Source organism: Pan paniscus, chromosome 12 (genome assembly GCF_029289425.2).
Source record: "Pan paniscus chromosome 12, NHGRI_mPanPan1-v2.0_pri, whole genome shotgun sequence".
In the NCBI taxonomy this organism is placed as follows: Eukaryota; Metazoa; Chordata; class Mammalia; order Primates; family Hominidae; genus Pan; species Pan paniscus.
Genome location: NC_073261.2, coordinates 120,115,003 through 120,187,091, shown reverse-complemented (window position 1 = coordinate 120,187,091; position 72,089 = coordinate 120,115,003). Strand labels below are relative to the sequence as shown.

Sequence of the window (72,089 nt, the reverse complement as noted above, 5' to 3'; positions counted from 1 at the left end):
GGGGCCACTTTCTTAAAGGGAAAAAGCGTGTTCTCCCTTTCCCTTGTCCTTCTGGCTGCTTCCCAGAATGAGGATCTAGTACAAAGGGCTGCACCCAAAATGGGGCACGTGTGTGGAGAACACAGAATAATGGAATAGGAAAAAAACTGGCATCTGAACACTTCATATGAACTGGGTCATTCTGGCTGATTTTAGCAAAATTGTATACGAGAAAGATGAATCCATGTTAAATATAATGGATATAAATGCAGAGATTTTATTTTATTTTATTTTGTTTTATTTTATTATACTTTAAGTTCTAGGGTACATGTGCACAATGTGCAGGTTTGCTACATATGTATACATGTGCCGTGTAGGTTTGCTGCACCCATTAACTCGTCATTCACATTAGATATTTCTCCTAAGGCTATCCCTCCAGCATTCCCTCACCCCACGACAGGCCCCGGTGTGTGATGCTCCCTGCCCTGTGTCCAAGTGTTCTCATTGTTCAATTCCCACCTATGAGTGAGAACATGCAGTGTTTGCTTTCCTGTCCTTGCGGTAGTTTGCTCAGAACGATGGTTTCCAGCTTCTTCCATGTCCCTACAAAGGACATGAACTCATCCTTTTTTATGGCTGCATAGTATTCCATGGTGTATATGTGCCACATTTTGTTAATCCAGTCTATCATTGATGGACATTTGGGTTGGTTCCAAGTCTTTGCTATTGTGAATAGTGCCGCAATAAACATGTGTGCATGTGTCTTTATAGTAGCATGATTTATAATCCTTTGGGTATATACCAAGTAATGGGATCGCTGGGTCAAATGGTGTTTCTAGTTCTAGATTCTTGAAGAATCACCACACTGTCTTCCACAATGGTTGAACTAGTTTACACTCCCAATAGTGTAAAAGCATTCCTATTTCTCCACATCCTCTCCAGCACCTGTTATTTCCTGACTTTTTAATGATCGCCATTCTAACTGGTGTGAGACGGTATCTCATTGTGGTTTTCTTTTGCATTTCTCTGATGACCTGTGATGATGAGCATTTTTTCACGTGTCTGTTGGCTGCATAAATGTCTTCTTTTGAGAAGTGTCTGTTTATATCCTTTGCCCACTTTTTGATGGGGTTGTTTGATTTTTCTTGTAAATGTGTTTAAGTTCTTTGTAGATTCTGGTATTAGCCCTTTGTCAGATGGGTAGATTGCAAAAATTTTATCCCATTCTGTAGGTTGCCTGTTCACTCTGATGGTAGTTTCTTTTGCTGTGCAGAAGCTCTTAAGTTTAATTAGGTCCCATTTGTCTATTTTGGCTTTTTTTGCCATTGCTTTTGGTATTTTAGTCATGAAGTCCTTGCCCATGCCTGTGTCCTGAATGGTATTGCCTAGGTTTTCTTCCAGGGTTTTTATGGTTTTAGGTCTAATATTTAAATCTTTAATCCATCTTGAATTAATTTTTGTATAAGGTGTAAGAAAGGGATCCAGTTTCAGCTTTCTACATATGGCTAGCCAATTTTCCCAGCACCATTTATTAAATAGGGAATCCTTTCCCCATTTCTTGTTTTTATGAGGTTTGTCAAAGATCAGATGGTTGCAGATGTGAGATGTTATTTCTGAGGCCTCTGTTCTGTTCCATTGATCCATATCTCTGCTTTGGTACCAGTACCATGCTATTTTGTTTACTGTAGCCTTATAGTATAGTTTGAAGTCAGGTAGCGTGATGCCTCCAGCTTTGTTCCTTTTGCTTAGGATGGTCTTGGCAATGTGGGCTCTTTTTTGGTTCCATATGAACTTTAAAGTAGTTTTTTTCCAATTCTGTGAAGAAAGTCATTGGTAGTTTGATGGGGATGGCATTGCATCTATAAATTACCTTGGGCAGTATGGCCATTTTCACGATATTGATTCTTCCTATACATGAGCATGGAATGTTCTTCCATTTGTTTGTGTCCTCTTTATTTCGTTGAGCAGTGGTTTGTAGTTCTCCTTGAAGAGGTTCTTCACATCCCTTGTAAGTTGTATTCATAGGTATTTTAATGTCTTTGTAGCAATTGTGAATAGGAGTTCTCTCATAATTTGGCTCTCTGTTTGTCTGTTATTGGTGTTTAAGAATGCTTGTGATTTTTGCACATTGATTTTGTATCCTGAGACTTTGCTGAAGTTGCTTATCAGCTTAAGGAGATTTTGGGCTGAGACGATGGGTTTTTCTAAATATACAATCATGTCATCTGCAAACAGGGACAATTTGACTTCCTCTTTTCCTAATTGAATACCCTTTATTTCTTTCTCTTGCCTGATTGCCCTGGCCACAACTTCCAACACTATGTTGAATAGAAGTGGTGAGAGAGGGCATCCCTGACTTGTGCCAGTTTTCAAAGGGAATGCTTCCAGTTTTTGCCTAATCAGTATGATACTGGCTGTGGGTTTGTCATACATAGCTCTTATTATTTTGAGATACGTTCCATCAATACCTAGTTTATTGAGAGTTTTTAGCATGAAGGGCTGTTGAATTTTGCCAAAGGCCTTCTATGCATCTATTGAGATAATCATGTGGTTTTTGTCTTTGGTTCTGTTTATGTGATGTATTACATGTATTAATTTGCATATGTTGAACCAGCCTTGCATCCCAGGGATGAAACCAACTTGATCTTGGTGAATAAGCTTTTTGATGTGCTGCTGGATTCAGTTTGCCAGTATTTTATTGATGATTTTCACATCGATGTTCATCAGGGATATTGGTCTAAAATTCTCCTTTTTTGTTGTGTCTCTGCCAGGCTTTGGTATCAGGATGACGCTGGCCTCATAAAATGAGTTAGAGAGGATTCCATCTTTTTCTATTGATTGGAATAGTTTTGGAAGGAATGGTACCAGCTCCTCTTTGTACCTCTGGTATAATTCAGCTGTGAATCTGTCTGGTCCTGGACTTTTTTGGTTGGTAGGCTATTAATTATTGCCTCAATTTTAGAGCCTGTTATTGGCCTACTCAGCGATTCAACTTCTTCCTGGTTTAATCTTGGGAGGGTGTATGTGTTCAGGAATTTATCCATTTCTTCTAGATTTTCTAGTTTATTTGCGTAGAGGTGTTTATAGTATTCTCTGATGGTTGTTTGTATTTCTATGGGATCAGTGGTGATATTCCCTTTATCATTTTTTATTGCATCTATTTGATTCTTCTCTCTTTTCTTCTTTATTAGTCTTGCTAGCAGTCTATCAATTTTGTTGACCTTTTCAAAAAACCAGCTTCTGGATTCATTGATTTTTTGAAGGGTTTTTTGTGTCTCTATCTCCTTCAGTTCTTCTCTGATCTCAGTTATGTCTTGCCTTCTGCTAGCTTTTGAATTTGTTTGCTCTTGCTTCTCTAGTTATTTCAATTGTGATGTTAGGGTGTCAATTTTAGATCTTTCCTGCTTTCTCTTGTGGGCATTTAGTGCTATAAATTTCCCTCTACACACTGCTTTAAATGTGTCCCAGAGATTCTGGTACGTTGTGTCTTTGTTCTCATTGGTTTCAAAGAACATCTTTATTTCTGCCTTCATTTCATTATTTATCCAGTAGTCATTCAGGAACAGGTTGTTCAGTTTCTATGTAGTTGTGCAGTTTTGAGTGAGTTTCTTAATCCTGAGTCCTAATTTGATTGCACTGTGGTCTGAGAGACAGTTGCTGTGATTTCTGTTCTTTTAGATTTGCTGAGGAGTGCTTTACTTCCAACTATGTGGTCAATTTTGGAATAAGTGTGATGTGGCGCTGAGAAGAATGTATATTCTGTTGATCTGGGGTGGAGAGTTCTGTAGATGTCTATTAGGTCTGCTTGGTGCAGAGCTGAGTTCAAGTCCTGGATATCCTTGTTAACCTTCTGTCTCGTTGATCTGCCTAATATTGACAGTGGGGTGTTAAAGTATCCCATTATTATTGTGTGTGAGCCTAAGGCTCTTTGTAGGTCTCTAAGGACTTGCTTTATGAATCTGGGTGCTCCTGTATTGGGTGCATATACTTTTAGGATAGTTAGCTCTTCTTGTTGAATTGATCCCTTTACCATTTTGTAATCCCCTTCTTTCTCTCTTTTGATCTTTGTTGGTTTAAAGTTTGTTTTATCAGAGACTAGGATTGCAACCCCTGCTTTTTTTTTTTTTTTTTTTTTTTTTTTTTTTTTTTTTTTGCTTTCCATTTGCTTGGTAGATCTTCCTCCATCCCTTTATTTTGAGCCTAAGTGTGTCTCTGCACATGAGATGTGTCTCCTCAATACAGCACACTGATGGGACTTGACTCTTTACCCAATTTGCCAGTCTGTGTCTTTTAATTGGGGAATTTAGCCAATTTACATTTAAGGTTAATATTGTTATATGTGAATTTGATCCTATCATTATGATGTTAGCTGGTTATTTTGCCCATTAGTTGATGCAGTTTCTTTCTAGCATCGATGGTCTTTACAATTTTGCATGTTTTTGCAGTGGCTGGTACCAGTTGTTCCTTTCCATGTTTAGTGCTTCCTTCAGGAGCTCTTGCAGGGCAGGCCTGGTGGTGACAAAATCTCTCAGCATTTGCTTGTCTGTAAAGGATTTTATTTCTCCTTCACTTAGTTTGGCTGGATATGAAATTCTGGGTTGAAAATTCTTTTCTTTAAGAATGTTGAATATTGGCTCCCACTCTCTTCTGGCTTGTAGAGTTTCTGCCGAGAGATCTGTTGTTAGTCTGATGGGCTTCCTTTTGTGGGTAACCCGACCTTTCTCTCTGGCTGCCCTTAACATTTTTTCCTTCATTTAAACCTTGGTGAATCTGACAATTATGTGTCTTGGAGTTGCTCTCCTCGAGGAGTATCTTTGTGGTGTTCTCTATATTTCCTGAAGTTGAATGTTGGCCTGCCATGCTAGGTTGGGGAAGTTCTCCTGGATAATATTCTGAAGAGTGTTTTCCAGCTTGTTTCCATTCTTCTCGTTACTTTCAGGTACACTAAACAAATGTAGCTTTGGTCTTTTCACATAGTCCCATACTTCTGGGAGGCTTTGTTCATTTCTTTTTACTCTTTTTTCTCTAAATTTCTCTTCTCACTTCATTTCGTTAATTTGATCTTCAATCACTGATACCCTTTCTTCCACTTGATCTAATCGGCTACTGAAACTTGTGCATGCGTCACGTAGTTCTCGTGCCATGGTTTTCAGTTCCATCAGGTCATTTAAGGTCTTCTGTACACTGTTTATTCTAGTTAGCCATTTGTCTAATCTTTTTTCAAGGTTTTTAGCTTCTTTGTGATGGGTTCGAACATCCTCCTTTAGCTCGGAGAAGTTTGTTATTACTGACTTTCTGAAGCCTACTTCTGTCAACTCCTCAAAGTCATTCTCCATCCAGCTTTGTTCTGTTGCTGGCGAGGAGCTGCGATCCTTTGGAGGAGAAGGGGCCCTCTGGTTTTTAGAATTTTCAGCCTTCCTGCTCTGGTTTCTCCCCATCTTTGTGGTTTTATCTACCTTTGGTCTTTGATGATGGTGACCTACAGTTGGGTTTTTGGTGTGGACATCCTTTTTGTTGATGTTGATGCTATTCCTTTCTGTTTGTTAGTTTTCTTTCTAACAGTCAGGTCCCTCAGCTACAGGTCTTTTGGAGTTTGCTGAAGGTCCAATCCAGATCCTGTTTGCCTGGGTATCACCAGCAGAGGCCTCAGAACAGCAAATATTGCTGCCTGATCCTTCCTTCCTCTGGAAGCTTCATCTCAGAGGGGCACCCGCCTGTATGAGATGTCAGTCAGCCCCTACTGGGAGGTGTCTCCAAGTTAGGCTTCACAGGGGTCAGGGACCCATTTGAGGAGGCAGTCTGTCCATTCTCAGAGCTCAAACACCGTGCTGGAAAAACCACTACTGTCTTCAGAGCTGTCAGACAGGGATATTTCACATGCAGAGATTTTTAAAAAATGGAGAAAACATTGAAAATTTTTTCTATGATAATCTGATGTTTCACATGGTCCCAAAGTAACCATGATCATTGAGTTATAAGAAGTGAAGTAGGCAGAATCAGAGACCATTGCAGAAGACAAAGCAGTCTCTGGGCTCAAGAACTGCAGTTATGTAGAGCAATAGGTTTTGATTACAGTTACTTACACATGGAAACTGCCAGAAGGAAACTTCCAGAAACTTACAATAAATGGTTGAATTGTGCCCTTCCCACCAATAATATATATATATTGAAGTCCTAATCCGCAGTATCTCAGAATGTGACCCTTCAAAGAAATAGGCTTATGTAGATATAATTAGTTAAGATGAGATTATACCTGTGTAAAACAGACACCTAATCCAATATGACAGGGGTCCCTATGAAAAGAGGACATTTGACATCGATGACAGACCCACACAGGGGGAGACTGCCCTGAGAAGATTGGAAGGAGGTTGCCAACAACCAAGGAACAATCAGAAACCAGGAGAGAGGCCCAGAAGACATCCTTCCCCAACACCTTTATAGAGAGCATGACCCCGGTGACAACCCGGTCTTAGACTTCTGACCTCCAGAAATATAAGATGATCAATTTCTGTTGTTTTAAGCCAGAAGTTTGGAGGTAGTTTGGTATAGGAGCTTTAGAAAACACACGTATCTGCTAAGTTTTTGAGAAAAATCATATGCCAAAGAAATTACAGCCCAACTGTGAAAAGCCTGTGAGTATTTGGCCCTAATGTCACCCCCAAGCCTTTGTGTAACATCAGCGGTCAGGGAAGACCATGCAGCCACTCAACAGAGCATCCTCTCCAAGCAGAGGAAAACAGATAGTGAGGAACTTCCCCGAAGGAGAGGCTGGGGCAACAGAGGATGAGAGTGTGTCAGCTCCTTCCAGAGAAGTCCTGGCAGCCGGCAGATGAGTTCCATGAAGTGCTTACTGCACTGTGCGGTCAGGGATGTCTTACAAGGGTGGCTGGGTTAGGCTGTTCTTGTGGTTGCTCTAAAGAAATACCTGAGACTGGATAATTTATTAAAAAAAAAAAAGTCGGGGGTAGGTTTTATTGGCTCACAGTTCTTTAGGTTGCACGGAAAGCTTGGCACCAGCATCTGCTCAGCTTCTGGGGAGGCCTCGGGAAGCTACAATCATAGCAGGAGGTGAAGGAGGAGCAGGAATGTCACATAGAGGGAGCAGGGGGAGAGGTGCCACACACTTTTTAACAAGCAGATCTCATAAGAAGCCACTCACTATGGCAAAGACAGCACCAAGCCATGAGATATCCACTCCCATGACCCAAACACCTCCCTCCAGGCCTCACCAGAAACACTGGAAATTACATCTCAACATGACATTTGAGTGGGACAAATATCCAAACCACATCAGTGGCTCAGCCCAATTTGATCATTGCTATGAAATGTGCCTATTATGTGTGTTTTTTCAAACTTTTCTTTTCTAAATGATACTTTATAGAGCGGCTATCCCTTTCCTCACATGTCAGATGTGCTTGGAGATCAGGGTGTGAACAGTGAATTACTTACAGCTTAGTTTGTAGCTGCTGAGCTGTGAGAAGCCACATTCACACTTGAAACCAAGGGTTGCGCATCAACCAGAGATCCTGGAATTGGTTGTCGAGGAAATAACTGAGTGACTGAGATAATGGGTATGTTTTGAGTGGAAGTGTGAGTACAGATATTTGGGTGGCCAAAGGAGTAGACCACAGTAGGCACTTCAAGTAGTTTCCCGAAATCCGTCTAACTAAATAAAGGATTCCATTTAAGGGCTCAATATGGCTTTGTGACTTAATTCTGGACAATGGGACATATGCAGAAGAAACATATGGAGCTTCCATATCCTTCCCTCCTTTATGGATTTACCATACCATTCACTGCTTTATGAATAGGCTGGAAAATGCTGGCTCAGTCAGCTTGGAGGACAAAATAGAAATCAAGTGTGGAGGCTGGCAGATCAACACAAAATAAAACATCCTCTTCCAAAGCAGGGCATCCTCTTCCAGGGCAGAGAAGATGATGTCAAGTGGCTCAGAGAGGTTGAACAAATTGTCCAAGGGCAACCAGCAGAGTCACACCTGGAGGTTGGTCTTAGTTTTTTTTCTCTTATTGATTCTCTTTCCACTACACAAAGCAGCCACTCAATATAAAAGTTAACAACTACTAAAAGTACATTTAAGTGTGTATGCTAACATTTAAGTATAGTGGTCTTTGAGAAAAAATATAGGTAGACATACGTATTACTCAGGGTTCTCTAGAGGGACAGAACTAATTATATATATAAAGGGGAGTTTATTAAGTATTGGATCACATGATCACAAGGTCCCACACTCGGCCGTCTGTAAGCTGAGGAGCAAGGAGAGCCAGTCTAAGTTCCAAAACTGAAGAACCTGGAGTCCAGTGCTCGAGTGCAGGAGGCATCCAGCACAGGAGAAAGATGGAGACTGGGAGGTTGGCCAGTCTCATCTTTTCCAATTTTTCTGCCTTCTTTATATTCTAGCCATGCTGGCAGCTGATTAGATGGTGCCCACCCAGATTAAGGGTGGGTCTGCCTTTCTCAGCTCACTGACTCAAATGTGAATCTCCTTTGGCAACACCCTCACAGACATACTCAGGATCAATACTTTGCATCCTTCAATCCAATCAGTATTAACCATCACAACATATGACTGGCTAGAGGTTGTTGTTTTTTTAATACACATAAAATGTGTACACATCTATATAGAAAACACTAGGTAAATACTAGTAGAAAATAAAAATGCCCAAGTAGAAAATTAATAAAGAAGAAATACAAATAACCACTAAACCTATGAACTATATAAAAATCCATAAACACAAAAATATATTGATTTTATTGCTCATTATATTGGCAAATGAATCAGAAATCATCTAAATGTCACAAAAGCAATAGTTAAATACTTTTTGATTCATAGATGAATGAAACAGTATTTACCCATTAAAGTTAGGATTTTAAAGTTAAACTAATAACATGGAGAATCATTTATTATACAGTTTTAAATGAAGAAGCTGAAAAACGATATGGGTTCAGTATGATATGAAGCATCTTTTTTTTTTTTTTTTTAAGAGACAGAGTTTCACTCTTGTTGCCCAGGCTTGATTGCAGTGGCGCGATCTCAGCTCACCGCAACCTCTGCCTCCCGGGTTCAAGTGATTCTCCTGCCTCAGCCTGCCAAGTAGCTGGGATTACAGACATGTGCCACCCCACCCAGATAATTTTGTATTTTTAGTAGAGAGGGTGTTTCTCTATTTTGGTCAGGCTGGTCTGGAACTCCTGACCTCAGGTGATCTGCCCACCTAGGCCTCCCAGATATGAAGCATTTTTAAACATCATGGAATAAAAGACCTGAAGGAAAATGTTCCAAATATTTTAGGTCTCTTGATGGTGTTCTTTAAAGGAGTTTTTATTTACATTTGTCCGTGCTTTCCTACATTGGCTATAATAATACATAATAAATTTGTAGCCAGAGAAACAATGTTTCAACTCACCGATACCTAGAAATTCAGAGCAAAGGGCATGTCACCCCGACACCTGGTATTTTCACAATGTCTCCCATATGCTTCTCTCAGACCTGTGGCTGCCTCTTCCAGAACTTCCACTCCCCTGATAATTGTACAGTATTTGACTTCCACTCCCCTGGAAAAGTATCTAATCCTCACACAGTCTGATCTGGCCATTTTCTCTTCAGTACCTAACTCATCTTCCCTCCTCCTCCACTGAGCAAAGCACTTAAAGGCTCAAGGTTGCCAGGAAGGAAGAGGATCCTGTTATGTATGGAAGGCACATGCTAATAGTGCCAGCAGTGTGGAGTGGGGACCAGTGGCCCTCAGCAAGCTGGCTGTAGCCAGTTCTCAAGGCAGTAAGTAAAGAAGCAGAATTGGCAGAATAATGTTCGGCTTCTTGAGTATAATGAGCATGATGATGACTACGTTGTTGATGATAATGATGATGATGATGACAGAGCTTGTATTGTGTCAATGGTGTTCAAAATTTTAATTTGTAAATATTTTACTGGGATTGTATTTTACAAAAGCAACTTCCATACAGACTGGAAATAAAAATAATAATAAAAAAACCTAAAACATACAAACATCTTGTTCGTTACCACAGATACTCTGAGAAGCACAGTGTGAGAGGCGTGTCCTTGTGGGCACAGAGGCAGTGAGTTCTTCTGATCAGATGCTCCCTGGCCCCAGGGTTGCTGCAGGGGGAATGCCAGCAAAGGACGGATGGAGAAACAAGCAGAAGGTGGCTTTCTCTCAGGTGATCCTGTGAGAAAGAGAAAAGGAATTCTGAACGGTGACTCCTGCGTGTTCAGAAAAATCCATCAGAATAAAAGCCCATCAGTGACCAAGGGGATCTTCTTTTTCCTGGCTTGTCCAATCATGTCTTTGTAAAATTGCTCTCTGCCCTTGCTGTGAAACAGTGAAGTGAAGACCCAGATGTGCCTGGAGATCGGGTTACTCTTCTCAGCCTCCCCTCCCACCCGCTATACACGTCTATCCTCGGAAAGAGTGATACCGGATGTCGTTTGGGGGAAAATGCATAAACGAGTTTACATTTGTGGCCTTAAGGCACTGGCAGAGTAGGTGTTCCCCACGCGTTTGTTAAAGAGAATCTTGTGTTTTTGTAAAAACAAGAAAAACCACCACTCTCGATGTGCCCACCTCAATTTCCTTGCACTGCATAAGGGTTCAGCTAAAATAGAAGCAGGATAATGTTTCCAAACTAAACTAAGGAAGCTGATAAATTTGATCTTGGTGAACAAGAGGGAAATCTTCAGTTCTTACAATAGAATCTTCCTCCGGGCCCTGAGATTGGAGAAATCTCCATGCTTTGTCACGGGATTAGATGTGAAATCACATTATTTTCTTCCTTCAAAGTTTCCAAGCATCTTAGTTCTCACTTTTATTACCTGCTCTTATCAATCAAGAAATATTACAATGCTTTCCACGTTTTTCTTTCATGCTGTGACTTTATTTAAAACAGGGAACTTTTTATACACCTGGAAACTGTCTAGCAAAGGGTAGACAGTTCAGAAGACACACACACACAATTTGGGTAGTAGCAGCTCTGATTTCTAGAAATACAAAGAAAACTGTACGCACAAAGAGATCCTTATGGCTGGTTCCTTCCATTCATGAGAGGATAAAGTTAATGAGCCCAAGGTCAGGGGATCAATCACCATATGAACCACTTAAGTCTGGGCTGGGGCAGAACTCTGTCCCCCAGCAAAAAGCTGCACCCTGTCATCGCCATCTTGTAAATGTCAGGCGCCAGTCGCAAATGGAACTAGAACAGAAAATGTAGACAGTGTCAAAGTTTCCAACCAACGACTGCAAAACAGCTAGAAAATCATAACCTTCATCATCATACTTCCTCGCAATTATAAGATGTTTTGGCATGTAAAATATGTTTGTACATATTTCTTTATTCTCTTTCAAATATTGTTGATCCCATCAGCCACCTAAGGAAGTAAGTGATGTGCTGTTTAATTTTAGAGATGAAGAAATTGAGACAAAAAATTGTTACTCAAGCAATGAGTGGCAGATCCAGGACTCCAGCCAGATGTTGACAAATACTGCCTGAAAACCCAAACTTAGCAACAAGGAAAAGGTGAAATTTTCTTTGTACATAAAAGATGAACTTTTCTCTTTTCTACAGTTTTACCAAAAGGCAGGGGTATACCATTATCACAGAACTTAAGAGCAAAATAAAGTTGAAATAAGTCCTTCGCACTACGTGAACATTGTGTCAGGCAGTGATTGACTGGGGGGATTGTAGCTCCGGACTTAGAAGGAATGTGAATTCTGCTTTTCGACAAGCAGATAAGAGCATCTGTGGCTGCTCTGCTTGGCATCACAGAACCTCAGGACCTGAAAGAGAAGGAGCTGGAGAACTTGTCCCTCTTAGCTGCTTCTCCCTGTAAAAGAAATGAGAGTTCTATTTCTAATATCTCCGTTCTCTGGAAGCCAACTTTGAGTCAGGGTTTGGCATAAAGATATTTATTAGGGATCAACACCTGTGGGAAAAAGCAGGAAGGAATAGAACTGGGCCGGGGAAAAGGCAACTCCATTGTGCAGGCCAAAAGGAGACATGGCTAGTCCTACAGGAGCTTCAGAAACGAGTACTGCCCCTGGCAAAGGTCCCCATTGTTCAGAATGGCTGGGCCTTTACCCCGACCTTGTTCTCCTGGCCTCGGGTTGCCCTGGGAAAGTTGTAACCCCAGGCCAGGTGGCTCTCCTCAGCTGAGGGCAGATCTTACGGGAGCAGAGAGCTGGGGTCCTTGGGCTGACCCCCCTTACTGGGTGTGGCAGCAAGCCCTCCCTGGGGGTGGGATCTAGACAGTGTATCTATAGGTCTAATTGGATACGCCCCATTGGTGAGGGACAACAGAGGTATACAGCAAGGAAATATCCAAATTCATCTAGGAATGGCCCATAAATACCAAACTAAGTTAATTCACAGAAAGATAAAATCTAGATGTGGAAACCCAGAGAAACAAACAAGAATAGTCACAAAGATTTAGTAGCCTCAGATGAAAGTCCAGGAAATTAGAGCTGTAGCCAAGCCTTCTTGACTATGGTAGCCAGAAAGAGGTGCCACATAGACACTCCCAGCTTATTCTCAGTACAAAGATAGAAACATATTTGTGAAAATAAGCCTAATTTCTAAGCCCAGCTTTCACTGGGGCTAAAACTGTCAATATGCTTCCTGCTGTAATTGGGACTATCTAGGACCACAGGGGCTAAACCTCATAAAGGAAGGCCTAGATCAAACTTGTCCAACCTGTAGCCCAGAATGACTTGGAATGTGGCCTAACACCAATTTGTAAACTTTCTTAAAACATTATGAGATACTTTTTTTTTCTTTTTTTAGATGGAGTCTTGCTCTGTTGCCAGGCTGGAGTGCAGTGGTGCCATCACAGCTCACTGTAACCTCCGTCTCCAGGGTTTAAGCAATTGCCCTGCCTCAGCCTCCCAAGTAGCTGGGACTACAGGCATGTGCCACCACACCTGGCTAATGTTTTATATTTTAGTAGAGACGGGGTTTCACCATGTTGGTCAAGATGGTCTCGATGTCCTGATTTCATGATCCGCCCGCCTCGGCCTCCCAAAGTGCTGGGATTACAGGCATGAGCCACCAAGCCCAGCCACATTATGAGATTCTTTTGCAGTTTTTTTTTTTTTTAGCTTATGAGCTATTGTTAGTGGTGGTGTATTTTATGGGTAGCCCAAGGCAATTCTTCTTCCAGCATGGCCCAGGGAAGCCAAAAGATTGGACACCCCTGGCCTACATGATAGAACCTGGAGAACACCAGGCTAAAGTGGAACCTGATGTTTTCTCTAAACCAGTAGAGAAGACCACTATCACACTCTCCTGCTGCATTAAAGCCTCCTGACTTCACCATACACATTCATGGTATGTTCTATCTTTCAATGAAATAACAAATTATGTTTTTCCTACTGTACAAAAGAGAATCACATCAGGTTCTAGATGTGTATTTATTACAAGGCTTTTTTCACAGATTGCAACAAGTAAAATGTGCAATGCTTGGTAAGTTTCTGTGAGAGACCTCTGCCCATTGTGACATCAGCTTGCTATTTAATGTCATTTATAAAGAAAAAGTAGAATCCACCCACTGAACACACACAAAATAAGGTCACCATATTGAGCTTCACTACAGTCTAATTTGTCCTTATTATGGTCTCTATCATTTCTGTCCTCAGAGAAATTGCAAATGAGTTCAAAATTTCCTCCATCCCCTTCATGAAAACCACGCCATGCTGGGGAAAATCCCAGGCCCACTATTCTACCCACTGATTAAGGAAGCAGAGAATCTAGATTATTTAGGTTTTGTGAGAATTCACTTCACTAGCTCAAAGAGGACTGGAAACACACAAATGTAAAAGCTGACATGGAGGTGAGAAAAGGTCAATGCACCTCTACATTGTTTCAAGCAAAAGATAAACGGTCAAAGAAATAACCCCTTTAACAGGTCTCTTGGTTTCTTTGGATCCTGAAATTTCAACACTTTGCTAATTTGAAAAAATAAATACATAAATTTATGCCTACTTTATACTAATGGGTCACTCTGGGTTTTGTAATCATATATGAATCCATACAGCACAGGCAAACAGAAAATGTGCTGCCATGGCATGGCCACTCATCAGATGCCCTTCAAAATGCATCAGTTCACTTGGTAGGTGTCCTTGAAAAAGGGTTTCATTTTAGTTGTTCCAATTGTATATTAATCAAACTTTCGATTCTTGCTTACTTTTTAAGTAAAATTTTTCTACAGAAAATCCATATGCCAACAGCCTTATACACACATACTGTTCATCCAGGTTATTTATATTCAGCTAACAGATAGTACCTTCTATGAACTAAGTACCGTGACAAGTGCCTTGTAGGCATCAGTATGAGGACTCACCAATGAGACCTCATTTTGCAACAAATAAAAAAAAATGAAGATGAACGTGCCTCACGAAATCTTAGTTCATTGTGATACCCCCTTATTCATACACATGAGGCTTAGATCATAACAATACATGTTGGTCTGTGTTTTTACTAGTCTCAGAAATACCTTCTTCCATTGCAGAATCCTACAGTTCTCTTCTATTTGCAGTCCTCTCCCTTTGCCATAACAACTGCCAGCACATGTGGTTGCCATGGCGAGCAGAGGAGGCATTATTAAGAAAGATAAGAGCTAAGACCTTACCTTATAATTCAACCTTGGTAGTTTATTTTTTCTCTTGAGTTCTTCATATTTTATGACCTACTTCATTTGCCCATGAACTCCAAATGGTTTCCAGATGCATCTGGACTTTATCAGATATCTGGGCAACAAAGGTACTCTTTGGCTCTTTCCTGGTATTCAGCAGCAACAGAGAAAACAAGCACCAATACTACAGAATCTCTAGGCCAATTAAGAAAATGGGATGTAAAATTATTCTAAGACAAAAGAGCTAGACTGGCTCTCTAAAAGGTTAGAAAAGTGTTTAATAATGGAAAAACAAATAAGAAAACTACATGTATTAATAAAGATTTAACTCCAGATTTAAATAAGGAATTCCAAATTGCTCCCCAAATTCCAATGAAAAGCACTCTGACCATTTGAATATGTCAGTTGTCAGCTCTCTTAATGAAATAAAATAGCAACCATACAACAAGGCTGGTACTGTAGCATCCGCCTTACTGGTAAGAAAACTCCAGTTCAGAATAATCAAATTCCTTGCCCAAGATTGTCCCAGGTAACAAACAACAGACACAGCTCCTTTGACCTTGAATCTGGCACACTTTACAGCATTTTATGCTGCCTCAGCAGTATTTTTCTTCATAGATTAATTATTTCCATTTGGTACAAGGTGGTCTTTTCCCAGTTTGAGTGGCATGAACAATATTTTCTGTTGCAAAACCATCCCTGGGGATGCTTCCTCAATGCGGAGCTGTGATATTGCACTCCCCATCCAAGCCCCTCTGAGTGCAGCCAGAAGGCACCCTTAGCCTTGCACACTTCGCTGAAAGTGAGAAGTTGTTCTTAGGTTTGCTGCACATCATAAACACCTGTGAAGGTCTAAAAATGGCGACTTCTTAGTCCTAACCGCGAGATTAAAATTTAATTGGTCCAGAGTGTAACTTGGGCCTCAGGCGCCCTAAAAGCTCCCCAGGTAATTTTATTATGAGGCAAAGTTACAGAACCACAGATCTAAAACTTTAAAGGCACCTTAGGTTCTGTAATAGGTACCTTTATACTGAGCAATGCATTAGAATCACTTGGACAGACAGTAAAATACATATTTCCAGGTCCCATCCTGGAAATACAGGGGTAGGAATCATGGGTAGAAATCCCATGATTCTGATGTAGTCAACAGTTGGCATTTTGCAAACTGCTGATTTTGGACTCCTAAAACATGGACAGATTAGAGAAATGGACTATTGCAAACTTTGGGAATCACCGGAATCCTCTTTTAACTACCAGAGCCTCTAAGGAGGCTTATTTCCGAAACTTAGTACCAATTATACGTCCTTCAGTCATCACGATTTAGCAACTCTTACAGAAAGAGAACAGAAAAGAAGAAGATGAGTCCAGGCTCAGACAGGTGCACAGAGTCGGTGCTGGGGAGGTGAGGGGGCACCTGATGGCTTTTGTTTTTCTAACGAAATGAGAGGCAATGCCATCTGTGGGCAGCATGTGAGGGGAGTGGTGCAGAGGGGAATTATGGGTGATGAGCTTGAATAGAAAAACAAAGGTCTAAAATAATTAGCGCAGAGAGTGGGATAATGAGCTTAGTAGAGGAAAACCGGTAGGATTTCTTAGAATTTTTGAGTGAGAATTGAAATTCTTAATTATGAATGTATGAAGATGATATTATACTCTTTTGTCTTTTTCTAAACATTCTATACTGGTGTTCACCTTCACAGATAAAGGCATGAAGACTATATGTGAATCTAACCAAGATTAGTGTTTTGAAAAACAAATGGAAGGAAACAACAAGCATGCAAGAGAAATGACGGTCTTTCTAAAGGGAAAGTTATTTTCAAAAGATGTAGTAGATTGAACTATTGCTTCTTCCTATTCACTCTGCTTTCTTGTAAAAGAATTATATACAGTTGCACCATGCACGGGATTTGTAGTGTCTCCCATTGGAGAAGTATGTATCCTCACCCAGATGACATCAAGCTTGTTTGTGTGACTTGCTTTGGCCAATGGCATGTAAGTGAATGTGGCATGTATCACATTTAAGCCAAAGCATTGAGAGTCGTGTTTTGCCAGCCATATCATTTGCTTTTCCACCCTTTGGGAAACAGTTGAATTTCTACTCACACTGCTTCTGATCCTTTAAGCCAGAAGATCAAAGCTATCTTTATCCAACGTGGAGTAGCTGATAAGGCAAGCTACATTTGGCCCAGCACTGTTTGGGGTAATAAACATGAACCTCCTGATTTGCTTTGGGGCTATTGTTATTTCAACTTTGTTTCCACTTACCCAAAACTTCTTATTCCATTAGCCCATCCTAACTCAGTCTTTTACCCTTTGGACTTGATATTAGTATTTTGTACCTTGCTGCTTGAGCTTGACTCTTGGCTCCAATGAATCCCTCAGGGACTTTTCTGGAAATATTCCTGGCCTTCTCTTCTTCCAACCTGTCCAGCTTTTCCTGCACTGTCTGGACCCACAGGCTCAGAGAAAGGGCAGATTTGAACAGTTCCTGTTCTGAGGAATGCTCAAGGGGGACTGATTGTTCCTGATTGCGAAGGCTACGTAGTAGGATGTGCCTCCTCAATTTAACTAGACACAGAAGATGATACTCAGGGCCCTTAAGGAGGTCATTCCAATCTGGAGAAGCTGGTTCTAATGAGATCCAGTAGCCAAGAAAGAAACTTGTATCAGCCAATTCAAGTGGCTTCTGCCACAAACATAGTGTAGATTTTCCTTGAAAATCTAGGTGCATTGTTTTCTAAAGGTCTTCTTTTGAGCTCAAGACATTCAGGCTGTACTATTATGCATATAGCTTAGAAATATGATTTTAAAATAAATTAAAGCCTGAATATTGTTGGAGATATGAGAAGTGTTGCAGACTGAGTTGTTATAAAAGGTGTTGCAAACAAATTGTATCCTTTGAAGTCCTAACCTCTGATGCGACAGTGTTTGCAGATGGGGCCTTGGGGAAATAAGTAGGTTTAGGTGAGGTCCTGGGCTCTGGTCCAATGGAAGAAACACCCGAACATTTTCTGTGTGTGTGTGTGTGTGTGTGCCTGCATGCACCAAGGATGTCACAAAAAGGTGCCCATCTACAAAACAAGAAGGAGGCCCTGACAGAGAACAAATTGGCTAGCAACTCGATCTTGAATTTCCCAGCCTCTGGAAGTGTGAGAAATAAATTTCTGTTGTTTAGGCCACCCAGTGTATAGTATTTTGGTATGGTGACCCAAGCCGACTAACACAAAAGGTAAAAAGAAAAAAATGTGTTTTCTATGACAAATCTGACTCAATTTGCAATATTCCCACTTACTAGAATTTTGTGAAAATCTTTTGGTTTACAATATTTCCTATTTAGGAAACAGTATACCTAAGGTCAGTCATATTTTACTGCCTTCATTCATCACCTGTCCTTAATGAAAAAGAAATTTAAGTAAGTGAATGATGAGATGGATCAAATTATTCTCTAGAGCTCTAGAGGGTGTTTCATGCTCCCTAGATGGTTTATAAATGCCTGAACATTTGTATACAAATTGATCAAACATGCAAATCAGTAATCTGGGACTGAAAAGACACAGAAATGATCTTGGAAATTGCATTTAAGAAAAAAAATTACAGTATCGTGTTGGTAGACACAAAAGAACTTTGATGAAAGCAGCTGTTAAATTGTTAATTTAACATAAAGATGGAGCTGATGATTCAAAAATGATCAACTAGGTTGCAGATATTCTGCACTCTGAATAGCATAGGCTGCACAGCATTCAACCCTCTCCTCTGCTGTAATTTGAGGCTGCATTCTATCTGCATTAGCAGAACTGTTAATAAATCACATGAGCAAGAAATGAGGAACTGAAAATCTGCAGGTGTTTGATAATGCCTCAAATATCTTCACCACATGTTTCAGAGGAGTCATGTGAGTTCAGAAACATGACTTGGTGATTACTCACTGTATTGCTCTGACTACAGCCTAGCTAACTTCTATAGGATACATTTAAATACAGGTTAGGGTCACTATGATGCTTTCTCCCGTCTAGCCCTCAGGACTGGCTTCAATCCTTTGTGTACAGTAGATATCGGTACCCATTGGTCAACTCATGGTTCCTTTGTCATGGAACATTTTTTTCCTTGACAAATCCAGATTTGTTCTCATTTCTGTCCCTCTCTCTCTATCCCACCTCTCTCTCTCTCTCTCTCACACACACACACACAGAAAGATATTTTAACTGTGAATAGAACAGTAAAAGAGAAAAGTTGTGCTTACGTAGTCTCTGGGTGTGATATAAACGTTATTATCCAAAGGACGATTCTTAGTGTTATAATTGAGAAAGTATGAGCTGAAGTCTGTAACTAAAACATAAACTCAAGGTTTGGCATTTACTAGTGACTGATTGGACACCAAAAATTAAAGGACTTTTCAGAACCAGTCTTATAAGGCAGGTATTGTTCTCTACAAGAAATCTGCAGGACAGGGGATGTGACAGCCTTTGAGATGTAAGTCTCAAACTCTGGGAGCCTTTGACATGGCGTCTAATGCATCTTGATATCCTAGAAACAAAGCATTTAAAAGGGCAGAGGTGAGCTAATCATCAAGCACATGTGATCTGACGTTCAGGACAATATTCTTTATTCTAATTCAAATCAACTTCTTGATTTTATTTTTCTTTCCTTCTTAAACAATTTTCTTTCTCAAATCAATTTTTAAATAGAGTAAATTCAACCTTGTTCTATAAGTATATTTCCCAGGTGTGTTTTATTTAATTCTGTGCAAAAGATCAAGGGAAGAAAGAACCCTTGACACTCTCCTGAAAATATAAATATACACTCATTAGCACTTTTGACAAGATGGTTCATACAGTGCTTTCAGCCCAATAAGGAGACATCATTGTAACAGTAGCACAGGGCTCTCCCTGCATTTGTGTAGAAAGGACAATACCCAAGTAATTAGTTTTAAGAGAAGACTCAAGATTCCACTTGTCCACAGATATTCCCACCAAAATGTAGGACTTGGCCCAAAACTTTCCTCTTAGAAAAAAAAAATTCTGAGTTATAATAGATTCAGTTAGGAAAAAGTTGTTGGCAGAGAACCCTCTGAATTACCTGGAGGTGGAAGGAGGAACCCCCATTCTTACCCCACTAGCCCAGTTTTTCCAACAGAACACATTTATAGACCTCCACAAGTATTCTCAAGTATATCTGATTCAACTAGCCATTTTCCTGGTGGCATGACATTTATGAAACAGCAGGTGAAAGGCAAACATACACGACTCCAAGAATACCTCATCAGGCAGAGTGATAACTGTGAAGAAGTGTGTAGGGGCCCAGGATTCAGGAGAAGTTTTCTTAAGAACAAAATCCAGGCCCTATCACCTACTCTTGTACGCTTATCTTCCTAAGCCTCAATTTCGTCATTTGTGTAATGAGAATAAGAATCGCCTTTACCTTACAAAGTGGTTGTGAGAATTAGATCACATATGTCAAGTCCGTATTGCAAAATAAATATCCCTCCAAATATTCTCTATGTCTATCTGTCTGTCTGTCTATCACTATCTGTCTGTCTGTCTATCTATCATCTATCTATCTATCTATCTATCTATAGTATTTAGGTCTCCCGTAAACAAATACAAGAATAAGATAGTGACAATCTAGCCTTAAAAAGCAAGGGTTTTATTGAAATCAAAATCATTTTGATTTAACTGAATTATATGACTTTAAAAGTAACCACATATACATTGGTAGTATTACTAGCATCACTAGAAGAATTACATAAAAATGATAGCAATGATAGTTCCATTTATTTTAGCTACACAGATTGCCTCAGATTATTAGATCCAATTTTGAATTCTGTTTACTAAGATATATTTAACAGGTATCTTCATATCTTCATATCTATCTATTACCTGTCTATCTATTTATCTATCTATCTGCACACACATATAGTTATAGATGAATGCTCAGAGAAGAGCAATCTGGATAATTACATTTAAAAGCTAAAAATGAAGAAACTTGCATTAAGGAGAATGGTATAGAAAAAAATACTCAGAAGCACAATATAATTATCTTCAAATATTTGTTAGACTGACACGAGAAAATGCTTAGGAAAACTGTGAAGGGCTTTATGGAGTAAACAATCTGTCAGAAGCTGAGGAAAGCAGAAATAATCACAAAATTTGAGAACATTTCTAATATTTGGAAATATTCAAGATAATACAAGATGTCTTGCAAAATACGAAACCTGTTTATTGTCATTCTATTCAATAAAAACTTACTAGTTGTATAGTCTATTCAAGGCACCAATTTAGATATTATAAGGATTCAATAGATCTATACAATATTGTTTCTGTCCTGAATAAGCTTATAATCTTGAAGCCAAAATGGTTACTGGGTAATCATGTGATATAGCAAAGTAGAAAGAAAGTGCTACAAGAGTGGAAAGGAAAATGTTGCTGCTCTCCTCATTAAAATGGTGTATTTCTTTCCCTATTCCCAAAAAGAAAAGTCTCTGAAGTTTAGATCAGAATGAAACATTTTAGTTTGGATAGAAAGAGATAAAAGATGAAGTCAGATTTAAGAATAAGACTCAACAATTAACAGGAATAGAAGAAAGATAAGTATTTTCTATCCTACATTGTTCAGTCTGCATTTTCAAAGAATGCCGTTAAAAGGATGTAATTAGGGGTAATGAGGTGCAAAATTTCATGTATAAAAAATGATCTTGTTAAGGGCAGTTTAGGCAGATAGTGCAGCTAAAAAATGAATTTTGACTCTCTACTAACTCTATGCCAATATTATATATCCCTGACTTTTCTCTATGTCAAATTCCAGTAGAATTTTTTTAAGTCAGAAATTTAAATGAATCTGGTATACAAATCTCCTTTTGATTAAAATTATTTGAGTTTTTTTTTTCATTTAAAAGTGGGAAAATCTTATCACAGTCTTGAATAATAAAATGCCTTTTGTTCAGCTCTCATTGATTAGTCATCTTCTTACCCACATTGATCAAATTCAGGAGTCTGGACAAAGTGTCTATTACAGAGATGCTTTCCTTCCTAACAGAGGTTAGGAAGATAGTTGGTCTGAGTACATCTCTGCAGTTGAGTCCCTCTGTTCAGCCTCACCCTCCTTAGCAAAGAGCAGAATATTCAGATCAGGTGGCTGATTCCCAGGCTTTGATAATCCTAGGACCCTTTTTAAAAAATGTATTTCTTAACTCTAATCTCATACATTTGGTCAATGAAAAACTGAATGTTTCAGCACTTAAGGTCAAAATATGTAGTATACGTATCATTTTAGATGTTATACGAAAGCAAGCAATAGTATAAGCCTGGGTAAGTGGCAAAGGTTTCCAAAATATCTTTAAAAAAATTCTCCTATTAAGTTTGGTATCTATTGTGAAAAATCCAGTAAAACCCAAGATGATCCTTAGTTTGACATTCATTTGAATACACATTTAATTGAACATTTTCAAGGTGACAAGATTGACCGTGCACTAGAAAAACTCACAAATACTTTCAGACTGTGGGAGAAACTGATGAAGAAGCTCATGGTTCCTCTGCAGTGTGGTGAGTTCTTTCGCAGGTACCATAGAGTGATGTGTCAGACCCCTGATGAGCTTCTCAATCCCGCGGAATGTGCAAGGCAAAGCTTTCTGATAGAGATTACTAACTTGAACTAAAAAAGAGTTAGTACAATTTTAACAGTTTTGAAAAAGCCAGAAGGGCAACTCTAGCAACTCCATGATTCCATCATAGGCTGTCACAATTGCTATTTCAGAGTGTGTGTTTGCAAGTCATTGTTTATTCAGATCCGTGTCAACACAACATAAGTGTGTGTTCTTTTCTGCCTTGAAATTTCTTCTTCTTCCAAGTTTCACATTTTTATGGGAATATATAGGTACTTATTGCATTTTAATTTTTGTTAACAATGGAACAACAGAAGGGTAAAAAATGTGGTTCTCTCTGTTCAACTCATCTCTAAGTGTAATGCTGGAGGAGAGAGGATTATGTCATGTGGAAACTAAGGTAGAACAAAAGGTATCAACAGCAACGTTTCAACCCAGGGAGGGTCTCGGTCTATACTTTTCTCCACCAGCTCCTCCGCTGGTGCAGCATGAGAATGGGAGGAGGAGACATCGTCAGTGTTTCCTCCTGAGTTCACTTGCCAGGGGCGCCAGCTTTTCACAAATTCAAACAACAATGACATGGACAGGTTTACAGTAAAATATGTCTATCCTGAAAAAGAAAGGAATTGACAGCCAACCCACTGGCTGTGCTCATCGCTTGCTGATCTGCACCGAGCAAGGCCATCTTCTGAGGATCTACGAATGTGTGGCATGGTAATGATCTCACCTTCCAAGGAGCTATGACGTATTTAATGAGGTGTGGATCCAGGGAAACAAAAGTCACGCACGCAGTATGGAGGGGATTGCAACCCATCGATATCTGAGACAAACAGTAACATAGCACGGGGACTTTTGTTACAAATGTCCTGCTCTCTTCCTCTTCCACCTTCAATCTTAGCATGGAGAATGCAGTGTGAACTTCAGTGAAACCGATCTGGTTTCAAATAAAAGATTTGTTGCATTTTGACTATGAGGCATTTTGTAAGTTGCTTAACCTCTCTGAGGCGCAATCCCTTGATTTGTGAGGCAGAGATAACACTTTTTTCAAAAGGTTGATTTAAGACCATAATAAAATCATGAGCATGGGAAACTTAGCATAGAGTCTGGAACATTTCAGCTGTTCAATAAATTTTGGTTTCTGTCCATTTTCTCTACCTTTTTCCTCTCCCACTAGAACTGGGGGCAGAGAAGGTCCAGTGTGTTAGCCTTCAGAATCTTCTAGTTATTGGGGTTATTTTTTTGGAGAATTTTATTTTTTGGCCTATTTGTTTGTTCTCAGAGACATGGATGAGATCTAAAATGTACTTCTACTGTTTTCTTCCCCGTTTAAAAAAATGTAAAAATCGGAATGAAACACGTCTTTCCAGTCACCGGTAACTAAGTAGGAAGTATCCAGTAACTTCTTATCTTTGGGGAAAAATATTACCCACAATACCCCAGAGTCATCTGGGCGACAAGGGGATCTTTTTCCTATATCCCCCACCTCAGTGCAATTCTAGTAAAAAAAATTAGCCATGCGTGGTGGCGGGCGCCTGTAGTCCCAGCTACTCGGGAGGCTGAGGCAGGAGAATTGCTTGAACCCAGGAGGCAGAGCTTGCAGTGAGCTGAGATTGTGCCACTGCACTCCAGCCTGGGCAACAGAGCGAGACTGCCTCTAAAAAAAAAAAAAAAAATCAGCAGAACTAGTCCATGGATATAATGTGCCATCTTGAGGAAATCCACACCTTTTCTTTCCACTCTCTCTCTCTTCTTTTTTTCCAGTTGAAGTATTGTTTAGAAGGCACTTTTAATTATAATTTTGGTTAATGATTAACGTTAACTTGTATATGTCTTATATTGACCACTAAACTTTGGGCCTGGTTGCCCGGTACCATCTGCTTAATTGCCATTTCTATATGAATTCTTCAGTTTTGATATTTGTTTCTCATCTTGTGTGCATGTAACATTACAATCCCCATAAATGCTTCTTTTAAGATGGCTGAATATCTGTAAATCCACGTGTCATTTATATTTTTGGTGGAATTTTTTTGTTCACGTGCACCCTCTTTACTCCCTGGATGTCTTGAAAAAGAAACTGTGACACGTTTTTATCAATACAATGTTTTATTTATTAGTATAAAAAATGTGAAAAATAAGTACCTATTTTAAGTGTTTTTGTGGAATAAGTAATGCAATAAAATGAAAAGCCGAACTCTGTAGAACTCAAAATGTGTGAAGTATGCAAAGACCAGAAACCTTATAAAGGTGGTCACATCTTCTAGATACTTTCAAGACCTTAAGCACCCATGATTACTTGACCTCCACTTCTTTGATCATCTCTACTTGCAATCCATCAGACCTGTTTCAGTGAGAACTCGGGTAGATCTAAAGGTCTTTTCCATTTTATACTCTTTTTTTCATCTAAATTTTCAGAAATGCAAATTCTAGTGTGAAACTCTGTGAACTTGAAATGTTTAAAGTTAGTATAGTATGTTAAAGACCTATTTGATTATGAACTAGGGCCAATAATCTTAGATTAATTCAGATTTTAATTAATTCAAACATGGGTTACCATGTTTGAATCTTGTTGTTCTAAAGTTTTCTAATTAGTTGTCTTCCCTCAAACAAGAGTGAATCCAAGTGATTGATACAGCCTTTTCCTTTTATTTTTAGTATTCTGGGCCTAGACTCACAGTGGTTCTTAACATTAGCCACTCATTAGACTCGGAGAAGTCTAATGAGTATTCCCCAAGTCTGTGCATTCAATATAGAGTCAAGTGAGAGCACCTGGATCTGGAGAAAGGAGGAGAGGCGGTAATCTAGAAACAGCTCTGTCAGTGGTGGCCATTCATTCAGTCAGGGGAATCTTAAACACGAAGACTGAGAGATTTCTTTAAGAGAACTTTCACTTCTCTTTTGTCGTTTCCCAAAGGGTTCCATTTGTAAACCAAAGCTTAAGAATGTATTTTGGTCATAAAGGTAAATTCGCAGTTTCTCACGTTCTCAGGGACTGTTCTGAAAGCAAACTGACAGGAGGAAAGAGAAAGCCAGAGGTGAAAAAAGTGAGGCCAGTGCCCTCAGACTGACTTTCCTCATGGACTCAAGGACTTAGCCAATGTAACCTGGACACTGAGACTTTCCCAAAAATAAGACCCAGGGTGACAGTGCTGCTTCACTGAGGACAAATACAATTAAATGAAATTAATAAATTTTTTTAAAAAAATAAAAAATAAACCAGGTGTGGTGGCTCACACCTGTAATCCTAGCACTTTGGGAGGCCAAGGCAGGCGGATCATGAGGTCAAGAGATTGAGACCATCCTGGCCAACATGGTGAAACCCCGTCTCTATTAAAAATACAAAAATTAGCCAGGCATGGTGGCCTGTGCCTGTGGTCTCAGCTTCTCGGGAAGCTGAGGCAGGAGAATCCTTTGAACCTGGGAGGTGGAGGTTGCCGTGAGCTGAGATCACACCACTGCACTCCAGCCTGGCGAAAGAGAGAGGTTCCATCTCAAAAAAATAAAATAAAAATAAAAATAAATAAATAATAAAATAAATCACTGTCAGGCTTTGTTCCAGGCCCCAGAATTCCAGGATGGAGCAGTTCCCATGCCCGTCACCAGGTGGCAGAGAGGCTTTGCATCCAGGCCTCCCGGGCGTCCCTGGGGCAGCACCTCTGGCTTAGGAAGCAGAAGTTTACTGAAAATTCAAGGGAGTGAAAACCTTACAGTAAAACAGAAATCCTGTCACTCTGCAAAGCTGGACTCCAATTCAGAAAGCCAGGTCTCAGCCTTGGACCTGAGGGGTTTGGATGCTTTGGGAAAAGTAATTTCAGTGGAATCATAGGGGTATCACTCCATGGCCAGAAGCAAGCTCGGCCCCAGTGTAGTGCTGGAGTTAAAGAAACAAAGCCAAACCTGTTAAGTCTAACTTCACTTAGAAAAATAGTAAGTGAATAGATCTAAGTTTTTTAATTGTTTAAATGTTCACGGAAGAAGACACCGAATCTTGATTGTTCCCACGGTTTCCCCAAATATTACACAGTCATTGACATACAACAGAAGTTGGATTTATATTTATGATGGAAAGAAAATAGCACCCAAAATATTGACAAAGGAAAATAATGGAAAAGGCACATTTGTTTCCTTGGTTTGGCATGGGATGGAGTGGAAAGAGCATACGCTTTGACCCAAGGTAAATCTGGGTTTGAGTGTCTACTTTGCCGCTTCTCTAGACCTTTCTGCAAGAGCTACTCAGTGGCTCTAGGATTGTTTACTTGGCTTTAGAATGAGGGCTAGCGTGTGCATTAAAGCTTGTAACTCAGAGTTGTTGCAAAGATTAAAGAAAACAAGAAGTAAAATACATGGCAGGTAGTGAGTGTTCAGAAACCTTTAGATCTCTCCCCATCAAAACTTCAGTGTGAGAAAAGTATTCTCTGGTGCTCAACCACCAACTCTGATTTTGAGACTAGAACCATGCAAAATTGTTCTGTGACCTGAAAATAATTTTCCAGATTGTGGAAATCACTGGAACATATGCTGTGGTCATCTGGCAAATTCTCTTTCTAACATTTGTGACTGAGTGCCCCTTTTAAGTACCTCTGAGAAACCCTGGAAGTTGATTTCCCATACATTTCAAATAAGTATTCTGTGAACACAGTGGTGTTAGGACATTCTGGGAAAACTCATGATGTCCTCAGCGATTTACAGAGTTAACCTGAATCTCTGTGACACCGAGGCTCCTTTAATCATAAAGTCAGAGTGAGATGATTGGACCTCTCCAAAGTACAAATGTTGCGAGTCTGCTTTGAATAAAATATACCTTCGATAGTTTCCATTTAATATAATATTACATTCAAGAATTAAGAGACTCCTGAATAATTTATCATTTTGCAAGTATAAGTGATCACTAATAATATTGCATTGTTATTTATTAACATTTATGCCCACCACAATTCTATTATGTAAATAATATAACAGATTATCCAACTATATATTTAATACTGTGGGTATATATTACTAATAGCTGAGCATATATGACTTGATGCACAGTGAAGAATGAAGATGAATGAGAATTCCAGCCTAGGGAATGTTTTATGGATGAAATGTACATTAGATATTTTGAGGGAGATGTCTAGGCAATATCAACGCTGGATTTTGTTTTCCCGGGACAGGATTAGAAAACAAAGCCGGACTTGTATGACAGTCATAACCAGTTCTGAAAATGCACAAAAGCACTATTAAGGCCAAGTATGGACTCTAGATCATCAATGCTACCTAGTTGTCATTTATTCATTCATTCATTCACTTAGGACATGCTTATTTGTCATAGGCTGGTCATTAAGAATATAACAATCATCAAAAAAAGATATTATCAGCCAGGTGTGGTGGCTCATGCCTATAATCCCAGCACTTTGGGAGGCAAAGGAGGGCAGATCACCTGAGGTCAGGAGTTCAAGACCAGCCTGGCCAACATGGGGAAACCCTGTCTCTACTAAAAATACCAAAAAATTAGCCGGGCGTGGTGGGAGGCGCCTATAATCCCAGCTACTCTGGAGGCTGAGACAGGAGAATTACTTGTACCCAGGAGGCAGAGGTTGCAATGAGCCAATATCGTGCCATTGCACTACAGCCTGGGCAATAAGAGCAAAACTCCATCTAAAAAAAACAAAAAAAAACAAAAAAAAGATATTATCACCAACAAATACTCAACAAAAAAACCCTTACACAACTAAGGAGAAAATCCCCCACTGCAATAAGGAAAATGAAGAAAGTGTTCAGGGGAATTGTGGAAGTTCCATTTTAAAAAATTGCAGAAGTTCAGTGTATAAGCTGAAATGTGAAGGATGGCTAGAGATGAATTATCAAAGAATTAGCGATGACATGTTCTAGGCCTGGGGTTGGGCACAGTATTCCTTATTTTTATGAGGTAGATTCAGACAGATGTGTTCAAGTACTACTTATTATCTTTGTCATATTAGACACCTATTAGCTTTGTCATATTAGAAATATACTTAGCCTGTTAGCGTTTCAAGTTCCAAATATCTAAAACAAGGTTAATAATTACAATCTTAAAAAACATCACAGAGCTTTAAAGAAAAAAGATGTGTAAATTTCCCTACTATAACGTCTGCACATAGTAGGTACCCACATAATAAATGCTGATTACATACATTACCTTTACTTCCTCATTTTTACTTAACGGGATCCTACCACTACCTCACTCCACATTCTCCTTGACTCTAGCTTCTCACATAAACTACATGTGTCACATTTTTCTGAATGTAAGATAGGGAAATTTCTCTTATCTCCTCTTTTTGGGGGTTTCAGATTAATCTAAAAAAGGGCTTGATAACAACAAAAATTCTTGACTTAAAGAGAAATTCATTGATGTTAATTACAACACAGGACACAATCCCACCTCCCTTGGTGCAAATAAATCCTCCCTGAGGTTTGTGATGAAGTCTGCCTGCAGTATTTCCTCTGCAGCAGTGGAGATCTATGCCAAGTCAGAGGGAATTTTCCCGTGTGCTTCTCTCTCCTGGCCATTCATCACCTAAACGATCCTCTCCAAGCTTCCAAGGGGCTGATTGAGGGCCTGGGGGAAGGTGTATCTACCCAGTGTGGGCCTCCATCCAGTGGTGTCTGATAGCCCTGGGCCAACTGCCCCCATCTGGTCCTTGACCTGCTGACTGGAGGGAAGTGCTTCACCAGGATAGAGTCTCAATGATTTAGGATGATCAGAGTCATACTCACTCAAATCCCACTTGTAATAAGGGGGCCACCTTCCTCCAGCCCTGCCCCAGCCTCTGAGTGTGAAAGCAGGTTCTCCTTCTCCCTAGGGCACATCCCCCTGGGGGCCCCTGCCAGACCTGCCGTGTCAGGCGGACTCCATTAACCCTGGTGGTCAAGAACTTCATCAGTGTCTGAGCCAGGGGAGAGCCAGCCTTGGAAGCTGCCTGGCAGCAAGCCCAACCCCCCAAGAGCTGCAGAGACCCCCATAGAGCCAAGACTGAGAAAATTGGAAACAACGAAGAGTGAGCCTGGGTTCTTTTGCCTTTGATTTGATGGAGAAGGACATCTGCTGGCAGGAAATCAAACTCAGTATTACAGATTTCTCTTTACAGAATTTGGAACATACCAAACCAAAGCATGTCACACAGTTGGATGGCCTCTCGCTGCTTGGGAGGAAAAAATGAGGGGGCTTTGGATGACCCAGAAAAAAGGGTTGACCTCCAGGCTGCTCCATTATAGTAAAAAGTGATTCTGATGAAGGCAGACTCTGCAGGTCAGAAGGGGCACTTGTCCTGGTACTGCATCCTCAAGTGCTTCAAAATGTTATAACTTGATTCATGACTTTTTCAGCTCTTTTTGCTGTACTTTTCCAGTACTTAATATAGTATATTTAAACTTTAAATAATACGGTTGCTTCCTGCCATCAGTTTTCTCCTATTCAGACACTGGTGCTATCCCATTGTTCTCCGTGTTCCTTCTTGGATCTAGAGCGGCTCCTACTTATAATGAGGCATAATTGGTGTCACGTGTCTTCAGGCACACACAGGCTGCACATGTGCAAGAAAAATAGTTCTCACAGCAATCCTCTCCTCTGCGTTCATTCCACATCGTTTGCTTAAGGGAAATCATGCCCTAAACCAGGTCTGAGGGAAACCTAGGAGAGATGTTGCATCTATTTTGGCAAAAACCCAACTGTTTTATGGGGACAGCCAGGCAGTCATTTTCCAACACAAGCCCAGGTATGGCCCACACCATCAGCCTCTCCCGTTTCTCACCCAAGGACCGCCTTCCTTGTCAACTTTCAGTCTGTTTCCCTGAAATATCTTCCCCTCCCCCAAACCATTTCCACTGGGCCTGGCCAGGCACTTGGCATTATCTACTCAAATGTGTTGTCACTCAGCGATTCCCTCAGGTTTCAGCCACTCTGATTTCTGTATGTCTTGAAGTCATTTATGAGAACGTCTAAAATGTTATAATATTTATAAAAATATTTTATACAAATTATGATGTTCTCTCTTCTTCTGATTTCCAGATAGTCACCGTTGTCTGTCCTCTTCTCTGTAGCCCCGCGCCAGGTATCCCCCTTGAGCCTGCACTTCTCCTCCTCAGCTGAAATGCTTGCATATTCCCATGGGTCTTTCAAATAGTGGGGATTTATGAGAAACCAAACAAATTGATGTAGTAGCTTGAGTGTGGGGGCCAGGACAGGGTTGTCCAGGGAAAGGAGGGAACTATAAAATGCTGATGCTGTGCTCTAATGCTTGAGCCCCTCCAAAATGCACATAGAAACCAAATCGCTCTTTGGTGGTGCTAAGAGGGGAGGGCTTAAGGAGGTGATGAGGTCCTGAATTCTACTCTCATAAATAGAATTCTATTCTCATGAAGAGAATTAGCGCCCTTGTAAAAGGGGTTGCAGGGAGCCGCCTTGTCTCTTCCACCACGAGGACACAGCAAGAAGGCACTGTCTAAGAAGCCGTTTCTTAGCTTAGATTCCCAGAGTCCGAGAAGACTTAGCACAACCTTAGGGAGCAAGATTGAGGGAAGAAAAGAGCGCAGCAGAAGAGAAGACATCAGGATGAAGGTGCACTATGAAGCTGGAAGCCACTGAGTGCAGGCAGGTTGCCAGGTGCCTGGGGAAACTGACGCTCTGGGAATTGTTTCTCAGCACATTCCTTTTCAAAGAGAATAAAGGAAGAGTTTATCCATCAGATATCTGTAGCCCCCCATTTTCCGGGTTGTGCATTTGTAGCCCCTCACTTCTGGGTTGTGCTAAGCAAGGATATTTTTGGTGTGCCAAAATTGCAGCATCAAGAAGGAAGCCGAAGGCAGGAGGTGAGAGGCTAACGCATCCAAGAGGTGGGATTTTCTCAGGAACACACACATAAGCTCCATGATGGAGCCAAAGCAGGGACTTCTGTCGATTCCTCCCTTGTGATGGAAACTGCAGCCCTGATAGAGTTGCTCAGGTCAAAGGGCACATCCCCCAGTGTGCACCGGGGCAGCATGTGACTGCCGGACAGTGGCTATGCTACAGTAAACTCTGGCTCAGGCTGGCCCTCTCCTTCCTACCCAGTTCCTTCCTTGTCAACACCACCAGTACATTCCCCCTGTCAACCAGGTTAGCACAGAAACTGTGATGAGCACTTCAGGCTTTGTTTCTGTCTTCAGTAAGTTTTATGTCATGTCATTCACAATATGAGGGAGTGTATAACCAATAAAGATGCCAAGACAATACGTCCTAAGTGCTAACTGCCTGGCACAGGAGTCAGACTGAAAGCATTCCATATGGGCTAAGGAACTCATCAGGAGGAGGGAAATAAATCCGAGAGTTCCTGTTCCCTCTAACCCCGATCAGTCTAGAATCCCAGAAGGCAAAGGGCAAACTGTGTCCCTCCCACGCATTTTTGCACTCTGTGTATTTTTTTCAAAATATTCATTTCTGATAGTTTAATACCTAAAGATGATTTCATTTATTGCAGTGCCTTTAAGCAATATCAGAAAAGCACAACCTGACCTTTTTAAAATAATTTTATCTCTGGGCTATGTGATGTGGAAATGAAAGGAAAGCTCATTCCAGAATATAGGAGAAATAGGTAAGACTGCTGTCCTTTTGGTGTGACCATATGGCTTTGTCAGTCACACAGTCTGATGATGTCAGCACATTTCATCTGAGTACCCAATGATGTGCCGTGTTACCTCTGGCCACCAGACAAACATCCCTGGCCACACAGGGCTGACACACACTTCCACTCTGGGCTCAAGGCAGACGCCCTCCATTGTCCTCCATTCTAAGGATGAAGAGGTTTGGAATTCAGGGATAAACTGGAAGCATGAAAATTAAGCAGCTGGAGGGAGCCCCGTCAATGAAGAAAGAGTTAGCCCTGGGTGGGGGTGGGAATAAGAGTTTCAGGCAACCTCATCTTATAGACAGGCACAACAAATTCTCCGAATTTGCATTGCAGTTCTTCAAAGGATTCCTCCAATGATATCAGAGTTAGAAGGTTTTCAGTCTGATGAATGGGGAATATAGATAATGCTAAGTCCCCAGAGGGATTATATAAATGGCTTTTATTCAGATTTCCTAAAAATAGCACTATTCATTGCTTTTTTTGTCTCACATTATTAAAGTACTGTAAGTTCACTTTTAAAGTGTTGGAAAAAAGCACAAAATTATGAAGACTATAGAAATGACCTATGATTTCACCACCAAATAAGTATCCATGTTTTTCTATTCATCTAATCATGTGTGCATAAAACCATGTTAAATATACAATTTTACATCTTATCTGTTTCATTTAAATTATATCATTAGCATTTTTCCTATTCAGCTAGGCATTGTTTGAAACCTCATTTTAATGTCATTTGCATATTGTTTTATTGAGCAATAATTTTTTGATCATCGTGTGTGTGTATGTGTGTTTATGTGTGTGTGTTTCTGATTTTTCTATGCGCAGGAAATTCTTGATCAATGAATATAGTCAAGATATGATTCCTGCTTTTGGAGGAAAGTCTGACCAAAACAAGAAAAGACAGAAAAGCCTCCATGTGGCTGAAATTCAGAACAGAATGTCTCCTTCTCCTGGAATAAGCCCGGACAAGCCATCAACATTTTGGGGTAGTGCCAAGGTGAAGCTTCCATTCATAACTGACTGGAGTCCGGCATGGTTAGAATGGCAAAGGCAAGTGTTCCACATCACAGAGGTCTGGAAGTTCTCCTTTGGGGCACTGGATCACAGGGATGGGGACGAAAGAACCCAGCCAACTGTGCTGAGGCAGTGCATGCATCTCCACAGCTGGGACAGGGTGAGGCCTTTATTCTAAGACCCTAGGAGGGTGGGAGAGATACTAATCTTTATTCCCATGACTAAGATGGGCTCCGAAAGTGCTCATCAAAGCAAAGAATGAAATTGCCCTATATGCCAGGGACACTTCCAAGATGCTTCATAGAAATTAACTCATGCAGCCTTCATGACCACCCTTGAGGTTGGTAGGTGGTGGCATCCCCAAAACACAGCTGAAGAAACTGGGATGCAGAGGTACTGAGTGCTTTGCTGAAGGTCACCAAGCAAGTAAAGGAGGGAGGTGGGATTGAAACAGCAGGTGACCCTAAGGCTCTCCTGCCTTTCTCCCCAACACCAAGCACAGAGCATGAGGCCTGACTGTGTCTGCAGGAGGAGATCGGGGCCTGAGGGGAGGGAAATGCTGTGGAGAGCAAAAGCAGAAGAGCCCCAGCAGAAGCAGATGCCTGGAGGAACACCTTAGAAACAAAGTCTAAAAATATCATGTCTCTGATTATGGTTCAGAAAGATTCCCATTTGGGTGTGGGCTTATGTAAGTTTGTGTGTGAGAAGTGTGTGTGTGTGGGTGTGTGTGTGTGTAGGGAGCTGGAAAGGGGGAGGTGATGGTCCCTCTTTCTAGGTCCCTGCAGTGGTTCTTCCCTGCACCTCCCATGACAGCAAGAATGCATGGTTCCTCTCTGACACCTCCCTAACTGAAGACTCCAGGCTCCAGTGGGCCATGGCAAACCAAGTCCCTGGGGGGCACAGCTGCCTAAGCCACAGGAGGCTGCAGAGGGGCTCGGCGTCACCCTCCAGAGAACAATCCTCCTCCCAGTCTTCTCATCTGCAGCAGTCAAGGGCGAGAAGGAGCCAGGGAATGATAGAACAAAAGCAGAAAGCTCACCAGACCACAAACCAACCTCAACCAGCTCTTGTCTAAGACACCGCTAAAGAGCTAATCCTCCTGTAATCCACCGAAGGGTTTTAGAGATGTCGGCACTTCCTGCTTTACGGAACACAGCCACTGTACAGTGATCGCCTTGCTTGGAAATTTTTAGCATGGTCAATATAATGGCTTTACTTATAGGTGCTCTTTTGAAATTCAGCAAAAAATGTTGTTACCAGACTGCTTCCAGGAAACAGAAAATTCTCAGCCACAGTTATTGGAGAAGCACTTTTTAAATGTTATTTTCTGCATGAAGGTATAAAATGATTATACGTCATCCTAATCCAACCCCGTTCCTGTGTCTTTGCCAGACTGTAGGAACAGTCTTCTGCTTCTGGAGTCATAATTATTATGTATTACTAGTTACATCATCAGCACACCACCAAATCAACAGTGCCAGAAAATGTCTGGAGATGTATGATCACTTTCCATTTAGCTTTCAAGAATGGAGAGTCCTGACCACTGAAGACTGAGTTCAATGGTATCCCAAAGCCCATCCCATGAAATACTACGATAATATATCAGCAACTTTTACATTAGCAACGTTTCCATATCTAAGCCCTAATTTTAAGAGAAAATAACACTGCTGGAGAAATCAGCAAACTAATCCAGGTAGGCTTTATTTCTACTGAGTAATAGAAAAACATATAAAACACAAATCAAAAACCAATATATCTTACAACCCTCAGGGCGATGATGATTTAGATGATAATGTTTTCATGTCCATCCATAAGAAGCTGCCTGGGGGACCTAGTGCGGTGGCTCACGCCTGTAATCCCAGCACTTTGCGAGGCCGCGGTGGGCGGATTACGATGTCAGGAGTTCAAGACCAGCCTGGCCAACATGGTGAAACCCCGTCTCTACTAAAAATACAAAAATTATCTAGGCGTGCCTGTAGTCCCAGCTACTCGGGAAGCTGAGGAAGGAGAATCGCTTGAACCCTGGAATTGGAGGTTGCAGTGATCCAAGATCACACCACTGCACTCCAGCTTGGGCAATGGAGTGAGACTTCATCTCAAAAAAAAAAAAAAAAAAAAAGCAGAAACAAACAAACAAACAAAAAACAAATAAGCTTCCTGGACTCAGGAAAATGTGTCAGCATTTTGACCTTTGGGACAATGTATATTCTTCTCTTTGCCTGAAATTTATTCTCATTGTTAATAAATCTGCTCAAAAGTTATCTCCCCTAAGAAATTCTCTCTCTGTGTGTGTATGTGTATGTCTGTCTGTCTATCTATCTCTGTTTCTTTCTCTCTCTCTCACACACACACACAGAGTTTGCCTGTCCCTGATCCTACATCACGTATGCTTCCTTAACTCCAATCTCACTGTTTATAATGCATTATTTGTGCATTTGTTCTCCCCGATCTATTACATTTTTTATTGTTGTCTTAAGAACACTGTTTATGCCTGTACCGGCTTATATGACAATGTACCATCAACTGGATGCTTTTAAACAACTGAAATTTATTTCTCACAGTTCTGGAGGCTGGAAGTCCAAGATCAAAGTGCCGGCAGATTCGCAGATTCTGTGTCTGGTGAGGGGCCATTTTCGTGTTCATAGACAGTGCTTTCTTAATGAGTTCTCACATGGTGGAAGGGGCAAGACAGCTGTCTCTGGATCCTCTTTTACAAGGACACTAGCCCCATTCACAAGGGCTCCACCCTCACGATCTCATCACCTCCCAAAACTTCCACTTTATGTGGGGAGTTCGGTTTCACCGTGATGAATTTCAGGGGGACACTATGATTCAGACCATAGCATACACTTCACATGAGTTCTACTCTCTGAATCCATTTTTAAGTGCAGAATAAAATATTATTAGCTATAGGAACAATATTGTTAAGCGGATCTCTAAAACGTATTCAGCTTTTACAATTGAAATTTTATGCCCGTTGAACAGCAACTCTTCCCGAAGGCAAGAAGTTTTGGCTGGGCGCAGGAGCTCATGCCTGTAATCCCACCCTTTGGTAAGCCAAGGCTGCAGTGAGCTATGAACACACTACTACACTCCCGTCTGAGCCACAGAATGAGACTGTGTCTCAAAAACAAAACCAAACAAAAATCAAATAAACCAAAAGGACATTTTTCTCACTCTTTCTATTTCATTTCACAACCATTTCTGAACATGTACAGTACACAAATGACAGTTAAATCTGGAATATAAAATCACTATTCTGAAAGAGTTGATAATCTAAAACTGTAGAAAGAAAAAATAATTTTATTCCAGAAAAATATATTGTGTGGAATTTGTCTTCATATGGGGATAATGAACAGACCACATTTACTTGTTATATTCACGTGATGATTGCAAACTTCATATGATTTTTTTCCTTTGAAACTATCATTTTAAAAGATTTGGTCACTAGCTAGTATGTTTCTTGATGAAAGAAACAAAGTCTCTATTATCTAGCATTTCTATTACCAGTGCCCAGTAGGAACCAGGGATCAAGTGAGAATTCCATAAATAATTGCTACCTGAATGAATGAACTTACAATTGTATGCATGTCTCTACTGATAAGACATATTTGCATGTTGGCCAATCACATAGAGTTTTGCTTTTAATAAATGGTTTGGACTGAAATACTTCAAATAAAGAAAAGTGCAGCATCTTGAAAGTTCTTTAAAACGATCCTTTCTCTTTGGGTTGCCAGAGGATCAAATAATTCTCCTATACTCAAGTAGAGAATCAGACTACCCTCTTTTATCTTCATTTGGATGTTTCTCTAAAATGTTCTCAATGCTTCCTTTTCAAACCTAGACCTTGATGACAACATTACTTCTCATCTCCTTGTAAGCACAAGTTTGGCCCTTTTAGGTGCCATGAGTGTTTGACAATTTAATTTCCTTTAGATGCCTGAAACAACTAATTTCTCACTGGGGGTATAAACCTTTATATTTATTGTCACTAATTTACTAAATGAATTGTGTTCATATTCTTTTTGTAATCTTCATAGAAAGAAATTAAGATTAGATGCTGCTATTTCAAAAGTGATCTGAACACCCTGCTGTTTTCATCTTTTACAATATTTAGGATACTACCTCCTGATAATCTGTTTGTAAAAACGAATCAATTATAAACAACATTACTTTCTCATGAATAATTAAAAGAAACAACAACACAAAGGAGGGTTCCACCAGAAACCAGTACATTGCTTCAAAAATCTTAAGAGTGCTTTGCAAAAGTCTACATGAAGTGCCTAATTCAAAGAAGCTTGAGACTTTTAATTCCAGGTCGACTCTGTCTAGAATACAATCAGAAGAATTTCTGCTTCCCAGTTCCCTATGGCTGAGATTCCCCTTGGGAATGAGTTTATGGTTTTGGAAGACAGGAGGGCTTTTTGGTTCCAGCAAGGCTCCATTTGGCAAACTAGTGAGCCAATGTATTTTGTGATGTCCTGATTAAAGAACAAAATGAGCCAGGTGTGGTGGCTTATACCTGTATTCCCAGCACTTTGGGAGGAAGAGGTGGGAGATCACTTGAGGCCAGGAGTTCAAGACTAGCCTGGGCAATATAGCAAGACTCCAACTCAAAAAAAATTAATAATGAACAAAACAAAATAATACTACTTAAATTTCTGTAAGTACTGTGTACTCATCATCAAAATGATGCAAATCACTGTACATTTTCCTGTAAACAATTTTTAATAAGAAAAATCTGTGAAAAAGTAAAAAAATCTATTAAGAATTTAATTTAAAATTTTAGTTCTGACTCTTATTAGCTATGAGAAGCTACATGAGTTATTTAAGCTTTCTTGAATTTCTTGATCTGCAAAATCAAAATAAGAATGCCTATTTCATAAAACAGTTAAAAAGCCAAAATGAGCGAGAGTCATGAAAAAAATCTCTGAAAAATAGAACTTTTCTCTTTCTATCTTTAAAAGAGCATATAGGTTGTGTGTGTGTGCATGCACGTGTGTGATTGTGTGCATGTGTGTGTGGTCAGTTTGTAATAATTCAGGTCAATTTTTCACTTCTTTTCCACTTGTTAAATGAGATATGAGGCTTGTAGTAATGACCCAGAGGACTCTAAAGTACTTTCTTCATTTCTTAAAAAGATCAGATTATAAATTACAGATTCAAGAATTAATAGTTGTTTCCTGAATCTTTTCATATATTTGGAAAGTATTTATTAAAGGCCAAAAATGTGACAATTATTATGTATTCTGTATGTAAGACACTTCCTAATGTTCTTTTCATTAGAATGTGGACCTTACCACATTCTGGTCCATCAGGATCATGTTATTTTATGAGTTATTTGTTCCTTGACAAAGTCAGGAAGACATATTGTGCACAGCAATGAGAATAGGCAAAGCAATGATTCATTCGTCACTGGATACTTTTCCCTCTCTCCATCCTGCATCGTTATAGAATCCCCTAGAAAGCTTTCAAGAAAATTAATTCAAGTGTCACATCTCAGACCAAGTAAGATCTTGTTGGTGAGACCCAGATGTTGAAGTTTCCTAAACTCCTAACTGGATTCTTCAATGTATAGTCAGAGTTGAAAACCACTGCTCTAAATGTATTGTGTAAACCTGCCTTCTTCCCAACTAGGCTAAAACTTTCTTAACAACAAAGTCAAGGCATGACGTTATCATTATATCCCCTTTTACCTAGTACAATTCCTAGCACAAAATTAGTAACTCATAAACGTCTGTGAAAATAAGTGTTTTAATATTGATGGTCTCTGCCACCAACAGGATTTTAAGTCCCTGGATGGTCAGGTATTTATAAAACCTCAAACATAACAAAATACTCTGTAATTGGCTAATGTTTATAAGTGTTTCTTGAAGCTACTATAGTCCAATTTCAAGCAATCAGGTACTTGGAGAAGCTTTTTATAAATGAAGAAGTTTGGGTGGTCAATCTCTGGTATGGAGACACATAAGTATTCTGGATAATACAGCATGACTCTGCAAAAGAATAATTTTGTTTTAGTCTTCCTTGAGTTTTTAGTACTTGGTATTGAAAATAATCAATACAGGTATATAAGATGAATTTATGAGTAAATAACCAAATAAGTAGAGAAAGTATATTTTCATGCAAAAGGTAACTTTTTTTTGCAGATGTGTGAAATGCTATGACTTATATTTTAACAAGAACATTCTGGGGACTGTATTAAAAACATTGTGAAGTAGGTCAAAGACAAACTGGGTAAAAGCAGGAAGATTATTGCAGTCATCCAAGAGAGATGATGATGGCTTGGACTGTGGAGGTGACAGTGTAATGGAAACAGTGGTTGGAGTCTGTCCATGTTTTGAAGGTGACACCTACAGCTTGTATAAGAATTGAATATTCAGTGTGAGAAAAAGACAGGAGTCAGGGATAATCCCCAGCTTTTGTGACTTGAGGTACTAGGATTAGATTTGCCGAGACTTAGATGGTAAAAAACACAAGATATCAGGGTTTGTGGGGAAGATCAAGAGCTTCATTTGGGGGAAGTTATGTCTGCATACTTAATAGCATAGATGAGCTATAGAAGAAGGAGACATAAACCTGGGGGGCCTCAGAATACAGAGGGCATATGAAGCAATGAGACTGGAAAAACCAGCGATGAGTGGGAAGTGTGAATAATACAGTTATTCTCAGGTTTCCTTTTAATTTTTATACTCAATGCTCTTTCAAAGGTTTTTAACACATGTATTTACAATATATTATTCCGTTTTATGCATCATTTATTAACTTAACAATTATGCCTACCAAACACATGGCATTCACAGATTTAATATTTCCAAATCAGACCGTATAGGAATCCGGAAGGTTCACAATGTGTAGAAATGTGTCATTTTGTTGAGGCCTGGATATTAACTTTACACCGTAAGTCTAATATGTAGGAAAAAGTCACTAAGCCTAGTTAGCCCATGCCCTTCTTAACCCACCCTTGTTTTTTGATACTCATACACCTTGGTAAATCTGGTTATATCAGTGTTAGGAATTCTGCCCATTTCTGGACTTTCAGGAAGTTTCCCCATGAATAGTAATGGTCGGTTCCATAGTAGGATAGAATGAATTGAAATTATATTCTAGAGCCCCATCCAGTTAGAAATCAAGTCCTGGTAAGCAATTTCAAAGTTATTTCCAGTGCTATGTTATCCAGGAGCAAGGCTAGGTATTGTGAAAACTTCAATGATAAATATTTCACTTAATTTGACCTCAAGGAACTCACAATTTAGTATAAATATGACAGAAATGTGAATTCATATAACACAAGGTGAAACATGAGAAGGGTCATCAGGAAAAGTCAGTAATGGATGCTATTAATAAGGTGTCAGGACCCTCTGGGCTAGGTTGGTGTGTATTGGCTACTCCTGAGTAGGTGATATGTCCCCAGAGAACCGCTTTCAGCCACATGGAAGACTGACTTTATTTCCCAGGAGGTTGCATAAAGCCCACAGCCCATAGACCAACAAGGGAGCCTGACCTCCTTGCCTTGAGGGTGGACCAACTCAGGACACAGTTCATCTTCCAGAACACACTATGTGAGGAGGCCAGAGGCAGGGTCCTGCTGAAAACACACGTGTCCTTGGCTCCTCCCCTGCCCAATACTAATGTCTCTTCCCTTTCTCCTGTTCACAGTCCTTCCTTTGATGAATCACATGTACCCTAACTTCCGTCTCAGGCTCTTCTCTGAAGAATCTGATTATAGATAGGTACAGATCAAACACAAAGGAAGTTTGTGCAAAATATTTCCATCAGATAGATAAATCCAGGACGGAGAGCATCGTGGAAGGCATGGTAGTTGGACTTTCTGAGATAAGAAGGATCTGGGTATGAAAAAATGAATGGGAGGCCGGGCGCAGTGGCTCACACCTGTAATCCCAGCACTTTGGGAGGCCAAGGCGGGTGGATCACGAGGTCAGGAGTTTGAGACCAGCCTGGTCAACATGGTGAAACCACATCTCTACTAATAAAATAAAAACTAGCCAGGCATGGTGGTGGGCTCCTGTAATCCCAGCTACTCGAGAGGCTGAAGCAGGAGAATCACTTGAAACCAGAAGGCAGAGGTTGCAGTGAGCCAAGATCGTGCCACTGCACTTCAGCCTGGTTGACAGAGTAAGACAATGTCTCAAAAAAAAAAAAAAAAAAAAGAAAAAGAAAAGAAAAATGAATGGGAAAGGTCTACTCCATGTATGTCAAAGCAGAAGATAGAAGTACAGTTAAGTCCTTCTGGAAAATAATGACTATATGCATTTTTTGCTAGTGAAGTCACGATCTGCATAGCTCAGCCTCAGAGCAGTGTTGAATCCCAAAGACCATGTTCCAGGAACCAAAAGCAATTTTACAGTAGTTTACCCTTCACTTCCTTTTCACAAACAGCATAAAGAATGTAAGCAGACCACAGCAATTATGCTTAGGTCTTCTCTCTCCTATCTTTCTTCATATACGATAGTCACATTCATGCCTTTCCTGAACCCACATGGCCTACCTCACCTTCTGCACTCCTAGGCCCATTACCTCCTGCCTTTCTTCACCTCTCTTTTTCTCATGGTTGTGTTTCATGTGGCCATGAGGACCATGTCTTGCAAGGTCCACCATTCCATGGAGAGCAAGGAACGGAAACAGGACTAGGAGGTTAAGCTAGGATTCACTTCACTGACCAGAGTCAGGGAAAACTCCAAGAATGGTTTGATATAAGTAATCTTTATCTCACTATTATTATTAAGGATCTAGATGCATGGTGCAAAGCGAGGTCATGTTTGTATGTTGAATCTATGCTTCACCACAACCCCGCCATGCCATCCATTTTGCAGACAATTAAGTGGCGGCTCACAAATGTTATTGATAGGCTTTTGTGATGTGCATGGCCCTTTCCTCTACATCGTTCTGCTCAATGTTACCTTTCTCTCCTTAAACATTTCAAGAGAAGGCAAAACTAGTTTTACTTGGAGTGATGGTTAATTTTATGTGTCAACTTGACTAGTCTAAGGGATGCCCAGACAGCTGGTAAAACATTATTTCTGGGTATATCTGTGAGGGTGTTTCTGGAAGAAATTGGCACATGAATTGGTAGACTGTGCAAACAATATCTATCCTCACCAATGTTGAAGGCCCTCATCCAATCCCCTGAGGACCTGAATAGAACAAAAATGTAAAGGAAGGGTGAATTTTCCCTCTGTTTTGAGCTGGGACTTCCATCTTGTGCCCTCCCTCAGGCATCAGAGCTCCCGGTCAAGTCTTTGGACTGGGACCGAATTACACCACCAGCTTTGATGGTTTTCCAGCTTGCAGATGGACTATGGAACTTCTCAGCCTCCACAATTGCATGAGTCAGTACACATATATTACATATATTATATTATAATTATATTACATATCTATTAGATATGTTGTTGTATATACATGTTGTTTTCTTACTGTTGTTGAAAAACATTTTTAACTTATTCAAATTAATCTGAATAATTTCCAAATTTTTTATCATCACCATTAAGGAGTTTTGACTAAGTACTTGTGTTGGTTGCAATTTAGCAACCAACAAAGTAATTTGTTTCCCTGTGAAATTTAGAAATAGTCTAACAATGCTCATTATGGTTAACTACATAATTCAAGTTTACCCCATGCCATCCAAAAAATATGATTATTAACTATTGCATTCTATTAGATCCAACAGATATAAAGAAAATGTCTCATTGTGACATCAGGAAAACATTCAGATGTGATGTTTGATATTAGAAATGTTGCGTTTGTATTTATTTGCATTCTGTGGATGTTTCATTTTACCTCTGTTTATTGATGCCTACCTTTTCCCTTTATAATATATTTCTACAAAATAAATACATATTTTATATCTGTGCTTCTTATTATAGTAATAACATAATAAAAAGCACAAATAAAGCATTTGTCATCTTTATTGCAAAATTATATTTAACCAATATTTTTCTATGTATTTTGAATGCATTTGCATTTATTTCATAGTAAATATTTAATAATCCATAATTATTTTGACCAGTTCTACTGTTGCTTATACTGTCACACACATATTTTTAAAGAATATTTGAATAATTTTGATGTCATTGTCAATTAAACTTTTTAGGAGAATCTGAACAATGGCTACATTGTCATATGCACATAGAAAGGCAATATAGAAAACCAATGATTTGCTGTTTTTCTTTTCATGAAAATCTGGGCAATTGTTAGTTCTATTAGTAAAAGAATTAAAGAATCAAGATACTTGCTTGATAAGAAGTATTATTTAAGCCATGCCTTTTTATCAAAATATGTCATGTTCCAATGTAGAAATCATTTAATGATTAACTTGCATTTTGTTCAGAATGACCTACTGAAAATAAATGATAATTATCCAATCATATAAGTGAAAAAACAGATGTACAGATCTCTTATGCAGAACACTTTGGATTAATGAGATGTTTTTTAAAAATCAAATTCAAGCCAGCTATAGAATAGCCCTGGAACTGTCAAGAAGGTCTTTTCTACATTTAGTTTTAATCTATTTGGTTCCAATCAAAGGGATTTTTCAATGCTTGAAACACACTGAGAGGTCTGAGGACACAACGTATTTCTAAATTCAACGGGGAAAAATCTATTTTGTGTCATCATTATGACCTTGCTTGGTAATATCATCCCTTTTGCCCACACCTGGGTGATGTCTTCTTTCTTGGTGGAGCTTAGTATGCCAACCACACACTGCTCTGTGACGTGTTTCCTTGGCAGTGGATCCAAGTCCGTAGCATCCATCGAAGGGGTCAGTGAAAGGCAAGCAGCAGGCTGGTGTGAGCTGGACATCTGGCATGTAGTAAATGCATTTAGAAAGCTAATAAACCACTCATTGTGAATGACTCCTGAAATTGATTCCAACATGAGCAGTTGGGGGAGAAATAAGCTTTTAGGAAGGTCATTTAATGTCATATAGAGTCTTTCTCTACAACCCAGTTAAACTGCTTAGCAGTTTACAAAGCAAATCCCAGCCCAATTTTGATCTGGTAATTAATTGAGCCTTCTACTCAGGGAAAGGCTGTGCATAGAAACTAGATATGGCCATAATTCTTTAGCCTTAAAAACTGAGGATTTGAATTGCCAGATGGTCTTTGACACGAGATCGCTGCTGAAGAGAAATGGAAATCACTCCACTCATGTCAGTGCTTTGTGGATTCCTCACCAGTGACATAGAAGCTTGGTGTATGTAGCTGCACCCCTGCAAGTGCAGTCTTACTGAAGTTCTCATATTAATCTTACAAACACATTATCAGAAGTGGGAAATGACTAAGGATACGATCAAAGAGGACTCAAATGTTTCTCCAGGTCTCACCTGTGAGAAAGAATACTATTTCTTACAAAAAGGAAGTGGAAAGGGCTCTATGTCTGTACATGGAACGAGGAAGGTTGAGGTCCTGGAGAGGATGAAGGCCTGGGAAGCTCCACTCTCAGCACCTGGAAGGACTGCAGGCCTCAGGGACACCAACTAAACAAGTGAGAGTCCAGAACAATGAAATTACAATCAAACCAATGCTGATATGCAATGCTACTAACCATGGTTTAATATTTCCTAATTCTCTGCTCCTGCTTCATTTTTTGCATGACATTTTGCAAAATTCATTGCATCTTTTTTCACTAATTAATTAGCAAAAGGTTATAAATGAACTTCGTATGCGAAAATCATATGTATTCTTAGGGATAGAAAGAAAAGGTAAAGGTTGGGAGTCTTGGAAGGAGCTACAAGATTTGGTAAAACAAACAAATTTTGAAATAAGATATATTTACATTTAAACACTGGTCCTGCCACTTGTTAGTAGTGTGACATTAAGCATGGTACTTTTATTCGTGAAGTCTTGGACTACTCATTGGAAAAATAAGAATTTTATTATCCACCTAATTGGATGCTATAAAATAGTAAAAAGGGAAAAATAGCCAGCATGTCCCATGTCCTTGTGACAATTTTATAACCTCTTTAAAAGACAAATGGAAATATTTTCAACTCCTGGTTCTGAAGCAAAAAAGAAATGGCAAGTATTGAATTAAAGTTAATATAAGGAATGTGTAAACTTGCACTTGAAATACTATTTTACTAGAACTCAGTATACGTACCATAGATAATAAGGCAAATGACATATAGGTAGTAGTGAACGAAGGTGTAGATGAAGCATTGGAAACGTAAATGCTAGGTATAGGAAATGAGCAGGCACTGAGGGCCCAGGAATGTCAATACTAAATTTCCAAGGCTGACATATGCTTGGGGTTTTGTTATTCACCTTTGAGCTGAGACAATAAAGCAATAAACAGTTTTATAACTTAATAAGGCAAGAGTATAAAGACATAGTCAAACAGAAGCTGTAACAGACAGCAAAGCTGGACTTGGAATGACCACTGTCTGGATACAGGCTCAGGAAAAACCACAGACTGGGGAAAAATCACAAAAATGCAGCAGCCCTGTTCATAGCAAAGCTCATTGCAATCTTCCCTAGTCAATCCTTTATGGCTCCAGGGGAATGGCCTTGCTTAAAACCTTGTTCCACCATAAAAAGGGGTCATTCTAAGGTCAGATCATAGAAGTCTCATGTCCCACTGACACTGAGTCACCAATCTTGAACAAGAAACGGCGGGACTCTTCTCCATGATTCATCCATTTAGTTAAAAGCTCCTAGCTTCCTGAAACTGCTGATCAAAATTTTAAATCCTTGGCAATATCATTGTATGTAATAATGTTTAGTGTAATGTATGCATTAGGACAGCAATTATCCATCTTGCTGCCGTGTGTGTTGTAATCACTTGTGAACTGATCTAAAAATTATTGTTATAAAAAGAGTTAAGAACAGTTTATTAATGGTTAAAATAAATTGGAAAATATTTAACTTTATTCCTAAAATGCAATGCATTATTGATATTGTCATGTGGTTTCTTAAAGGGAACTGCAGGGGATGGAATTGTAGATAGTACTATGGGAAATGCACTCATTCCAGAACAGTTCTAAATAGGGCAAGTTGTGCATATAAAAGTACTCCTCACATATATGATTTGGTATGTGGGAGGGTGATGAGAGACAAAATTGGGAACTGCTGCGTTTCTTCTTAATATAGTTTGGATATTTGTCCCCACTCAAATCTCATGTTGAAGTGTAACTCCTAATGTTGGAGACTGGCAGAGGGATTTTGGATAATGGGGGCAGATCCCTCATGAACAGTTTGGGCCAACCCCTTGGTGATTAAGTGAGCTCTTGCCCTGAATTCATATGAGATGTGGTCATTTAAAAGTGTTTGGCATCGCCCCCCACTTTGTCTCTTGCATATTCCTGCTTTTACTACACGACATACCTACCCTGTCTTCACCTTCTGCCATGAATGGAAGCTTCCTGAGGCCTCCCTAGATGCCAAGCAGATCTGAGCACCACCATGCTTCCTGTAAAGCCTACAGAACTGTGAGCCAATTAAACCTCTTTTATTTATAAATTACCCAGTTTCCTGTATTTCTTTATAGCAATGCAAGAGCTGCCTAATGCATATATGGAAATAAGACCTGCATCATTTTTAAAGCAATGTTCCAACATTGCAATTAAAAGTGATTCACAAGATGTTATGAGCTGAATGTTTGTGCCGACCCCCCCAAATACATATGTTGCAATCTAAACCCCCAATATAATAGTATTAGGAGGTGAGGCCTTTAGGCTGTGATTAGGTCATGAGGATGGAGCTCATGAATAAAATTAGTGCCCTTCTAAGAAGAAACAGAAGAACGATGATTTTTCTCTCAACCATGCGAGGGCATAATGAGAGGACACCCATCTGCAAACCAGGAGCAGAGCCCTCGCCAGACACCAGATATGCCAGTAGCTTGATCTAGGATCTCCAGCCCATTACTGCTTGGTTGGAAGTAGTGATGAAGTGTCTTCTGTGCATTCCTTTTAAATTGATGCCTCCCATGTTTCTGGTAAAATACTAAAAAATAATTTTGAATTTTTAGAGGACATAAAGAATTCAAGCTGGGTGCAGTGGTTGATGCCTGTAATCACAGCACTTTGGGAGGCCGAGGTGGGTGGATCACCTCAGGTCAGGAGTTCAAGACCAGCCTGGCCAACATGGTGAAACCCTGTCTCCACTAAAAATACAAAAATTAGCCAGGTGTGGTGGTGCATGCCTGTAATCCCAGCTACTTGGGAGGCTGAGGCAGGAGAATCCCTTGAACCCAGGAGGTGGAGGTTGCAGTCAGGCGAGATCGCACCAGTGCACTCTAGCCTGGGTGACAGAGCCAGACTTCATCTCAAAAAAAAAAAAAAAAAAAAAAGAATTCACATTTAAAAGGCCAGAACTAGATAAGACACCTAGGACACAAATTTTAAGGAGACACTCTTTCTTAGGTTCCTGCAAGTGTTGACCTTGTATTTGTAGTACCTCCTTAAACGATTTGCCCTGGATGCCTCTCTGCCTTCACCTTAGTCCCTGTTCAGCTTGTCCCAATATGAAATAAAACAGACAATGGGCGCTCCAAATTATGGAAATATCAAAGGAGAAAGGGAAATATCAGCTTGGGGAGTTATTAAACCTTTTGGACTAAATGTATGCATCTTCTAGGGGCTTTGGAGATAATATTTTAGAATCTACAATATAGTTAGGTTGCTTATGAGTAAAATAAATGGCCTGAGGGGGAAAGTTTTTTGTAATTCAAAAAGTGAATTGCCGTCAGCTGATGATTAGTTTAACCCTCTTGATGAGAATGCATTATTCACTTAAGATATTAAGGTGGTGAAAGGGAGCAGGCAGAGAGCCACTCATATTCAGAACTTTTAATATAAAGCTATAAAATGATATTAAAAAATGAAAAAAATTCCCTTGAAAGACATAATGAGACCAGAATTACTCAGTAAAAAATTAGATAACTTGAATAATCTTAATTCTACTAAGTAGGTGGAATTTGTAGTAAAAACCTTCCACAAAAGAAAATTCAAAACATAAATATATTCACTAGCAAATTCTACAAAAATTCTCCTTAACAATTTATAGTAATTCTACACAAATTCTTTCAAAATATGAGTAAAAGACCACTTCCCAACTTATTTGATGAGGCTAGCATTAAACTAACATTGAAACCAGAAAAAGATATCAGAAGAAAAAAAGATACATAGCATAAAATCACTTACATATATGTGTGAGATATATATATGACTGATATATATGACATATATATACATATGACAGATATATATAAATACAAATGTCCTTATAGAATACTAACAAATTGAATCCATCAAAATAGAATGCATCATGATCAAGTAGAGATTAGTCTGAGAATGCAAGGCTGGTTCAATATTTAAAAATATAATCAATCTGTACAATTCATCATGAAAAAACTAAAAAGTGTAAAAAAAATGAAATTATATTGATACATGAAGAAACAGTCTTTGATAAAATTCAAAATGCATTCATGATTCTTTCAAAAGTCAGCAAATTAGATATAGAAATAAACTTCCTCAACCAAATATAAGACATCATCAAAAAAATCACGCTACTACTATTAAACATTATACTAGAGATCTTAGCAAGTTCAATAAACACAATAAAGAAAAAAGACAAGAAAACTGAAAATAAATAAAACATTATTATTATTTATTTATTTTTTTTTGAGACAAGGTCTCGCTCAGGCTGGAGTGCAGTAGCACAATCTCTACTTGCTGCAGCCTCAGTTTCCTGGGCTCAAGTAATCCTCCCACCTCAGCCTTCCAAGTAGCTGGGACTACAGGTGCCTGCACCACCATGCCTAGCTAATTTTTGTATTTTCTGTAGGGACACATTTTCGCCATATTGCCCAGGCTGGTCTCAAACTCCTGAGCTCAAGGGATCTGCCGCCTTGGCCTCCCAAAGTGTTGGAATTACAGGCATGAGACACTGCGCCCAGCCATTTTCTTTTTCTTTTTCTTTTTTTTTTTTTTTTTTTTTTTTTGTAGATGACATGAATTGGTTACAAAGAGAATCCAAAAGAATCTTTAAACAGAATTAATACTAAGTTTGGAAAGGCATGAGAGTACACTGCCAGTATAGAAAAACTAATGGTATCTAAATATGTTAGCCACAAAAAATGAAAATTGATTTGAAAAATGGTATCATTTACAGTAGTACAATAAGCTTGAGGTAGTTACAAAACTTTAAAAATTTATGCAAAATCTGTAAGCTAAAATTTTGTTTCAAATATTGATGTAATAAATAATGTACAATCTAATTAAATGGAAATAAATACTTTGTCATAGAATGGAAGATTCGATGTTGTCAACTCTCTCAATTTGTCTATAGATTCAACACAATTCCAATCAATTTATATAGAAAGACAAAGTAACTAGAACCCATAATACAAATTGAAAAAGAAAAAACAAAGTTAGGAGGACTCACATTGATGCCCAGATTTGATGTAAAGCTACAACACTCAAGACTGACATTACAGAAAGAGTGGACATCTAGATCAATGGACATGAATAGAATCCACATATATAATCATGCGTATATGCCCAGTTGATTTTTATCTAAGGTGCAAAGGCAATTCAGTGGAGATGGGATAGTCTTTACAAATGATGCTGGAACAATCAGATTTCTATATGTAATACAAGAAACCACAATCAATATCTTGCACTCTACCCAAAAATTAACTCTATAAGGATCATAGACCTAAATACAAAACTGAAAATTACAAAATTTCTAGTTGAGAACATAGGAGGAAATCTTATGATTTGAACTTAGATTAAATTCAAAAAAATCATCTATTAAAGAAAAAATGATAAATTGAATCTCATCAAAAGAAAGAACATGTACTCTTTAAAATATAGTATTGAAAGAAAGATAAGGCAGCTATACATTGGAAAAATATTTTTAAATCACACATTTTGCGAAAGACTTGCATCCACAATATACAAAGAATATTCAAGGGATGGTTTAACATCCGCAAATCAATAAATGTGATACACCATGTAAATGGAATTAAAAACAAAAATCACATAATCATCTCAACAGACACAGAAAAAGCATTTGACAAAATCCAGCATCACTTTATGATTAAAAGCCTCAGCAAAATTGGCATACAAGAAACATACCTCAATGTAGTAAAAGCCATCTATGATAAATACACAGCCAACACAATACTGAACAGGGAAAGTTGAAAGCATTCCCTCTGAGAACTGGAACAATACAGGGATGCCCACTCTCACCACTTCTATTCAACATAGTACTGGAAGTCCTAGCCAGAGCAATCAGACAAAAGAAAGAAATAAAGGGCATCCAAATTGGTAAAGAGGAAGTCAAACTGTTGCTGTTTGCTGATGATAAGTTTGTATACCTAGAAAATCCTAAAGACTCCTCCAGAAAGCTCCTAGAACTGATAAAATAATTCAGCAAAACTTCTGGATACAAAGTTAATGAACACAAATCAGTAGCTCTCCTATACACCAACAGTGACCAAGCTGAGAATCAAATCAAGAACTTAACCCCTTTTACAATAGCTGCCAAAATATATATAGAATTAGAAATATACCTAACCAAGGATGTGAAAAACCTTTGTGAGGAAAACTACAAAACACTACTGAAAGAAATCATAGACAACACAAACAAATGAAAACACATCCATGCTCATGGATATGAGAAAGTGAACATACTGCCAAAAGCGATGTATACATTCAATGCAATTTTCATCAAAATACCACCATGATGCCTCACAGAACCAGAAAAAACAATCCTAAAATTCATATGGAATCAAAAAAGAGCTCACATAGCAAAAGCAAGATGAAACAAATCTGGAGGCATCACATTACCTGATTTTAAACTATGCTATAAGGCTATGGTCCTCAAAACAGCATGGTACTGGTGTAAAAATATGCACATAGACCAATGAAACAGAATAGAGAACCCAGAAATAAACCTAAACACTTACAGCCAACTGATCTTCGACAAAGCAAACAAAAACATAAAGTGGGGAAAGGATATCCTATTCAACAAATGGTGCTGGCATAACCAGCAAGTCACATGTAGGAGAATGAAACTGGATCCTCATCTCTCACTTTATACAAAACTCAACTCAAGATGGATCAAAGACTTAAATCCAAGACCTGAAACCATAAAAATTCTAGAAGATAACATCAGAAAAATCCTTCTAGACATTGGCTTAGGCAAAGATTTCATGACCAAGGACCCAAAAGCAAATGCAATGAAAACAAAGATAAATAGGTGAGGCTTATATATTTAAACTAAAGAGATTTTGCATGGCAAAAGAAACAGCAGAATAAACAGACAATCCACAGGGTGGGAGAAAATATTCACAATCTGTACATCTGACAAAGGATTAATATCCAGAATCTACAAGCAACTCAAACAAATTAGCAAGAAAAAAAAACAAACGATCCCATCAAAAAGTGGGCTAAGGACATGAATAGACAATTCTCAAAAAGAGATATTCAAATGGCCAACAAACATATAAAAAATGCTCAATATCACTAATTATCAGGAAGATACAAATCAAAACTACCATGTAATACCACATTACTCCTGCAAGAATAGCCATTATCAAAAAATCAAAAAATAATAGATGTTGGCATGGATTTGGTGAATAGGGAACATTTCTACACTCCTGGTGGGAATGTAAACTAGTACAACCACCGTGGAAAACAGTGTGGAGATTCCTTAAAAAACCAAAAGTAGAACTACCGTTTGACCCAGCAATCCCACTACTGGGCATCTACCCAGAGGAAAAGAAGACATCATACGAAAAAGATACTTGCACATGCATGTTTATAGCAGCACAATTCACAGTTGCAAAAATGTGGAAGGAGCACAAATGCCCATCGATCAACAAGTAGATAAAGAAAATGTGGTATATATACAATGGAATACAACTCAGGCGTTAATAGGAGTGAATTAAGGGCATTCACAGCAACCTGGATGGGATTGGAGACTCAGTGAAGTAACTCAAGAATGGAAAACCAAACATTGTATGTTCTCATTCATAAGTGGGAACTAAGCTATGAGAATGCGAAGGTATAAGAACGATACAATGGTCTTTGGGGACTCCAAGGGAAAGGGTGGGAAGGGGGTGAGGTTTAAAAGACTACAAACTGGTTTCAGTGTATACTGCTCAGGTGATGAGTGCACCAAAATCTCACAAATCAACACTAAATAACTTGCTCATGTAAACAAATACCACCTGTTCCCCAGAAACCCATGAAAATAATTTTTTTTAAAAAAAGAGAAAACAAACTAATAAATGCATAAAAATTTTAAACAGACTTCACAATATAAGATACATGGATGAAAAATAAACACATGTAAAGATGTTCAATGCAATTAGTCATTAGGGAAATGCAAATTGAAATCAAAGTGAGATGCTACTATACGCATAATAGAATGATTAAAATTTTAAAATGATGGGCAGTTCCAAGTACTGACAAGAATGTGGAGTAATTGGAATTCACATAGATTGCTAATAGCAACATCTTTTAGCCTCTTGAGTAGAACTTGGCTGTTTCTTATAACGTTCAATATATTGTATTTATCATATGGCCTAGCAATCTTACTCATCAGTATTTGCCTGCCTGAAATGATAACCTATTATTACATAAAAACCTGTACATGCATAGTGATTATATTAATAATTGCCAAAACTGGAAAGATCCAAATGTACCTCAACTGAAGAATTGATCAACAAACTGTGGAGCACCCATACCATGGTATACTATTCAACGATAAAAAGAAACGAGCTGCTCATACACTCAACAGCCTGGATGAATCTCAAATGCATTTTATACTAATTACTGTTTTTTTTAAAAATAACAAAACAAAGAATTCAGAAGTAGCTTGAGGTTTTTGTTAGTTTGTTTTGAATGTCTGACAACATGAGATAGATTTCTATTAAAATATGAAATGGGAAGAATAGGTCTTCATGCTTCAGAATTCTATTTTTATGTATCTTTAATTGTCGAAGTTACTCAAATCATCGTGCTTCTGCTCATAGAATTACCTGCCAATATACAAGGGTTTAGGAAATAATCTATCAGTTGGCCCTTCCAATAAATAATATTTATTTCTGCAGGAGAGCTCACCTGCATTAGCAGTTGGAGGTTTGTTCTTTGGAAGACAGTGGAGTAGGTTTCTGTAAGAAGTTAACAGATCACTACTTCCTATTACGCTCTCAGTAGTTGAACACTGTAGTTGCTTCCAGTTGTATCACAGGTTGGAAATTATTTACAGAAACAAATGCATTGCCTCTCCAAACCTAAATCAGTGATGAAAAGGAACTATGAAGAAGGGAGCCCTGTTTATAAGAGACACAATTTTATCTTTAATTGAAAAACTTATTCCTTTCAACTTTGTTTCAAATATAACTAAACCAAGATAGTAACAATGTAGGAAATGTAAGACAGAGATAGGAATTCTTCACAGAATGATTTATACATTCTACATTCCCTTTTGTTTTCACCCAATATGGTGAAATGAAAGAAAGAGAGAGTCATTTGAAACAACAGTGATGGCAATTATGGGTCAAGTTCAAAACAAAAAAACTATTCAAATTTGCAAACGCTAACATTTTTGGGTTACTCAACCATCCCATTTATAAAATTTTAAACGCATGTGTCTTTTAGGAAAGAAAGCAATATTTATGGAAAGAAGTGAACATTATTATGTTGTGATTTACAATGGAAAAATAATTTATTAATTAATAAATTCAGTTAATAAAACATTTGTTTTCCTTTTTGTCTCCAATGATGAGACTAGGAAGAAGAAACATCATGTAAAGAAGAAATTACACGTTTTGTCATATATACATTTAGAAATTATTTTTAAAGTGTTTTGATTATGTAAAATATAAACAATACAGGTAACATTTTCTTTACTGAGACAATCTTTCATTTAAATGGTAATTTATATCTCAAGCATACACTGTATTTTCTTAACCATTTACCTATCTGAACTTTATCAAACCTCTGAAACTTTGATCCAGTTGTGTCTTCTCATATTTATGCTATTATTCATTTTTAGTTATAGGTAATAAAAAATTGAATAATTAGATTCACAGAATGGCAAAACTGTAGGAATCTTGGAGAACGATAACAACTCCAGTATTTTTCACGAGTGTAGAAACAGCTACCCAGTGGGGAGTTTCAGTTATGTTTTATTCGAATGGATATACTTAATCTTGCTACTACTCCTCTAAACCAGAGACACTCAAAATCACAATTATTTTGTTAGCTGTATAATTAGTTGAACACCTCTGAGACAAAGTCATCGTTGGACCAGAGATTCAGTTTACTTTTCTTTTTGGCAAGTAAGGAGGAGTATTGTGAAGGAGAAGCAGCAAATGATCACGTGTGAATTCCCTGGAGTCAGAGTAGATTAAAAATTGCTAAATTCAAGTCTGAAGAATCCAAGCTAGAAGCTCCCTCTCCACAGTCATCATTCCCACAGCAATAATCTAAAATTGTGATTATGCAATTGAAACACCTTTATATTTGACATTCAGAAATTTATTTTTAAAAATACTAAAAATATAATATGAACTATGTAATAGAAAAATATAAAGAAATAATACTGATACACCCACTCTTCCCCAGGCAAGCAGAAGTCTTTTTTGTCTTCTGAATTTCCAAGAACGTGGGTCTTTCTCTTTTGGTCCTTTTATTTTCACTTAACAATATGCCATAAATATGTCTCATATTTATAGAGACTTTATAATTGTATTTTGGATATGCATGTATTATTTAATTGTATTAAAATTACATAATGTACAGAAGTATTTCTATAATGTAGCACTAGATTTTATTACTGATGATCTCTGGCCATTTTGTGTAGTGCTACAGCAAACATTTTGTTTCTATAAAAAATATGCAATTTGCAAAGATCTTATTTGTTGAAAAAAATCAGAAAACAAAATAGAAAAAGAACATTATCCTTAAGGCCCAGAGGAGATTCACACACATAAACATGACTTGATAAATGAATCAACCTCTTTTGTGGAAGAGTGTGTTTGTGTTTGTCATTCTTGATGTAAAGCAAAAACAGAGCTTTTTGAAATTGAGAATCAAGCCTTAAGGAAAGAAAAGTCAGTAGGGGCCAGGTGCAATGGCTCATGCCTGTAGTCCCAGCACTTTGTGAGGCCGAGCTGGGCATATCACAAGGTCAGGAGTTCGAGACCAGGCTGACCAATGTGGTGAAATGACATCTCTACTAAAAATACAAAACTTAGCTGGGTGTGGTGGTGGGCGCCTGTAATCCCAGCTGCTCGGGAGGCTGAGGCAGGAGAATCGCTTGAGCCCAGGAGGCAAAGGCTGCAGTGAGCTGAGATAACCCCATTGCACTCCAGCCTGGGTGAAACAGCAAGACACCGTTTCAAAAAAATATATATAGATGGGATGTAATGGGAAAAAAAGTGTGATGTTATTAAGGAAAACATAAAAGAAAAATATGAGAATTTTAAATCTTCACTGGAGACTCTAAGAATAGAATTACAGAAAATTGAATTAGTGATGTAGAGGACAAACTTGGTACACTTTCTCAAATATGAAGCAAAAAAGATACAATGAAAAGAATACATATGATTGATATGGAAGATTGAAATTGGAGGTTTAATCTAAAAATTAAAGTTGTTGAAGTAAAAGCCAAAGAACTAAGAAATGAGATGAAAATCAAAGACATAATTAAATGCTTCCAAAAGAAATAAAAATGAGAACCCCCTTAAGCAGATACGAAGGAATCATTACATTTCAGAAAAATTAAGTGAAACTGAAGCACACCCCAATGTCTTGCATTGTATCCCTTTGGTTTCACTGACTTCAGATACAGGTAAAGGGTTCTGTGTAAATTCAGCATCCCCGGATGTTAATGCCTCTACTCCAGGTGTTTTTCTTCTCTTCCCCTTCTCTGACTGCCTTTCCTGTACGCCTCCAGGCCAGCACAGCCTGAACATGTGGAGAAGCGACAGCCTCCTGGGGCGATTTCCACCAACTGGGACTGGAGTCAATGGTAACAATTACCATTCAGAATTCCTGTAGACACAGTATTGGAAATCTTTAGAATGACTCATTCTATAGAGAAAGCATCCTCTCAAGTGTATGTCCAATGTGAAATTGTATACTAATGGGACAACATTAGCCAACCCAAACTGCCGAGAGCCAGCAGCTAGTATTTGAGATGCAGGATTGACATGACACAACTACTCAGGACTGGCTGAAGTCACCATTTCACGGGTAGGTTGAGGATTGAATGGCAGGCTGGGATTTGATGATTATCCGGGCTTCATTCTAGAATGCAGGTAAATGTATCCTGCTTATCCACAAGACTAAATTCGCTGAGCCATTATTTTTGTGCACTCTTATACATTAGAGGTAAGAAGACATTGAAATAGTAGAAAACAAAGAGGTGAGAGATAATGTAAGCAAAATATATATCAAGAAAATCAAGACGACTTTCTTTTCCTGTTAATGTTGGAATTGTCACATTAACATCCTCAAACGAAAGCAAGGTAAAACACAAGGCAATTTTCACAGAGCCACAAATGAGATCTGACCTCTTTGAGTTCTTTGAAAATATCGAAGAATAATTAGAATGTTTTGTGATACACTTTTAGATGGAGGTCAGGATTCATAACTGTTTGAAGAAAGAAAGTCATATGAATACTCATGATAAGAAGCAATATTTTCAAATATCAAAACAGCCTTCTCACAACTTGTTTCCCATTCCATTGTTTCTGGTCTCCTCGACATTGTTGCATCTGGCATTATTTTGAAAGGGAAAAAGAATGCTGGATTTCGAAGTTAATTTGAGTTTAAACTCTTTCTTTCTAATTAATCAAGTTGTCTTCGGCATCAGATATAAAGGAGTAATCATTTGTTCCCCAGGTTTTAAAAATAACACAGAAGTCTGAGTTGTTTTGCTGAATGTTAAAGTGAATGACAGCTGGATGGCCAAACCTGACATCTCTCACCTGACTTTCCAGCCAAATCTGTTAAGGGGGCGAAAACCAGAAATAGCCTCAGTGACTTGCAGAGTCTCTGTTTCTGTCAACACTGGCCAACAGCTTTCCTCCATTGCAGCTGCTTCCCCCAGGGGTGCTGGAGCCATTGAATCTTTTATAATTTAGCTCAGCCCTTGTCCTTTGAACGGTCTCTCTCCTTAGATTTTACCTAATTTCCATATTTATTATTTTATTTTCTCTACAGCAGACACTGAAACTACCTAGACAAAGAGAAGCATTTTCACGCCTCACTTAAAGATGAGAAACATTCTGATAAATGAATTATTAAGTGACTACATTCTTGTGTAAACATCATAGAGTACTTCCTCACACCCAGATGGCACACCCTACGGTGCATATGGCTATACGGATAGCCCATTTGCTCTGAGGCCACTCACCTGTACAGCAGGTTACTGAACTGCATACTGTAAGCAATTGTCACACGATGGTCAGTATTTGTGTATCTAAACATATCTAAACACACACAAAGTACAGTCAAAATATGGCATACAAGTTAAAAAATGGTACACCTGTATGCATCACTTAACATGAATGGAGCTTTCAGGGCTAGAAGTTATTCTTGATGAGTGAATCGTGCATGCATGTGAAGTCCTGGGCCATCACTGTACACTACTGCCGACTTTAGAAACGCTTGTCGCTTAGGCTGGATTAACTATGCAAATACGTTTTCATTTCTGTAATAACAAATTAATCTTAGTTTACTGTAACTTTTTAAATTTATACACTTTTAAAAATAATCAGCTCACTGTAACTTCCTAAATTTACAAAATTTTACAATTATTTTAACTTTTTGACTTTTTTGTAGTAACATAACTGAAAACAAACACACTGTACAGCTGTACAAAAATATTTTTCCTTTGTATCTTTAGCTATATGCTTTTTTATGTTTTTAAAATTATTATTTATTTATTTTTAAACTTTTGTTGTTAAAAGTGAAGACGCAAATACACATATTCCCCTAGACCTAACCAGGTTCGGGATCATCAGCATCACTGTCTTCCACCTCCACATCGTGTCCCACTGGAAGGTCTTCACCAGCAGTAAGACACACGGGCTGTCACCCCCCTGATAATAATGCTTTCCTCTGGATATCTCCTGAAGGACCTGCCTGGGGCTCTTCTACAATTAACCATTTTTTTGTACAAGCAGAAGAAGTATAATCTAAAATAATAATTAAAAGTAGAGTACAGCAAATATAGAAACCAGTAACATAATCAATAATTTTATTATTAAGTATTATGTACTGTACATAATTGTATGGGCTAGACTTTTTACAGGACTGGCAGCACAGTAGATTTATTGTCACCAGCATCGCTACACACAGGCGAGTAAGGCATTGTGCTACAGTGTCAGGAGGGCTCCAACGTCACCAGGCAATAGGAAGACATTTTTCAGCTTCATTACAATGTCATGGGACCACTGACACATATATGGTCTGTCCTTAACTAAAATGCCCTTATGGGATGCAAGACTGTACTTCCCACCTCCACTCTTACCTCCCCATTGAGGAACTACTGTTAGCAAACCAACATCTACATGATAGGCTATTCTCATTTTGCCTGTGTGGTCTCTTAAACCCAGTCATCTACCAAGCTTTCCCACAAAATGCCCTCACCCTTCCTCTGCCCCTGTGAGGACAGGCACAGCATCCTATACTAGCCTCTGGTTGTGCATTTTCCACAGTTAGAAGTCTGTATAGCAAGTACAAAGCCTAGAAAGTTCCTAGAAAGCTTAAAGCTCCTTAGTATGTTATCGGACCTGCCCATTACAGAAGGTTGCAGTATATGCCCTCACATTTTCACATTGCATTCTTATGCTTCTACATCTTCCTTCACCATTTGCTCACATGTTCTAGTTTATCTTCCATTCTTCAGTGATTGCAGGTGGCTTTCTGTCTAGGTAACAGATCCCTGTTGGACTTTTTTTTTTCTGTAGAGATAATTCAAATTAAAACCACAATACCAAAAAAAAAATTTAAAAATCTTCCCTTTCACAACCAACTCTTATCAGCCTCCACTCCTCTTTTGCTTATATACTGAGAAGGTTTTCCTGCAGCTCAGCTATCATTTCCAGGCTGTATCTCCTTTCTTGCTTTAGATGGCTTGATCTTTTCCCTTTACAATGGAGCTGATTCTTAAGTCCACGGCCCAATTTCTGCACTTCTGATGTCACATGTCGGGACAACCTCAGGCCTCACCGGCCCGCATCCCATGACGATGGCTGTCCCTCCTCCCGTGGAGGTGACTGTTATGGTGTCTGCAGACTTATCTGATTGGAATGGCTTCAGCTCTCTTGGACCCTTCCTTCCTAGATATTCTTCACATTAGGGCCTCCTTACCAGCAGCCTCAATTCCTCAACTATGCTGCATTTCATTTCTTCATATTGTGTCCTTAGCCTGCAAAGTCCCCAAATCCTTCCACTGAGGTTTTGTTGCTGTGGTACGATCTTCAGCAAACCCATGCCCACCGTGAGGCCTCTTCATCCATCCTCCAGTGTCTTTCCTCTTTATCCAGACACAGACAATAAGTCATCCCTTCTGAACTCCTTTTTCTCAAACATAAAAGTGAATTTTCAGTCTGCATTCTAGATGACTTGTGCAGTATTTGACACTGACCATCCGTACCTCTTGCTTGGAATTGTTTTCTCTCCCTTGATCGCCTTCAGAGGAATTCCTCCTGGGTCTTCTCGTACCTCACCACCCATATCATCTCATCTTTTCTCTCCTCCTCTTCCATTGCCAGTTGCTTCAGTGTGGGCAGTCTCAGAGGCTTCCAGCTTTGATCCTCTTCATAGGGTCCTATGACACACACTCCAATCAACAATCTGCTCTTTACATGGCTTCAAATTCCAGTTCTCTGCTGACTCCCAGATCCGTCTCCAAGTTGAGCTTGTGTCTCTGATTGTGAGCTGCATACACCTACTTGAGCATTTCACACCCCTCACCCCCAACTCAACATCCAACGCCATCAGTTCATTTATTTTATTATGTAAGTCATGTCTTTTTTGAGATAAAACTCACAGATTATTTATTTCCCAATCCTGGTCATAATTATCTTATAAGAAATTTGAAAATGTCATTGAAAAAATGGTATTTTACCTCTTACAACCTACCCAGTAGCCAAACAAAAATAACAATAAGTCCAGAAAACATTTGAAGCCATAAATGAACCCACTATGTTCCTACATACACAGCAAGTTCTCTTTCTGACATGGGAAAGTTCTGTTGACCAGGAACGATGTAGGCACTGTGGAGATAGAAAGTTGAATCTGACACCATCTTTCTTTTCTTAGTCAGTTCAGGCTGCTGTAACAAATTACCATAGGTTGTGTGGCTTAAGCAACAAACATTGATTTCTCCTGGTTCTGGAGGCTGGAAGTCTGAGATCAGGACTCCAGTTTGGTGGAGCGCTGGTGAGACCCCCTCTTCCTGGTTATGGCCTCAAATGGATTTTCTGTAGTACATGCGTGCAAACAGAGAGATCGCCTGTCTCTTCTTTTTATAAAGGGATTTATCCCATCATGGGGGCCCCAACCCCAACACCTCATCTAAACCTGAGTGCTCCACAAAGCATCCACTTCCAAATACCACCACATTTCCACAGATGCATTTTTTGGGGTAGTACACAAAAGTTTAGTCTCTAGCACTTCCATTCTGGAAGCTTGCAGTGTATCAGGCAAGACAGACCATTATATCAAACAGGTTGCGCTCAGAGCTAGAGCAGAGCTTTAAATAATGCCATAGGATTTCTACGAGAGGTGAAATATGAAAGCCAACTATAATTTGTGTCTGCCAGATTATCATTAGAAAATCCTATAGGTTCTGATAATTGTAATCAGATACAGTATAAAGCAATTGACTAATAGGAGCATGCATATATCAGGCATGGTTTGGAGGAAATAAATGAAAGAGATCCAGAAAGATGTTAGAAATTCAAGAGTGGGTTCTCCAAGGAAACATCAAAGTCATTACTATATCACGAACCTATCTGAAATTGGGACATTTAATCTTCTAACTTCTATGAGAATTATCTAGTCTACATCTTCGGGCTTGATTTCCAACTTATTATCTTATCTACTGCCTTATTCTTTCTTACTCTAGGACTTAGAGCTTGGATTTCCTGAATTAAAATTAAAAGGTGGAACATTGTCTTTGAGAAGCTTTTTACTTTCCCTAACTCTCCGCTCCAGCAAATAACACTATCTCCAAAGTCCAGGTGTGGAACCCTGGAGTCATTCCCCTTTGGTCCACATCCAATTCCATGTCTTACTTCTCACGTGGATGCCTTTCTGTCACATAAGAATCCTTGAGTTTGATACCTAAACTTGAACTTTTCTCCTTGTTTTAGTTTTTTTCCTCACCTTGGCACTTCTGGAATTCCCTTTCCTTCTTCTGCACATAGTCATATCTTTTACTAAATATCCTGTAGAAGAAAAAGCACCATGGAAGATTCAACCCAGAATGTGAGGTGGCCCTTGCCTGTGGGGTTGCAATCTATTAGGAAACATAGTTCTTCAAACGACCATAAATTCTTACTCTTTCCTGATAGATTGCAACCCTGTAGGAAACGTTTGCGGTAGGTGGAAGAACAGGAGCAAGGTCAGAGTGGTCACCCGTTAGTAATGGGACATGCTTGTTTCCAATCTCATGCTTTTTTCATTTTTTTCTTTTCGCTTCCACCTTTTCATAAAGTTTGAGAATGAGCTTATTGGCTTATTTGGGGCACACAGGTAATGAGGGATACAGAATGTGGTGTTGTCATTTGTTTGATCATTATATGGGGGTACCTGGGAAGAAAGGACAAGATTTTCTCTGGTAGCAGCTAAAGACAACACAGGGTCCAATGTCTGAATGTGATAGGCAGTGCCTTTTCACTATTTTTATTTTTGTTTCTTTTGTATTTTTTAGAGATAGGGTCTTAGTCTGTCACTGAGGCTGGAGTGCAGTGGTACAGCATAGCTCACTACAGCTTCAACCTCCTGGAATCAAGCCATTCTCCTGCCTCAGCCTCCCAATTGTCACTTTTTTTTAACACCTTTATTGAGGCATATATGGTATAAAAAGATACACCAATTTCAAGTGTATTTAAATGATTACTTTTTACTTATTTTACTGAGTAAAATTAGCAAAATTCATGGAAAGCAACCCTCACCGTAAATTGCTTTTTTAACATTTTCACGCTTCCAAGAAGATCCCTCAAACCCATTTCGAGTTTACTTCTAATCCTACTTCAAGCATCAGCTAACCACTAATCTACTTTCTCTACACATTCGCTCTTTGTGAACATTTAATATAAATGGATTTATACAATATGTATTTGTGTGTGTGTGGTTTTGCTTACTTAGCATTATGAGTTTGAGTTTCACACAGGATGTAGCATGTGTCAGTAGTTTGCTTTTTTATGGCTGAATAGTATTCCAGCATACGGCTATATCACATTTTCTCAATCCACTCTCCAGCTGATGCACAGCTACGTTGTGTCCAGTTTCAGGCTCTTAGAAATGATGCCTCTAAGAACGTTCATGTGCGAGTCTCCGTGTACACCTGTTTTTATTTCTCTTGGGCAGATTCCTAGGAGCAGAATAGCTGGGTCATATGGAAGTCCTATATTTAAGTTTTTGGGAAACCGCCAAACTATTTTCCAAAGTGTCTGCACCATCTATTTTTTTATTATTTTTTTTTTATTTTTGAGACAGAGTCTCGCTCTGTCGCCCAGGCTAGAGTGCAGTGGCGGGATCTCGGCTCACTGCAACCTCCACCTCCCAGGTTCACGCCATTCTCCTGCCTCAGCCTCATGAGTAGCTGGGACTACAGGCGCCCACCACAACGCCTGGCTAATTTTTTGTATTTTTTTAGTAGAGACGGGGTTTCACTGTGTTAGCCAGGATGGTCTTGATCTCCTGACCTCATGATCCGCCCGCCTCGGCCTCCCAAAGTGCTGGGATTACAGGCGTGAGCCACCGCGCCCGGCCGTGTCAGCACCATCTTATACTCCTACCACCAATGTATGAGAGTTCCCATTTCTCCACATCCTTAGTAATGCTTGTTATTTTCTATCTTATTTTTTATTGCAGCAGATATAAAATAGTCCCTTATTGTCATTTTAGTTTACATTTTCCTGATGACTAATGATAGCCATTTTCATGTACTTATTCATATATACTTTCGGTGAAATGTTAGTTCATACATTTTGCCCACTTTCTTATTGGGGTATTTTTTATTGAGTTATACATTTCTTTTGAAAATTTGAATACAAAATTTTTATTAGATATGTGTTTTGCATATTTTCTCAGTCTGCTGTTTGTATTTTTATTTTAATATTATCTTTTGCAGTACAAAATTTTCGAACATTGAAGAAGTCTAATTTATCATTTTTTTCTTTTACAGACTATGATTTCAGTATAGAATCTAAGAGATTTTTCCTTAACCCAATGTCTTGAAGATTTTCTCCTATCTTTTCCCAAAAGTTCTATTGTTTTAGCTTTTAGAAGTAAGCATATAATCAATTTTGAATTAATTTTTCTGACTTATGTGAAGGTCTAAGTTTATCTTTTTGGATTTTATATCCAGTTGTCCAGGCACCATTTGTTGAACACACTGTTCTTTCCCTAATGAATTGCCTTGGCATTTTTGTCAAAAATCAATATGTGGATTTATTTTTGGATTCTCAGTTCTGTCTTATAGAGGTAGATGTCTACCTGTCTTCGTCCATTCTGGCTGCTATGACAGAATACCGTAGACTTGGTGCTTTATAAACAACACAAATTTATTTCTCACAATTCTAGAGATGGTGGTGTCTGAGATCAAGGTGCTGGGAGATTCGGTGTCTGGTGGTCGCTCCCTGGTTCACACACACACATCCATCTATGTGCATGGGGGTTACCACCACCAGCAGATGCCCCTTCCTGCCTCCAAGGGATATTTTCATCTCCTTTTCATGAGAAGCATGGTGACCGTGAAATAAGCTGATCTTTTTGCTTCCATCTCCCAAGGTACTTTTTACAGCACCTACCCAACATTCTGCTACTAGGGTTGTTAGGAACTCAATGTTTGTGTCCCCCAGCAAAATGTATATGTTGAAGCTCTAACGCCCAGTGTGGCTGTGTTTGGAGACAAGGCCACTAAGGAAGTGATTAAGGTTAAATGAGGTTATATAAGTGTGGGGCCCTAAACCAATAGGATTGGTGTCCTTATAAGAAGAGACATCCAAGAACTTGTTCTTAGTCTCTCATGTTGCACACAAACAAAGAAGAGGTCATGACTGCCAGGCGTGGTGGTCCACGCCAGTAATCCCAGCACTTTGGGAGGCTGAGGCAGGCGGATCACCAGGGGTCAGGAGTTCTAGACCAGCCTGGCCAACATGCTGGAAACCCATCTCTACTAAAAATTACAAAGATTAGCCAGGTGTGGTGGTGTGCATCTGTAATCCCAGTTACTGGGGAGACTGAGGGAGGATAATTTCTTGAACCCGGCAGGTGGAGGTTGCAGTCAGCTGCAACCTCGCCACTGCACTCCAGCCTGGGTAATGGAGTGAGACTCCATCTCAAAAAAGAAAAAAAAAAAAAAAAGAAAGAGGTCATGTGAGCACAGAGAGGCATGGTGACTGTCCACAATCAAGAGAAGAAGCCCCAGAAGAAAACTTCTCCGTCATCAGCACCTTAATCCTAGGCCCCCAGCCTCCAGAACTGTGAGAAATAAGCTTCTTTTGTTGAAGCCCCTTACTCTCTGGTATTTTGCTACTGCAGCTCTGGCAAACTGATACAAGTGTTGAGACAAAAAAAATGGAATTGTCCTAATTGTAATCTTTGTCCTTTCTTCATAGCTAAGAATCACAGTCCACATCCAAATGCAAAAACATATCCACAACAGAACAAATAATTAATATGTAGTTTGTATACAATTTTAATTCTGTTTGTGGTACTTGGGCATTGTTATGAATTTGGCTTTCAGAGATGGAATTTTTTTTTTTTTTTTTTTGGTAAACCTTCTCATGAAGCAGTCTTAGTATTTGTTAAACAAAATATGAGATTTATTTTTGGTTTGTAAAATAAAACATTTACAAAAAATGTATTGAAAGAATGAGAGATTAGAGATAGATAAATCAGACTGAAAACAAGGTCCTTTACTGGAAAAGGCTGGCATGTGATACATTACAAAGACTTTAAGTGGCTATAAATGTGGAAGACGTAAAGGAAGAAAGTTACTTCAAAAATTAAAGTTAGAGCTACTGAGAGGATGATGCCACCACTGTCTGGGAGCTGTGACTGAAGAGTGTGCATGCACGCATGTGTGTGCATGTGTGTCTGTGTGCACACGTGTGTGTGCACTGTGTGTGTGCATGCGTGTGTGTGGTGTGTGCGCACGTGTGTGGTGTGTGTGCATGTGTGTCTCTGTGTGTGGGCATGTGTGTATGTGTGCGTGTGTGTGCATGTGTGTGTATGCGTGTGTGTATGTGCCGTGTGTGTGTGTGGTGTGTATGTGCGTGTGTGTCTGTGTGTGCATGCATGCATGTGTGTGTGTGTGGTGTGTGTGCGTGCGCATGTGTGTGTGGGTGTGTCTGTGGAGGGGTTAGTTTGAGAGGAAAAATGTCACATTCAGTGAAAATTTTCAGAAATCAGAACGATGGTATTGACAGTCATCCCAAATTACTGAGGATGGTGTTGGAGTTTGCCAATAGTAAATCTTATAGTCCCTGTAAAAGAAAAACAAACAAAAAGCTGAGTAAATAAAAGAAGAACCACTGGATGTGTTTGGAAAGACTTGATCTCTGGTGAGAATGGGGACATGATTGAAATGAGGTAATCATCAACCAAAACCAAGGAAAATTGCTTAAAGGAAGAAGGAGAGGAACATGACCCAGAGACAATGAGAACTATGAAAAGCTATTTAACAAGCCGATTCATCCCTCATCAGTGTCTAGGAGAAAGCAGACGCTACCCACATGCTGCCTATCTCCCAAAAAACTACGCAAAATGCAGTGCTGTCCCCAGAGTCATGCGAGGAGGTAACCCTGATGATGACGGGGGAAAGCGAGCTGCAAGGAATTCACCCTGCGTTAGTGAGCAATCTATGTGTGGGCTGTGGTTTGGAGACATTTGGTGATTTTAAAAAGGAAGTGACAACGGGAGGCAAGAAGAAAGGAAAATGTCTCTCGGCATACAGAATAAAAAATGTTTTTAAGCCATGTGGAACTAAGCAGTGGAGAGTCAGGCATCCAGTACTGAAGAAGAGCAAACAATCAAAAAAGAAAAAAGTATACCATTCTTAGCATAGTTTCTAATATAAGATAAATCAGTGTACAAATATTTATATCTAGAACCTATATTTATCAAAAAGATTTCCTTAATGAAGCTTTTGTCTTTTAAAATTTAAAAATGTTAAATTTTCCTTCAGGAAGCTTTTGTCTCTTTTAGAATTTCAAAGTTCTTTAATTTCAGCATTTTACATTGAAGTCCTTGCTGATATCCTGGCATGAGGAATTTTCCAAATCTCTCCAAAACCATCATGGAGAAAAACTGTAATGAAAGGAAGTGTTCCTGAACTGAAATGTTATGTGGCTATTTTTGGATTTTTTTCTTTACTTAATAATTGGCACAAAAATCAAATCCCTTAATCCTAAAGCACAACTCACCTTTGTCCTAATAATCAGAGACTCTATAAAATACAAAAGTATACGAGTGTTTGAAAGTCCAGTACATTTCTGATTTTCAAATAAACCTGTGTGAACACAATATGGAGGACACATATGTGCTTGAACAAGGGCTACTTTATTAGATTTTCTGAGTCTTCTCAATTTGGTCTTGCCTTGAAGTCAGTGACTAGTGTATTGTGTCTTTGATCATAGTGTCAGCGTCTAAAAGATCTATGTGGCCTTTACTTTCAGAAAAGGGTAAAAGCTCTTCCTGGGAAAATGTATCCCTGTAAGCCAGCTGCCTTTCAAGTCAAAACAGAAGGGATCGTTTTCAGGCTACCCAGATAACAAGCCTCCATTTTTCCCTTTCTTATGGTGGTATAGTCAGATAGCACTTAAGTGATAGAAAGAGTTTCTCCTGGGCTATATTACCTTGAAATGAATAAAACTCAATGCATTATTGTAAAGGTAGAGATGTTCTGATTTTGGAAGCAGGAGGGTTTCAAAGTGGGATAACAGGGACGTAATACTGGTAAATTGAGAGGGCTGCCCATAATAAATGAAGAGTCCACCTGGAGAAACCAGCAAATTATTGTGTGAGAGAGGGACACATTAGTGAGACAAAAGAATTGCATTGGCTGAGTCACCTCAGATCTCAAGAGTAAATCATTACCATCAGGCCTCTCTCAAGGTATAATGGACCTGGCCTGTTTCAAGTCCAGGCAAGCTAGGAAGAACAATGTCTCTGAAACCAATTTAGCGTGGATTAGTATATTTCCAAAGTTCATGGCTCCAAACTGCTTACCTGTTGGTGAACACGACAGATATTTGGCCACTTTTCCTCTCATTAACCTCAAACCACTATTTTCTGCTCTTTTCCACCTCTTGCCCTTACAGGGGCTGATACACCCACTCATCAATTATGTCCCAAGCTGATCCTGAAAAAGAATGCTATAAATGTTGTTCAAAGCCACCTTATTCTTGCTTTCATCCTGTTTAGGTCTAGTGTGCTTTTATGTCTTTCTGAGAACATTCTTAGCTCCCTCCCTGTCTTCCACGCTGAATTTGCCAGTCTTCTTCTTAGATTGTGAAACTTAATGTGCCTTTATAATTTTCACCTTTATCTCTCCCTGTTGCCCAATATCCTTTATTTTCCAAGACCCAATTTAAAGAACAAGACTACTAACATTATCTCTCCCTATAGGTGAGAGAACCAACAATATGATATTTTATGTTTACACCCAAATCTATGTTCTTTTCCAAATTCTTTCCCATAAATGTCAATAGGGAACTCTGATTTTGCAGATCACAGCAAAATATTATTGAGCCTAGTTCTTGGAACTTAGAGGCAATGAATGAAGATCATGTTAGTGTAGTTTAGAGACAAACTAGGAAGGAGCTATGGTCAAAGAAAGTTTGGAAAGGCAGAAGACTCAAGCCCTGCAATAGAATTACCCAGGAATGATAACATTGTCACTCCCCCATCTTGCCACCTTCTTTGTGCTAAGGAAATGTGAAGGTGGAAAACTGGCTTTAATATCTGTTATGTTCAAATATGGTATCCTTCCCAGTGCAGTGTGTTGACTCACTTGACACAGTTACAGAGGATGTGAATGGGAGGACAGAGAGGGCCCTAGCTGTGGGCTGGCCATACAATTTATCATCCAAAACGGAACAACTTTGACAGTGAAACGGAGTGTGCTTTTAATAATTATGCCTAAACAACATGTGTTAACTGAAATGGCCCAGAAACAATGGTGTGTATTAAACACTTCCTATTTAAGAGGTTTGTGGAAAAAAAGAAAACAGTGAAAGAAACTACCCCTTGTCCAGTTTTTACTCAACTAGCAAAATACCTTGGATTTCATAGCAGGAACAGAAAACACACTCCAAAATAGGAATTACAACCATTTTTGAGGCACCAAATAATACCAGTTTCAAGATGTGGCAAACAAACTGGTGGTCAATTGAAATTGAAGAACGAGTTCTCAAAAGGCCAACATAAAGGTGAAAAATACGCTCTATCTCCAGTTCAGGAATAGCTGTTCTTCCACCTGTCACATGGTTGTAGTTTTGTTATTTTGTCAGATGAGCTGGTTGCAGAAACTCCTCCTGGAGATGACCCTAATTGCCATGTCTTCCTAGAAAGTGCAAATACGGTAAAGCCACAGCTATAATACTGAGATGCCATGGGTCCTACCCACAAGTGAAAGTGTGCAGTGTGTCCTTCACCTCAACATATGGAAGGGTGATTTGCATACTTGTGATACTGTGTTAGTCTGTTCTCACACTGCTAATAAAGACATACTCAAGACTGGGTAGTTTTTTTCAAATTTTATTTATTAATTTTTTTTCTTTTGAGATGGAGTCTCGCTCTGTCACCCAGGCTGGAGTGCAATAGTGCGATCTTGGCTCACTGCAACCTCTGCCTCCCAGGTTCAAGTGGTTCTCCTGCTTCAACCTCACGAGTACCTGGGATTACAGGTGTCCATCATCATGCCTGGCTAACTTTTGTATTTTTAGTAGAGCTGGGGTTTCTCCATGTTGTCCAGGCTGGTCTGGAACTCCTGACCTCAGGTGATCCACCCACCCCTCGTAAAGCGCTGGGATTACAGGCGCGAGCCACCGCACTAGGCCAAGACTGGGTAATTTGTAAAGGAAAGAGGTTTAATTACCCACAGTTACACATGGCTAGGGAGGCCTCACAATCATGATGGAAGGCAAATGAGGAGCAAAGTCACGTCTTACATGGAGCAGGCAAGAGAGTGTGTACAGGGGAACTCCCATTTATAAAACCATCAGATCTTGTGAGACGTATTCACTACCACGAGAACAGTATGAGGGAACCACCCCCATGATTCCATTATCTCCACCTGCCCTGCCCCTGACATGGGAGATTATTACAATTCAAGGTGAGATCTGGGTGAGGCCACAGCCAAACCATATCAGATATCATGAACTGTTGTATCTGGTGGAATCCAACACTATTCATGATAACAATAATATAATAACTATAACAGAAGGTGCCATCCTGGAACAGATACTCTGTGTCAGGCACCGTGCCCCCTGCTTCTTACATGGCAGCTCTAAAAATCCTGACCTCCCTCACAACTAGTTCTATGGTGTACTGTCATCTCTAATTCTGCAGATGTGAAAACTGGCACAGAAGGGTTTCATAAGATTTGTGTATGAGCACAATGTAAGAGATTGTATTTGTTTGCTAGGGCTGCAAAAACAAAATACCTGAGACTGGGCAGCTTAAACCACAGACATTTGTTTTCTCACAGTTCTGGAGGCTGCAAGTCCAAGATCGAGATGTCAGCAGGTGTTGCTCACCATCTTGCTACATCTACACATGGTGTCTTCTCTGTTTGTGAACAACCCTGGTATCTCTGTGTGTCCGAATTTCTCTTCTTATAATGACTTGGTCAGATTGAATTAGGACCCACCCTAACAGACTCATTTTCACTTTATCAGCTCCTTAGAGGTTCTATGTCCAAATACAGCCACATTCTGAGGTACAAGGCATTAAGGCTTCAACACACAAATTCAAGGGGGACACAGTTCAAGCCATGACAGTGACCTAGCTGAAATTCAAAATTGGTCTAAGTTTAAAACCATGTTTTCCCTGTCATACCTGGCTCCAACCACTGAAGGCAGGTACTTTATTCTATGCTTTAAGAGAAGCATATTTTCAGGTTACTGCCTCTATCCCCTAAGTGTTTTCAGCATAGGAGAGCAGAGAAATAAGTTGACAACTTACTCTACTGCAAAACAAAATGCAATCGTAATTAAATAAGGGCCCTCAGAAGCAAAATGGATCCATATAGCAAAATGGATCAAAGTACTTCTGAAATTAGAGTACCTGAGTTCAAATCTACAATTCAGTCGCAGATAGCAGAAGCAATTAAAGTAAGAATCCTACCCATTCATTAAAAAACTATGTATTGAGAGTCTACCAGGTGCCATGCATTGTTCTAGGCTCTTGAGATACATTATACAGCTCTACATGATTATTCAAAAAAGTGTTTGCAAAATAAATGAGACAGTTTATACCAACTGCCTGATGCTGCCTATTATCTTTAAACGAGGTCTTTGTGGATAATCCAAATTTGCTGATTTAAAGGATTTTTTAAGTTAATTAAGTATAGGAAAGAATTAAATAGGAAGATGTAAGGTATTTTTAAATTTAATATTCTTTCAAAGCAATAATAAAATATTCAAGAGGGACAATATTCAAATAGGAAGCGGGACTGACCAAACCATTGGAAAAAAGCTTTCTGACCAAGTGGTTCTGAGACATCTTAAAAAACCAACTTAATGCCGGGCTCTGACTATACGAGAGAAGAATTTGGACAAAAGATAATAAAGAAATCTTTGAGATAAGTTACCTGAAACTGCCAAGAAAATTCTGATCTGATTCTATATCCACATCTGTACCTTGCCCCTTCTCCTTGTGGAAATGAAGAGTCCTGGGCCAGTCTGCTCAGGCCTTCCAGCACTAAACATACTCTGTTGAGACATAACATAGGATCAGAGATTTACAAAGACCAGAATCATCTAGCGCAGTGATACAAGTATGTGTCATTCTAGAGAGACCTCTCTGTATTCTGATGTTTATCTGTTTAGAAACACACATCAGGATTAAGGTAAAAGGGTATATGTTTCACTAGGTCACACTTCGCATATGTAGTGGCCACATTTTTTATGATTTTAAAGATATGAGACATCATACAAGTTCGCAGAATTTCAAATAAGACCGCAGAGCCCAGGAGCTCTGGACAACATTAAATTCAGCCATCTAATAAAACACTCTCCATAGTTGTCATGACAACATCCTCCTTCTTCCCATTTGAAGTATGCCTCCTTCTTCTAGATGGAAGTGTTTATTTGGTGTCTGTTGGGAGGCTATAATTTTTTATTGAAATACACAGTTGAAAGGGCATTGAAATGGAATTCACTGAGCCTTGTTTAAGATTACTGTATATGAATCTGTGTTAAGATAACATACAACGCCTTCTTAAAGTCCTCCTCTAATGGAAGCCAGATTTGTCGTATCTCTTATGAAGCTTTTATTTCTTTTTTAACAGTATTTTATTTATTTATTTATTTAATATTTTTATTTTCATTTTTTTTAAGATGGAGTCTCGCTCTGTCCCCCAGGCTGGAGTGCAGTGGTGTGATCTCGGCTCACTGCAGGCTCCGCCTCCCGGGTTCACGCCATTCTCCTGCCTCAGCCTCCCGAGTAGCTGGGACTACAGGCACCCGCCACCACGCCCGGCTAATTTTTTGTATTTTTAGTAGAGACAGGGTTTCACGGTATTAGCCAGGATGGTCTCGATCTCCTGACCTCATGATCCACCCGCCTCTGCCTCCCAAAGTGCTGGGATTACAGGCGTGAGCCACCACGTCCGGCCTTTTAACAATATTTTTAAAAGACCTAACTTAAAGCCCAAAAGATTTAAAAGTGTCAGCCTAGATTTTATTCCTTCCAGAACCAGGTATTCCAATTGTGGGTAAGTGGGCTTCCACAAATTTATAAAAAATGAGTTTTTATGG

The 72,089-nt window shown here is 39.2% G+C and overlaps 1 long non-coding RNA gene across 1 annotated transcript; it reads right to left on the bottom strand.

Annotated features, from left to right (window-relative positions):
* Nucleotides 1-38,714: 38,714 nt before the first annotated feature.
* On the bottom strand, nucleotides 38,715-49,390 carry LOC130541261 (uncharacterized). Its single transcript, XR_008955308.2, has 3 exons — nucleotides 44,221-49,390; nucleotides 43,551-43,697; nucleotides 38,715-38,869 (listed from the first exon to the last, which is right to left on the bottom strand). It is a non-coding gene; the product is annotated as an uncharacterized LOC130541261 (long non-coding RNA).
* Between the last annotated feature and the right edge of the window lie 22,699 nt (nucleotides 49,391-72,089).